The following is a 60,948-nucleotide window of genomic DNA, read 5'->3' as shown; positions in this document are numbered from 1 at the left end:
CTGAACAGGCTTATGGTTACCAGTGTGGAAGAAATGCCAACAAAACAGAAAAAAAACCGAAGACTAAAGAAGCCCTTTATACCAAAATTCCCAAGGACAGAAATTTCAGGGGACACACTCTCTGTTCCCTGTTGAATCTGGGATTTCCTTTCTCTGTAGCCTAAAGGCCTTTGAAGACTTGGTGGCCTTCTACGGAGTGCAGAAGCCACACCAAAGCAGGACCTGACATCTACCTGTCTCAACACTCGTGTTCCTTCAGGCTATACCTGTGAGCAGGACCTGTGGACAAACCAAAAGCAGGTGGGTATACAGGAGCTGCCCCATTAAAGTGGGGCACTTGTCCCAGAGTACAGACTGACAATGCTGCTTACCCTGGTCCTGCTCGCTTTTCCTAACCATGCAGAGTGGCACATACAACTTCATGAAGTCCTGTGGCTGCTCTCACAGTCATGAGTCTGGGAAGATGCCAAGGTACAGAGGCACAGATCTCAGCGGTTAGACTAGTTCAGGGGTAGAGAAGCTGAGCAACAGGTTCTCTTTCTCACAAAAGCTTCCGTAACAGAAGCCTACCTGTGATCCCATCAGCCTGCCCTGAGACCCTAGACCTGAGCTGGCTGGAGATGCTGTCCAGGGGCCCGATGTTCCTATTGCCTTCATCTGTGAAAATCAGCAATACACACTGAAACTTTCCTGTTCGTAAGAGGCTCCGGAAGCCAGACAGCTAGGAGTCGTCCATGAATTAGGACTCAAGGAGCCATTTTAATCTCCTGGCTCCACAAACTTCGGGTCTACTCTTGTGTAGCCCAAAGCTTTAGACATACAAGGGTTTTGTTATTTTTGGCTGTGCTGGGTCTTCATTGCTACACAGTAGCTTTCTCTAGTTGCTGCAAGTGGGAGCTACTCTCTAGTTGCAGTGCACAGCCTTCTGGTTGCAGTGGCTTCTCTTGTTATCAATCATGAGCTCTAGAGCATGTGAGCTTCAGTAGCTGTGGAACATGGGCCTAAGTTGCCCCATGGCATGTGGGATCTTCCCAGACCAGGGATTGATCCCATGTCCCTGCATAGGCAGGTAGATTCTTAACCACTGGACCACCAGGGGAGGCCCATACAAGGGTTTTACAACAGCCCAAAGTTTTCTGGTGGCTCAGACGGTAAAGCATCTGCCTACAATGCGGGAGACCCGGGTTTGATCCCTGGGTTGGGAAGATCCCCTGGAGAAGGAAATGGCAACCCACATCAGTATTCTTGCCTGGAAAATCCCATGGATGGAGGAGCCTGGTAGGCTACAGTCCATAGGGTTACAAAGAGTTGGACACGACTGAGTGACTTTACTTTCACTTTAAAGTTTCCTAAGGAGAGAATCCCCCGCCCCCACTCCACTGAACAACACTAACTGCAGCTACAGTGCCAAAGATAGCCCTTCTCCAAAATCCATTCTACCTCATGATATTAATAAGTTACAAATAAATACCTGAGGCTAATGTGTAAAAACATACTTCAAAACTCCCTGAGCCTAGAGAAACAGATCATTCCCGTCCTCAAATACAGACAAGAATTTATCTTCTATCTTCCATCGCAAAGTTTCCACTATAGACCTCTACCCCTAAACGCATTTTAACCCATTTATGTCTATCCTTTGTAAAAAACAAAAGAATATTTATCATTTCCTACTTAATAAGTAGTCAGAAACTGTCCCAAGCCCATGTGATCTCAATCTTTAAAATCTTTTTGCCCAAGTCATGTTTTATAGTCCTTTATTTCTTTGGTTTAGTTTCCCACAGATTTATTCATTTATTCAGCAAATACTAATTGTAGTCAAATGCTCCACTACTGAGCTACACGTGAGTGCATGCTAAGTTGCTTCAGTCATGTCCAACTCTTTGCAACCCCGTAGACTGTAGTCCGCCAGGCTCCTCTGTCCATGAGATTCTCCAGGCAAGAATACTGGAGTGGACTGCCATGATTGAACCTGTCTCTTACATCTCCTGCATTGGCAGGCGGGTTCTTTACCACTAGCACCACCTGGGAAGCCCACCATGGAGCTACTAAAGTGAAAGTGAAGTTGCTCAGTCATGTCCGACTCCTTGTGACCCCATGGACTGTAGCCTGCCAGGCTCCTCTGTCCATGGAATTCTCTAGGCAAGAATACTGGAGTGGGTTGCCATTTCCTTCTCCAGGGGATCTTCCCGACCCAGGGATCAAACCCAGGTCTCCCTCATTGCAGGCAGACGCTTTAACCTCTGAGCCAACCAGCAAATACTAATTCAATGTCCACTTATGTGCCAGACCCTATTTTAAGTACTGTGAGATGATATGTTAATGAATAAAACAAGATACTCCTCCTCTCAGGGAGTTTATATTCCAACAAGAGGACAAAGAATATAATAAAACAGGAGAGTGGGCTAGAAAGCACAAGAGCAGTACAATTTTAAGTAGGGCTGTCAGGAAGACCTCACTAAACTAAGCTGAGCCAAGACCTCTGGGAAGAGCCTCCCAGGCAGAGGGGGCAACAAGACCTTAGGGGTGGCAGACCTGCCGTGTTTAAGGACGAAAAGACAGACGTGACCAGAGCAGAGTGAATGACAAGACAAGTAGCAGGTAGTAAGGTCACAGCAGCAAGGGGGAAGGGTGCGGCCGGTCATGGAGGTTCTCACGGGCCTTGAAAGGACTCCGGATTTTATTGAGGTAGGAAAACACGGAGGATTTTGAGAAGAGTGACATAATCTGGCTTCCACATGAAAACACTATTCACTCTGAATGACTCCTGCTGAGAACTAACTCTAAGAAGGAAATAGTGTAAACACGTAGACCAGCTCCTGCAATCATCTTGGAGATGGGTAATTTTGGCTTGGGCTAGGACGGCAGCAGTGAAGTCCAGCAGTGGATTCTGGATATATTGTGAAGGTAAAGTCAATGTGATCTGATGAATTGGAGGAGATGAAAGAGGTATCAAAGGTAATACCAATACTTTGACATGAACAACTATAAGGATGGAGTTGTCATTGACTGAAATAGCAAAGACTGCAGCAGTAATCTGGGACAAGTTCAATTTGGTGTATGTTAAATTTGTGATGCCTATTAAGCATCCAAGTAGAAATGCTGAAGGCAACTAGATATTTGGGATATAAGTCCAGATTGGAGCTAAAAAATGGGGAGCCCACCACAATGAAATGGCTTTAATGTGTAAGACTGGATGACATCACTCAAAAGTATGTATGTAAATAGGAAATAGTCCAAGGACTGAACTCTCAAGAACTATGGAGATTAGGAGAAACCAGCAAATGCAACTGAGGCAAACCAGAGATTATGTCCTAAAGCTAAGTAGAGACAATGTTTCTAAGAGGGTGTGCCAAATCCTGCTGCCAGCCTACTTAAGATGAAGCAGAAGATGCCATTAGATCTTGGTTCACGCACGTCCTTGTGATCATGGTAACAGTTGGGTGCAGTCAACTTAATAGGAAACTGGTAGAGAGGATGGGCAGATGGCTCTTTTAAAATGTTCTGCTCTAAAATAAGAGCAGAATGAATAAATCATAAAGATATATTAGTACACCACAGGGAATATAGTATTTTACAATAACTTTAAGTGGAGTATAATCTATAAAAATACTGAATCACTATGTTATACCTCTGAAACATAATACTGTAAATCAACTATACTTGAATTTAAAAAATAACTATGTTCTTAAATAATTGAACAGGAAAATTGGAAGCAATTGGAAGGGGAAATGGGGTCAAGAGAGACTTGGGTCTCTGTTAATGACAGCGTATTTGCATGCTGATAGGATGCTCCACAAGAGAAAGGAAAATGCTGACCCTACAGGAAAGGAGATGAGCGACGTCCTTGAAAGAGCATGGGACCAGCTGTCCAAGGATTTGGAGGGGAGCCTGGGCAGTTTGTTTAGAACAACACTTTTCAACCTTGATACTAACGACATTTAACCTGATAATTCTGTTGTGGGGAGCTGTTGTGTGTACTGTAAGCTATATTGCAGCATCCTTGGCCTCTACCCAGTAGCACCACCTCTCGGTTGTGACAACCGAATGCCCTCTGGGAGCAAACTCAGTCCCAGCTGAGAACCACTGGTATGCAGTAACAGCAGAGAAAAATATAAACAAAAAAATAATAATAATAAGAGGGAAAAAAAAGATACAGTAACAGGAGAGAAAGCAGAGCATATGGGCATAAATGCTGGAAGTTATGATAAGTGTAGTGGTAGGAGCCTGTGAACATTTTCACTGTCTCTATTTTCTACCAAAAAGTGAGAGGGGATGTTGAAGATCTGAGGGGTCAGAAGGAACAAAACAGGGATCAGAAAAGGGGTAAGTGATGAACTCCCAACTTTGATGACTCAAGCAATGCAGAGCTCCCCCCACCCCAAAAGAAGGAGGGCAAGTGAAAAGACTAGCAAATACTACTTCCAGCATAAAGGACCCACTGAAGTTTCATGGTAATTAATTTAAAGTCAACTTGGCTGTTTTTCCCTAGCCCTTTCAGCTGCATGGGTGTAGGCATAGTCAGTGAAGAGTTGAGTGTGACAAAAGCAAGAGAAGCAAAAGAGATTAGTTACTTGCAATGAGGTGCTCATGACTGGCACTTAGTTGGAGGAGGGAAGTGAAGACACGTGGAGTCAATTGGAAAAATAGGAAGTAATAGTGGGAGAGTGGGATGTTTGAGATTTGAGATATGGAGTAGCAGTAGGGCTGGAATATGACCATAGCCTGAAGTGGGACTAGAGGACAGGATCAGTGGAGGTGCAAAGAACTGAGACCAGAATGTTAGAAAGATTATCTATATGGATATTTAAAGCACCAAGATTTGTGACAGATATTGTTTTAAAGCGGAGGTATGTTAGAGATGAGAGTAGTCTAAAAATAGTATGAGAAAAATGAGGACTCCCACACTGCCTCCAGGCCAGCCCAGTGCTACAATGGGTATGAGAGAAACCACCACCACTACAGGTGGTAGGAGAAGCAGAGTCCTCCGGAGAAACCAGGGCTCCGAGCACAGCCATGTAAAGGGAACATTCAGAGAGCATGTTGAGGATACCTGGGATTCTTCCTAATGACTGGCTGTTAATGTCAGAGATCACAAAAAGAATTTCAAGAGTTAAAAGAAGCGGGTAGACAGGGGCTAAAAAGGGAGTGGAGAGTAATGGTTATTAGAGTTTAAAAGATGAGAGGTGACCTGATAGTCACCACTTCTTATCGTGACTGGTATAAATAAAAGTGCATGATGAGGTTAATTTTGGTGGTTGTGGCAGAAGGACATATACCCAGGGCTTCCCTCTGGTCTGCCAATGAAAATGTCTGTAGGCTTAAGTGTATGGAGGAGGGACAGTTTTACTTCTGAGTTATCAATTAGTATGAAATTATATCTGGCTTCAGGCTGTTTTCAGGGAAATCCTGAGTACCTACACTTCAAAAAATTTAAACAAGGTGATCAATGTAAAGCAATTAACACAAGACCTGATGCTAAAACAGAACCAATGGTAATAGCATTCCTAAGGGAAGGTTAGAATATCTCAGAGATTCTCCTCAATTTTAGCTCCAGAGCAGCAGCTCCCAAGGCTACCTGCAGTCCGCCAGGGTGCTGTTCTGACCCCTGCCCTCCTTATTTATGGACCCATCAAAAGGATTTAACCATTGCCAAATATGTTTTCTTCCTGAACACAAGTCAATTGCCATATAAAACCAAAAATATTTTAATGCTGAGTCAATTCTTGAGGTTCAAACGATGAGACAAGGGAGCCCACAGCCTCGTCAACTTAGAGGTTAAGGTCTTGGGTCCCTTGGGCTCCACTCAGGGCATGAAATACTCCAATCCTGTTAACTTTGTTAGTCCCTCCAGGTCACTTCTACTTCATCTGTCCGATACCTGTTTTAAAAAAAAGGAAAAACTTGGAGAACAGTCATCCCTTATTCCATTCTTCTCTGCCCTCACCATTCTGGGTCCTCTTCCTGCTGATGATTTTTGCCTACCTCCCATATAATGCTGTCTGCCTCCTCCCAGCGGCCACTTACCTCTGTGTGATCCCAGATTCACTGAGAGGGGTCCTGTGTCCAGCCTGAAACATCTCCCACCCGGCCTGGGCTATCATGGCTCCATTGTCAATGCAGAACCTGGGAAAAAAAAGAGGTACGAAATTCATGATCTAAGGACAGAAAATCACAGCAACTGGGGGAAAAAAAGTGTGTGTGGGTGGGCGGGCCTTTACCTTTCATCTGTGGCAAAAAGCCGGGCTCCACGTTCCTGGCACATGGTCTCCATCATTTCCTGTAACCTCACATTACCTACAGAGGCACGGGTACGATTAGCTCATCTTTAGTCATTTCTCCAGTCTAGCTATACACCTCATGTACACTGACTTCGGAAAATGAAGTAGGTGCAAGGAATGGGAAGCACAGGACAGAAACAAAATAAGTAATCTCCCCAAACCCTTAGAGATTTAGAGTATTAGGAGCAAGATGCACATGCCCCAAAATACGAAAGAGAAGCACAGTTCAATGATACATACACCCTACACCTCCCACAATGAGGGCCTCCTCGGAGCCACAATGTGCCATGGCCCGCTCTGTGATCTCGACCAGCATTGCAAACACAGTTTCCTGTGGGCGGCAGACAAGTTGAAAACATCAGAGGCGATCCCAGTTTAGTTCTACTATATAAAAGCTCCCCCAGCTCCACCTTTCTATCCCAGTTCTTCACTTCATTACCTGCAGGGAGAAACACAGATCCTCGGGAGTACACTCTCCAGTGGCCAGCATCCGCTGGGCTACATCCTGTAGTTACAGGGGCAAACACATGAAACAGTGAACTGTCATCTGGGGATGACATGTGAGCAAAAAACTAGCACACTTGGAGGATCACTGCATTTTAGCACAATTCACCCTTACCAGTATATATTGCTCTTCACTGGCACTGAGCTATATATAAAACCAGCAGCCTTCTTTCAAGATTCAATAATCATGAATGCTTGCTCTCTCACCTTCTGTCCCCTACCCTGGTTAATTTTTCTCCAGACTTGTCCCCGTCTGACCCTTTTTATTTTTTTTCCCATTTCTTTGTCTGTTTCTTTTTCTGTTTCCCTCCCTCCTCCCATGCCCCATGAAATGCAAGCTCCAAGTAGGCAGATTTTTGTTTTGCTCCATCTTGTATCACTATTGCCTTGAATAGCACTTGGTACACAAAAGATGTTCAAGTAAGTATTTGCTAGATGAATTTATTCAGTATCTAACATAGGCCAGTACTATGCTATATGCAGAAAATACTACACTAAGCAAAACTTGCACACTTCACTAAAAAGCATGAAAGTGCCCATCTCACCTCCCCCACACTCACCTCAATAAAAGACAAGATCCCAGAGAATGAGACGTCCATCCCCTTTACAGTGTATGGCAGCTCAACTAGCTTCTTGCCTCTATGTGGGAGTGAGTATATGAGGCACTAAGCCTGTAGTCTGCTGGCTGCTCACCCTCCAAAGCCCTCCCAAAGCTCATTAATACATACACAGGGAAATCCCTGGCACCCCACCAGTCAGCCTCCTTCTGCCTTATTCCCCTTACCGCTTTGCCATTTGCTCAATGTTGTAGCCTGGACTTGGGTCATTGGAAATCTAGCAGAAGGAAAAACAGGATGAAGTCAAGCATCTATGAAGCAAAAGAAGCTAATTTATCTTCCCTTTCCTTTTCCATGGCTCTCCCAAAATTCATTCACAACTTATATTCTCTGTGCCTCAATGGCTTACCTTCAGCACTCGAGCAAAACGATCCAGACAATTACCCACAGCAATATCGATGGTTTCCCCAAAGATGCGGTAACGATGTTCTGAATACGCAATCACCTAAGGGTGATGAGGATGTCCATGAAACCTCAAAGTCTGTAAAGAGGAGCATTTGGCTTGGGGAAGAACATAGCAGAAGATCAATTTGGTCACTAGAACCTCAATAAGCAATGGAAATAAAGTCCTTTCCCAAACCCTCAACAGGTACTTTTAAACAATGCTTATCTGAGAAGTCTATATACACCCTAAGGATTCCCAGAGTAGGTTCCTAGTCTAAAGATACATTTTTCTAGCTTGGAGGTTGCTGATACCCCTCTAAAAGCAATCAAGACAGTGTGGGCTAAGGAAAGCTTTCATTCTTGGAGGCAGGGAACCAGAATTCTTCAAGATTATCCTACGAGGGTGGTAGTATGTGGAAACCACTAAGGTAGAGTTAAAAAAAAAAAACTAAAAAATCCCAGGGAATTCCCTGTTCCTGGTTGCAGATGCATTCAGTCCCTGGCAGGGGAACTATGATCCCACAAGCCACTCGGTGCAGCAACAACAAAAACAAAACCCAAAAATCCCATATTGGGTCAGACTAATTGCTCATCCAGCTTAGCACTGGCAACCAACTTCTGTCCACTCTTCATATGTGACCAACTTCTAGCACAGAGAGTATTTATCACCCGTTGACACATAAGCTCCAGACTTCTGACAGTATTTCCAAAGGATCGTTAAGTCCCTTTCCCTTTCTGGTGCTGCTAGGGATTTTCTTCCATCCTGATGTAGCCCTTACTCTATTGATAAAAGGCTGGAGACAAAAACATAAAGAAAAATTTTGCCTTTCTACTTCGGTCATCCACTCTTCCCTAGTCAATCATCTTATTTTTCACACCTAAGCAGGCTTCAAAGGAAAAGAGAAAAAGAGAAAATTCCATCACTGCTCATTTCAAGTAAATCTTGTAAACTTCCACTGGTACTTTCCACACCCCAAGTTCCTAACCTTGTATAATAAATATCCTTCAGGCCTCAACCAATTACTTATTCTCTACCCATTAAAGTTCCCACGTTATTTTCATAGGAATGTGTGCTTCATCTTTAATAACTATTTCACAAAATGAACTTTTAGAATATAATCCTTTCATAAACTGGAGAGAGGAATCAGTCTGGACAATAATCCAATCAGGTGTTAGGTGGAAAAGGAAGGCTAGAGGTCTCCAATCTCCACTTAAAAAGATCTTGTAAGGTATCCCGAACAACTCTGGCTTCATCTATAAATTTAAAACATCTTCCACCATTCATAAAATGTTTTTAAAATTACTTAAGTTTTCACTCTTAAAAAAAAAACAAAAAAACTATATATTTACCACCAGTAACTAAAACAAAACAAATGTTGTAAAGAAACAAATGAGATAGTACCCCTTAGTTTTTTCTTTTTTAAAAAACATTTTTCTGGCTGTACCTTGAGACATGTGAGATCTTAGTCCCCCAACAAGGGATAGAACCCGTGCCTCTGGCATTGAAAGCAGAGTCTTAACCACTGGACTGCCAAGTGTCCCTTAGTTTTAATTGCTAACATTCATAGGAAAAATAAGCTTCAAAATAATGAAAATAAAAGTCCTTATTCTGAATACTTCAATCCTTACTATTCTTTCCTTCTCTAAGTTGGAAATTCCTCATCTCTATAGCCACATATAGAGGTCATCCAGTGTTCTCGTCTATCACATTTTAGCTTCTGATGAGCCCAGTTTTCCTACCACTCAGGCAGAAAGTGAAAGCTGCTAGTGCAGTGCCTCAGAAATTAAGAAGGAATGGTGGAGCTTTTCTGCTGTAGTCCTGAATGGCTTCTGTCAAAATGGGCAAGTTCATGAAACCTGGGAAGGTGGTGATGCCCCTGGCCAGTCATCATGAAGAACACCTATGATCTTAGTACCTTGCTAGCAGCAAGGTACAAAGTGAAGCTACCACAGGCAAGAAGAAAATCGCCAGGAGGTCAGTCTTTTGTGAAAGTTTATAACTTGAAGTATATCACTTCAAGCCCACAAGGTACTCTGTAGGTATCCCCTTAGAAAAAACTGTTGCCAACAAGAATGTCTTAAATGTGTGGCCCAACAAGAGGTCAAGGTCTAGTTTGAGGAAAGATACAAAACCAGCAAGAATAAATGGTTCTTCCAGAAGCTGTGGTTTTAGATCTGTTTTGTTTCAGTCATTAAAAATACCCAAAAATCTCTGAGGAGGATAAAACAGAAAGAATGGTGAAGAATTCTAAATACCTGTGTATTTCCTCCACTGACATACAGCACAGTTGGGTTGGTGGCTCCAGTGATGAGGCGGCCCATTTCAATGTGACCTATACAGTGGTTAACACCCAGCAATGGCTTATTCCACAACTGGGCCACAGTACGGGCCACAACAGCCACAGAAACCAGTGGGGCACCCATGCCAGGACCTATGGGGACAGAATGGGGCTTAGAATCCTACAGAGATTGGGAAAAGCAGAGCTGAGGGAAGCGGGGGATGTGAAGGTACAGCGGAGGTAGTGGTGGCATCAGAGGTGAGCTGCAGGCTCTTTTGACCTAGCTGGGTTCCAGGTGTATTCCTCCATTGTTGCCCACTCTTCCAGCTGTACCTTTGGTGTATGCGATGCAGTCAAAATCCTCAGAGGTTAATCCAGCCTCTGTCAGTGCCTCCTGAAGCAGGTCCAGGATAACAGCTCGGTGGTGCCTGGCAGTATCACCTGGAAGGAATCCTAGGAGATGGACACAAGTCAGAGATCCTAAGAACTTTCCTATAGAAAGGCACCTAGAAGTCAAAATAGATATTTGAGTAGGATAGGAAGAGTCCCTTCCCTTTTCCTCCAACATCCTGTCTTCAGATAATAGTCTTTTCAGCCTGCTCAGCTAAGCTAAACAGCTCTCAGAAATGTCCTTCTACATACCCAACTCCTACTCAGGACTCAATGATACGTATCTCATACTTTCTGGTGATGCCCTGTGACTCTACAAACACTGTGCATAATAACATCATTGAAGTTAACACACTATATGTAACATGTAACAGTTACAGCATTATAGTGAATCGGTACTTTTCCCAGCTTAACCATGAGCATCTCAAGGCACTGCCTATTTTATCTTCATATTCTTGGTGCCAAATGCCAAGAAGCTTGAGTGCTAAACATATACATCCATTTCTAACGAGTAACTTGTTACAACATCAACTCTTCAGGGTTGCTTTTCAGGTATATACAAGACTGCTGCCCTCTCCTATGGAAGGAGGTGTTTGGGGGAAAGGTAGGAAAGGCACAATATAACTTAGAAATAACATTTACGGAAAGTGGTCAATGTGTCCGGTACTTTAACCCTCAAGACCGAATGATGCAGGTATTATCATTCCCATTTTAAGAACAAGGTACAGAAGTCCAAAAACAACTACCGAATATTGCAAGAGCAGCCGATAATTAGTACATAAAAGGTGCTCAGTATAGGCTGAACAAACTCAGAAGATCCAGTTCCAAGTGCCTGTAACTCTTCTACTCATCAGCCTCGGGATAATGCGTGCTTAGTCTTGTCCAACTCTTTGCGACCCCATGGACTGTAGGCCACTAGGCTCCTCCATCCATAGGATTCTCCAGGCAAGAATACTGGAGTGGGTTGCCATTCCGTTCCCCAGAGGATCTTCTCGACCCACGGATCGAACTCAAGTCTCCTGCACTGCAGGCAGATTCTTTACCACTGAGCCACCTGGGAAGCCCTTTTACCGTCACATAATCTCAGAGACTAGGATCAAAACTTATGAGGTACAACGCGTACTCTTCACCAACGTTTAGGAAGATGGCAGGGGATGCTGTGCGGAAAGTGCGCCACGAGTTATAAATCCCCAAGTCCTCACCTGTGCCGGGAGGCGTGACGTAAGTTCGCCTCGGGTTCGCCAGTACTTTGCCATCCCGTACCACTCCCACGCCAATCTTGTTGGCGCTGCCTTCAAAACCCAGCACCGCCGGCATGGCTCGGAGCTAGCACTGGAGCCACGGAGCCCTCACCAGTCCGCGCTGGGACGCAAACTCCGCGTCGCAGAGTAGAAGGATGAACCAGTGGCTGCTAAGCAGCCGCGCCAACCAAAACAACAGCTACCAAAAAATCCCCGTAGATAGCGCGCCAGCGCCAGCGCCAGCCCCAACCTCTGTCGTTACGACGACCCATGAAGACCCCTTCGCGGGCCTGTCCTCTTAACTGCCGGGAACGCTGATCCGGCGTCTACTCCTTAAATTCCTATGCGTTCCTCTGCTTCTCTCTCATGGTCCAGCCCAGCCTTTTCCATTGATTTCATTCTCTCTTACACGGCTTTGGGATCTTTAGTCAGGGTGGCAGAAAGAGTTGTGAATCTGGCATATTGATAAACAGTCCAAGAATGGAGGGTGGGGCCTTCAGTGTCCCCGAGTCCAGGAGAAGGGCGGGAAGCTTTCAGTCACGTGGTACAACTAGACCAATGACCCGTATTCCTCCGCCCCTGGAAGAGCATCTCAGATCACGTGACCACTCCAGTTACCCACGTGGGGGCACAGCGTGCTCCATTCTTTGTGCTGGGTTAAGGAGGAGTCAGACAGGGACCGAAGCAGGTCAGCTAAAGGGTTTGTGTTTTGCCTATCTTAGCCGCTTCTCTGGACGTCTGATCCGCAAGGCCAGGTCGGGACTCTCAATTAAGTCCCTCGGCCGGAGGGCGGATCTCGCGAGAAGTGTATAAGACACGATGAAAATGATCTAGTCTTGGGGGTGAGGGGCTGAAAGGCTGATGGTGCACGGAGGCGGGGAAAGAATTCAGAGATAATACAGTTTGAAAGGCGGTACTTGGTACGTGGGCGTTGAGGGTGGAGTCTTCTGCTTTAGCTGGTTTCACGACTTTTTTGCACTTGTAGGCAACGCGATCAAAATACTGCTTCAGTGGGCCAAGTGGAACTGGTGCAGAAGGGCGTACATTACAGTGATGCCGAAACGTGGGAAAAAGGGAGCGGTGGTCGAAGACGCGGAAGAGCCCAAGGCTGGTAAGAGAATGGAATGGGCCCCTCTCCCTAGAGGCAGCGATGGGGATGTCTAGAATTACCTAGCTGAACGGAAGTACGGACCGTTGAACGTAAAGTCCAGACCGACACCGACAGTGTTCTCGTTTGTGAAGAAGTCGCGGCCAGCTGCAGGCTCTTAGTGGGTCTGTAGTTAACTCTGGATCAAAGTTGGATGCCGCCAACTTATATCCCATTATGTATTACTTATTTTATAGAGCCAGAGGCGAAGAAGAGTAAGGCAGGAGCGAAAAAGAATGAAAGAGAGGCCGTAGGAGAGGGTGCAGTTCTGTATGAAGACCCCCCAGATCAGAAAACCTCACCCAGTGGCAAATCAGCCACACTCAAGATCTGCTCGTGGAATGTGGATGGGCTTCAAGCCTGGATTAAGAAGAAAGGTTTAGATGTGAGTGGAATTAAGGGGGTGCAGAGGCTGAGCTTGGGGTTTAATCATCTTCTTCCATCTTGTGTCCCTAGCACGGTAGTTTTCTTGTGGGAAAGGTACTAGGTTTTCACCAAAAAACCTTGTTTTTCAAATGCCATTTCAACAGTTCCATTGCCATTTTCTTATAATGTCCTCATCTCTTCCCTGGCATGTTGAGAAAACCTCCTTACTGAACTTGCTCCATTTTATTCCTTGCATAGCCAACATTTAAATAACTACTGCTTAAAAACTTTAGCTGGCCTGTGGGGAAAAAAACAAGAATTTCTCAGTGTTGCATGTAACACTCTTCTTGCCTCTCTGCCCTTCATTTATAAGTTTTAATATTATGCCGCAAGACGTTATTTCTGCAGAGACTGTGTCTCATCTGTATATTTCTAGTACTTAGCACATAGATTTTTCAGTAAATGGCTGCTGAATTGATAATACTTTTTCTACATTTAATTTCACTTACAGTGGGTAAAGGAAGAAGCCCCAGACATCCTGTGCCTCCAAGAGACCAAATGTTCAGAGAACAAACTACCAGTTGAACTTCAAGAACTGTCTGGATTATCCCATCAGTACTGGTCAGCTCCTTCAGACAAGGAAGGGTACAGTGGTGTGGGCCTCCTCTCCCGCCAGTGCCCACTCAAAGTCTCTTATGGCATTGGTGAGACTCTATTGATTTTCTAAAGCCCAGGGCTTCCAAACTAATTGCTGGTATCCCAGTCCAGCCCCAGTTCTTAAATCTTTTATTCTCTCCTTTCCCTTTTCTTAAAACTTCTTTTTGTTAATTGTTCCATCATTTCTGTAGGTGAGGAAGAACATGATCAGGAAGGCCGAGTGATTGTGGCTGAATATGATGCATTTGTGCTGGTGACAGCCTATGTGCCTAATGCAGGCCGAGGTCTGGTGCGCCTGGAGTATCACCAGCGCAGGGATGAAGCCTTTCGCAAATTCCTGAAGGGTCTGGCATCCCGCAAGCCCCTTGTGCTATGTGGGGACCTCAACGTGGCTCATGAAGAACTTGACCTTTGCAACCCAAAGGGAAATAAAAAGAATGCTGGCTTCACTCCACAAGAGCGGCAGGGCTTTGGGAATTGCTGCAGGCTGTGCCACTCACTGACAGTTTCCGGCACCTCTACCCCAACACAGCCTATGCCTACACCTTTTGGACCTATATGATGAATGCGTGATCCAAAAACGTTGGTTGGCACCTTGATTATTTTTTGTTATCTCAGTCTCTGTTGCCTGCATTGTGTGACAGTAAAATCCATTCCAAGGCTCTGGGCAGTGACCACTGTCCCATTACCCTATACCTAGCTCTGTGACACCTCTTCCAAATCATGTTGAGCCTAGGAAATAAGCCCACCAAGCTAGCTTTAAAATTCTTACCCCCAGACTTCTTTAATAACTGCTATCTAGAGAAATCTGCATTGTATTTCCCCTCTAAGCTATGAATCCTTTAACCAGGCTTCTAATAACAGATGTAAGTTCTCAAGGAGGGTGTTTGTGTAGGGGTGGTGCTTTTTTCTTTTTCTTTTTTTACATTAAACAAAAGCTACTGATATTTCCTTTGAACTGTCCCTGTGAAAATAAAGAGCCATAGTTTCAGCTTTGGTGGTGGTGTATTCTATGCCTTCATGGGGTTACAAATTCCCTTCATCTTTCATACACACAGATTAACAACTGGAAAATAGAGTCATGACCTTATTTATTTACAAGCACAGAATGACTCCCTAACCTCTCCCATGACAGAGCAACCCTATCCAGCCCAGTTAAATAACTGCAACTGGGGCGTTAAGGTTGAAAAGGAGGAATTATGGGAAATACAGGACTAGGGGACCATACCCCACATTAAATAGTTATATACATCAGTTCCTGTGGTTCTGTACAGAGCAGCGGCTGACCCCACCCCCACAGGACACAGAATGGGGGGAGAGGAGACTGAGGGTGCTGAGACCAGAGCCAGCCCCTGGTGAAGTGCAATAGCAGCAGCAAGGTCCTAATGGTGCACAAGAGGGAGGGAGACCCCCCAGGGCTACCCACCCCAACCCTGCCCTGGAATGTGTAAGGGACAGGAATGGCTCTCAGGGAGCATATAGGAAGGACAAGGCTAGAACTGTCTTTTAGGACCCAGGTTTAGGGGCAACTTCTCGCCTACTTCACCCTAAACACAGCAACTGTTGGAGGAAAGCAGATGGCCAGCAGTGGTCTTACCTATCCCTCCAAACCTAGGTGAGGGCCTGGATCCTTCCTACCTCTCCCCAGGGAAAAGGAAGGCAGCTGCTTGGCTCCCCTTAGAGAAGCCCAGGGAGCCTTTTTCCACGGCTCCCTTTATAGTGTCACTGTCCCCACCAGGGAGGGGCCAGGCACAGTCTGTGGGTCGTCGTGGGGCTCAGGAGAAGTTCTGGACAGGGTGGCTGACCTTCATACAGGCCCAATAGAGAGCCCGGCCCAAACACAGCACTGCCAACAGGATGACAAATGCCCAGGCTGCATAGATGCCTCCATATCGCCGTGCATGCTTCCACGTGCCAAACTGAAGACGATAAAGAGAACAACAATGGGGTTACTGTTGATCTCTCACCACTTTCCAGGAAACCTAGTAACAGTAACAAGCAACTCAAGCCTCAGTTTCTGTCCCCTATCCACATGTGGCCACCTTCAGGGACCTTTTAAAAGGCCCAATTGTCCAACTCCCTTCTGCTAGGCAGGAAGACACTCAAACAATCCCAGACACCTGTCAGTTTTTCTTCATGTCTGACAACTTCCTAATAGCAACTGAATCTAAGTCACTTCTCTGTTCTATCCTCAGCATAAAGAAGATAGCTGTTTTTAACTCTGATAACATTGAAGACTTTATCAGTCTCCTTCAAATGTAGGTCATCTTGGTTTGTTAAAACAAGACAAACAAAACCCCCCTCAGTTTCACTTCCTTTTAGGATAGCTATTTCCCCAGTCTTAGCCTTAGGAGAGGAGGCTGCAGAATGAAAGGGGCTGGGTCAAGGTCTACTCACAGCAAGGCCGGTGGCAGTGACTGCCAAGAGTAAGCCAAGCAGGAAGCAGCAGACACATCTCTTTCGTGGGTATCTGCGCCCAATAGATGACCTGTGGGGAGGCAAACAGAAATGGATACTTGGAATGGCCTTGTAGATTTTACCCTCTTCATTACCCAGCTCAAGGATGCTGCTCCCTAATCACTCACACTTTCCTGCAGTGAGGGCAACGGGCCAAGGTTCGGTCTGTGAACTCTGTCCACTATGGAGAAAGGAAAAGGGAGACACCAATTAATAGCAGAAGCAGGGTCATTTTCAATGAGAGCTCTGGGGCAGTGGGAGGTGGGGAAATGGTTCCTCATAGAACAGACCTTTTCAGAATTCATTATCATAACTCAGAAATACATTCATGACTACATTTCCACTCACGCCCCTCCCTACCCCCAGCCTCCTAATACTTCCCCTCACCAGAAAAGTATTCTTGCAATGTCCACAGATGACCCTGACACCCACAGGTTGTGGTTCTGGACTCAAAGGTCCTGGATGCACAGGTCCCAGGTTGATGATTCTTTTGCTGTATAGGAGAAAACGACTATGTTTAGAAAGTTTTTAATCCTAAGGATCCCTACATTACTCCTCCCTCACATCCCCCACTCCCTGCCATTAGAAGTCCCTCTGCTTCTCTGCATTGGAGAAGGAAATGGCAACCCACTCCAGCATTCTTGCCTGGAGAATTCCAGGGACGGCAGAGCCTGGTGGGCTGCCGTCTGTGGGGTTGCACAGAGTCGGACACGACTGAAGCGACTTGGCAGTAGGTGCTTCTCTGCACTGCCAGCCCTACCCCAGAGAATACTTGTGGGAAAAGCAGTACTTAAATATAAGGTCTTTAATGTCCCTTTTACCTCAGGATAATTCACCCAGTCTCTGAGACTTTCCATCTTCCTAAAGATGGAGTAGTTTTTTATCCTATCTTTTTACTGAGATAAGAAAGATAGCTGTAATGTTCTAGAGACACAGCAGCCCTTAGCTTTTTCTCCTAAGTAAACACCAGGCTCTCTCATCTTTACATTCTCTGTAAACATTCATCCTTCTTAGGCTTTCCAATTTTCCCCACTAATGCCCTTCCCCAAATTATTCCTCCTCACCAGTAGGGCCGAGGGCAGGCAATCCGCTGGGAAGTCACTTTGCAGATAAGGAGACAGTTGCAGGGACATCGAACATATTTTTTCCCTGGGGGTGCATTCTTAATTGGCTAGAGAATAATGGGGACATCAGTAAGCAAATCTCTAATCCCAATCCCTGTTCTTCCAAAAACACCTTCTGAGAATAGATCAGAGAGATAAAATCTTAGCCAGGACGGAGAAATGAAAGGCATATAACATGAGATTTACAAACTAAAACTAAGCTTAAGTATAAAGACAGGTATGAAGATGAGGGATGGTAAATATTAGCCTGGTGAGTGGCTTCTGGGGAAATGGTGTGTGAGACTCCTGGAACTGAAACCTGGGTTTCATGAAAGGTCCTTGGCCAATGCCTGAAGGTCTGGGTCTAGAATCAAGGGATCAGAAAGAGGATCCAGAAAACAGGGCCCGTTTCATAGATTTGTGTAACTCACAGTGGCTTCATTGCAGACGCCACATTTGACTACATGCTGATGCATCTTGCCTTCCACGTTGATGAGAGACTGGCAGACTCGGCAGGTGATCATGGGAGCACTCCCACTGTCCGGGCTGGTCAGGGGTGAATAGGGGGGTGGGTCTTCCCCAGGCAACACGGCTGGGTGTCCCTCGGGGAACGGGGGAAATGCTGGACAGGAAGGTAAAAAGAAGGACTGGCATTACTTGCAGACACCCCCACTGATGCTACACGGAGTAAGGCAACTGTTTCTGGTCCTCAACCCTTCTGACAAGCTCAGCGTGATTGTTATGATCAGTGCTTCCATCAGACTCTTCAGAGCTCCCTTCTGCTCCCAAGCTGCGGTCGCGATTGCAGAGAGAAGGAAGCCTCACCCAGTCACAGGTGCAACAGCCCCGCACCTGGCGCTTGGGCCCCGCCTCCGCCCTCGGCCCCGCCCCCTCCGCCTGTCAGAGTACCCCTGGGAACACCTCGGACCCCGCCCCGGCTTACCCTGGGGCGGGGCATGTTTACCGGCTCCGTACGGTGGTGCGGAGGGGGTCAGGCCTCCCCCGGGCCCAGCCCCACTCCCGCCCGGCCCCACTAATCCGTTTCCACCGGCGCCACCGTCGATGGGCTCGGAGAGCAGGGGGGATCGCTCTCCATCTGCCGCCATGGCCGCCACCACCGCCTCCCGCTTCGGCCAAAGATACGGCTCTTTTCGCCTCCGCCGTCACCGCAGCCACCGCCGCCGCCGCCGCTACCGGGTCCCCAGGGCGCCTGCGCGCCGCGCGCCCAGCTCGCCCCGCAACCAGTGGCCTGCCCCGCCCCGTTCCGCCCCGCAGCACGTGATAGGCTATCCCCGCCCCGCCGTGCTGTTATTGGCGGAGACATAGCGATTTCTGGTCCTGTGAAGGCAGCTCTTGTTTTCCATTGGGAAGCTTGGCGCCAACGTCAACTGTCACATGACTTTCAGGACGCCGCTGGGCCTGCAAAAACTGCACGTGACGAGAAGTTCTTCGAACCATTGGAAGCGTGGCCCATCGCGCTACCTCCAGACCAGGAGGTGGGGCAGGGCTGCTTCAGCTCACTGGTCACGTGTTTCAGGAAGCCGCCTGTGATCTGTCGGTACCCCCAGAGCCGGCGCACGATCATTGCTCTTCATTGGTCCGAAGACACCACTAAAAGACTTTTCTACTCTTTGCGGTCATGATTGGCCTCTCATTGGCTGGAGGCTTCCCTTCCTGGGCCTGCGATCTTGGGGCGCAACTTTATTGGCCCGAACTCAGCCCCAGAACCTGGGGGCGTGGCTCGAAGAGCGGCAGTAAACGCTTGAGGAAATGAGCGCTGTTGTGAGCGCCGAGAGTAGAAAGGATAGGCAACAGCCGCTCTACTCAAAGGAATACCTCTGAAAAGTCAGAGTGAAGATATGCCAGGAAGAAATGGATTAAAACGGTAAGATGTTTACCCTAGTCTTCCTCGCTGAAGTCACCTCGAACAGGACACGAGACCGGCTTCTCCAGAAAGCTGCCTTGCAGAATCCACCCTCCTAGCGTCTCCGGTTAAATTGTGAAATTTTCTCTACATGAATCTGTTTCTGTCACTACAGGGATGTGTCATCGTTTTACTCGGTTTTCTGGCCCCCAGTTGTAAACATATATGCGTGATAAGAGTGTTTTGACTGAGTTACCAATCAAGTCCAAGGATATTTTTGTTCGTGTTTGGCGTAGAGACAGTCTTTAGACTTGTCTCAACTTCACCACCAGCCACGAGACTGCTAACAGAGTTTATTCTAACAAGCATAGGAAAAGATCTTAAGCAGCTCCTGTGTTTAAACATACAGCCAACCCACCTAGCCATTCTCCTGTTCATCCATAGTCATTCAACCTCTACTTGCATAGCAAATAAGACTACTTTTCAAATCTATCAAGGTCATCCATTTCTGTCTGGGTATCCAGACAGAAATGAAATGTGTAGAGTTCCCTCCTGTGGCTTAAAGGAACTTTTTGTTTCAACTTTGTTGAGGATTCAAGGTTCTTTCTGTTGTGGGTAGAGCAGGTACAGATGGACAAAGTTATTATGCAATTATTTAGAAGGATTTCCTTAATCTTATGAATGCAGGGTGAGTAAGCTGTTACTCTGGAATTGGTGGTGGATGATAGAGTAAAAGTGAGTCACCTTAAAGAGATCTTTGTTTCACAGTGTAACTCATTTCCTTTAGTTAACCAAGTGCGGGAATGGAAAGACCTTATCGTCATAGAAGGGAGTACTCAGAGATCAAAGGAAGTTGGTTCAGCTCATATTCTTGGGAAATACCTGACTGCTTTGAATAGGAACATTTTAGCAGGTCTGTTAACAGTAGGGGCTCCTCGACTGAGAATAATTCTCAATGGCTTCCTTTCCCTGAAGAAACCCTGAAGTGAGGGTTTTACCTTATCCTTTCCAAGAAACCAAAGCAGAACCCTAAGGGTCTCTCAGTAACCTCTAAACCCAACCTTTGGGGACCAGCTTTCTTCTGCAACCTCATATGATTGTTACAACACATGAATTACAACATTTTACAACACATGAACCACACTTCAGTTTCCCCCATTTCGTAACCCAAAGTGTGACTGTCTTAAATGGATGAAGCAACAAAAACTTGAAAAACTCAACTCTGAGGACGATGACTGGTTTAGCTAGAAGCCTCTCTGTTGAGCCTAACATTGAGGAAAGTGAAGCCTGCCCCAGATACTTAATCATAAAAAGAACTGCTGCTTTTCTAGCACTTGTAGCTGCTAAAAGAGCTGGAGACTTCACCTGAATTCTGATTGTTAGACACAGCTTTCCCAGGCCAGGTAGGGCCCACAGACAATTCAGAACTAAGGAACCTCTGAATACAAAATGGAGAGGGGGGTTATAGCTCCCCAGGGGAACAGGCGAGTCTGCTGTTCTTTCTGTTGTTTCTGGGCATACAGATGCTCAAGTGTTTGCTCTAGAGTGTAGTAGGGTTCATTACTTGCACCTTGGTTACACATCATTCCACAACCTGTTCTTTTGTGACTCTTCTCACCCTCACCAAAGCCATATTTGATGTTCGTTTCATCTAGTTTTATAAAAATGTGGGAGAGTTGGAAAATTGGATACAGTACTAAGGATCCTAGAGGATGGTTGAGTAGAATGGCTTTTTTTTTTTTTCTTTAGTAGTTTGGTCTCTTGGTGATGTTTAAGTCATAGGTTAAATATAGAAATATGTGCTAGAGAAGTAAATGAAGAGGTGAGTGTTAACCACTAAGAAGGATATTCTTTCTGACTGATAATGTGAGTCACTGGAGGAGAGGTATGATGCAATAATCCTTGTATGTTTCATGTTACAGATCTCTTTTAATGCTAGACTAGCCTCTACCCATATAGGTGTGAGAGAGGGTTAAGAGAAGTACAGTGGCTCTCTAAGTGCTCTCATTTGAAAGTGCCTTGTAATAAATTCCTTTGGGACCTGATTTCTAAGACTTCCTTGGAAGGAACTGCTACGTACTTGGCAAATGGACTCATTACCGACTACATACAGTTCCAGGCGTAGTACTTTAGAAGAAATCTAAGATCAGTAAATTGTCTCACCCTGAGTGATATTACAACCTGGCAGTGGTCAGAAGAGACATATCCAGAAAGCAAGGTAATTTTTGAGAAGGGCCCTAAAAGAAGTTGGAAAAATTCCTATCAGTGTGAAGGTGAGGAATCCCTCTTCTGGTCTTCCATTATCTCTTGCTGCATAAGTGGCACCCAAACAAAATGATATGTGCTTAACAGTTCTTTCACTGGTCTCACCTGGGCTCATTCATGAAAAGAACTGAATGGTCCTAGATGACTCTTCACATGTCTGGCAATAGTATATACTAGTTCAGCTATGTTCCTTACAGCAGGTGGAATTTAGGGTGATGGTCCAAGAGGGTGAGAGGAGAAGATGCAAGACATTTTTAGGCCTAGGCTGAAACACTGGTATAACTTCATTCCTACCTCATTCTAGGTCATAGCAAGTCGTCAGGGCTGTCCAGATTCAAGGTGTGGGGGAAAAGACTTCAATTCTTTTTTTTTATTCTTTAGGACTTCAGTTCTTGATGGGAGGAGCCGCAAAATTTTATGGCCATGTTTTTCAACCTACTATAAATGGTAGAATTTCAGCAAGCAATACATCTATACACATTTGTTATGTATCTGCTCTTTATGAAAGACACTCCTTAAGAAACTTAAACTCTGGGTAGGGAGGAATAACAATGTGAAAATTCACAGTATAAAATATCAACACTAGGGAATCTCCTAGTAGTTTAGTGGTTAGGACTCCATGCTTTCAGTGCCGAGGGCCTGGGTTCAGTCCCTTGTGGGGGAACTAAGATCACACAAGCCACGTGATGCAACCAAAAGAAGAAGAGAGAGAATAAAATAAAATGTCAACAAGGTAATGTTTTATTACATGGGAAAAAATACCAATTCTAGATATCTAGAATTTCTAAATATCTAGAAATTCATGGTGCAACACATGCTTCATAGGGTATGAATTAAACAGTCTACAAATTCAAGGAAAGAGGAAATCACTTCTATCCAGAGCAACCAAAGAAAACTCTATAAAATAATATAAAAACCAATATAAAAGCCAATATAAAAACATAAAGGATTATTATATTATTGTGCATGGATAACTTGGATTTGAGCTCTGCCTTGAGTGGGTCAGTAGGCAGAGTGATGCAAAAAGTAGTGATAATATTTGCTCACAGTTAATAAAGCAGTTTTATATCCATATTCATTTGATTTCAAAACCCACTGTGAATTGGGCAGGGAAGGCAAGATTGTTTTTATTTTGCAGTCTGAAAACTGAGGCTCTGTAAGCTAGAGTCACTTAAGCCAAGGCAAAGATTGAAATGGGATGAAAAGTCCAGGTCTCCTTAAAAACGAGACCACTCCACAATCAGGTCTGAACACAGTCAAAACATGAACATTCTCCTAGCCAAAAAAATCCCCAGTAGCCCCTCCTCCAGAGAATATGAATGACTGCTACTTCTTTACTTATTAGAGCCTTAGCCTCTGGGTAGTCTTCTCTGCTTCTAGATAAAATGGATTAGATACCCAGTTATAGAATTGCCCTAATTCCTGACAGCACTCAATCCAGAGCAAAATCTCATTTCTTTAAATCCTTTCAAAATTTCTTAACAAAAGCCAAATTTTATAACAAGTCCTTTCTAGCACTCTCTTACTGACAACACCTCAGTTCTTCATGGTTTGTGCTTTCTCTCACTGCATGAAGTAGTAAAAATTTTTTTTAAAAAAAATCCAGGTCTTCTGATTTATGGTTTAATGCTTTTGCACTCACATCATCTACTAGGCAGATGGAAAAGGGCAAAAATTCAGGGGTAGCAGAGTGCATGGTATCTGGGATGGGCCCCTTTTTATGCTCAATGCCTAGCCCATAAAAGTTGTTTAATAAATGACAATTAAATGATTTAATTACCTTGAGCTGTATCTTGAAGGTAAATTTCTATACTGAGCAATATTGTCAGCTGTAGTTCCAAGCAGGGTGGATATTCAGTTAAGACACTACAGTGTGGCTGGCATAAGTACTTTATGGCTGGCATTGGTTCTGATTGGTTGGTTCCTGTACTATACAAGTAAATAGTTTCAGTATTACCCCCGGTACCAGCTATTTTACTTATAGGATGGGAGTTTCTCACTTAGATTGAGAAAAATCAGGCTATGAAAGTATATTAGTTTGCTGGGACTGTCATAATAAAATATCACAGACTGGGTGGCTTAAACAATGAAAGTGAAAGTCACTCAGTCATGTCCGACTCTTTGTGACCCCATGGACTGTCCATGGAATTCTCCAGGCCAGAATACTGGAGTGGGTAGCCTTTCCCTTCTCCAGAGGATCTTCCCAACCCAGGGATTGAACCCAGGTCTCGCACATTGCAGGTGGATTCTTTACCAGCTGAGCCACAAGGGAAGCCCATGAAGACTGGAGTGGGTAGTCTATCCCTTCTCCAGGGGATCTTCCTGACCCAGGAATCGAACTGGAGTCTGCTGCATTGCAGGCGGATTCTTTACTAACTGAGCTATCACCATAGAAATTTATTTTCTCACAGTTCTGGAGCCTTGAAGCCCAAGATCAATGTGTCAGCACAGGCCTCTGTTCTTGGTTTGCAGATAGCCACTTTCTCTACTGTGTCCTCATGTGGACTTTTCTCTGTGCACAGATATTCCTGCTGTCTTTTCCTCTTCTTATAAGGAGTTAGGGCTCCTTATGATCTCATTTAACTTAGTTATCTCTTTAAAGGCCCTGTCTCCAAATATGGTCAGTTGGGGTTGGGGCTTCAGCATATGAATTTTGAAATAATCCATAAGACTTCATAGCAGGAGGATATAAAGAAAGAAACTGCAAAGATTTGGAAGCATTTTTTTTCTTCAGGCTTCCAACCAAGTGGCAACTACTAGCACACTGGGTAGATGACTGAGAATGAGGCTGGAGATATCCACTTGGCTTCTGCCGCCTGGTGTCTCAATTTGACGTCTCTTTTCCACATACCCTGTTTCTTCTTTACCCTTTACTGAGGTGGTAGTTTATCACCCATGTGAAACCAACACAGTCCCTTACTCCATTTCCAGGGCAAAGAATGTTTTTGATAATATGCAGGGTGAGTTAACCAGGATAAGGATAGTGTCAGGGTTGGATGGAGTGGGGTAGGATGTGATCTAATTTTAAGAGATTATTTCTCTTTATCACTCTGAACCTTTGTTCCCTTCTGTTCCAGGTCCTTTCCATGCCCCAGGTCTTTGTCCCTTCCTTAGGGTGTAGTCAGCTTCCCTATCTGGGAAAGAGGGTGTTAGGGTCACTGTACTCCTACTGTACCTACTGACTGAGGCACAGCTAGGGATCTCACACAGAAATGAAAGTGATCCTTTTGCCACTAGGATAAAAACTAAACCAAAATAATATTTTAAATTCAGGAATTGTAGAAAATGGAAGGTAAAAGATTGTTGGTGATGGTGGGATAGGTATTTAACTAGGCAAACATGTGTCTTGTGATATAGAGAGAATAAGAAATTTCAGGCAAGAGGCAGGAATAAACACGTTTCCTGCCTCATTCAATTCAGTCGCTCAGTCGTGTCCGACTCTTTGTGACCCCCATTGACCGCAGCACGCCAGGCCTCCCTGTCCATCACCAACTCCCGGAGTCCACCCAAACCCATGTCCATCGAGTCAGTGATGGCATCTAACCATCTCATCCGCTGTCATCCCCTTCTCCTCCTGCCCTCAATCTTTCCCAGCATCAGGGTCTTTTCAAATGAGTTAGCTCTCTGTATCAGGTGGCCAAAGTATTGGAGTTTCAGCTTCAACATCAGTCCTTCCAATGAACACCCAAGACTGATCTCCTTTAGAATGGACTGGTTGGATCTCCTGGCAGTTCAAGGGACTCTCAAGAGTCTTCTCCAACACAACAGTTCAAAAGCATCAATTCTTCGGCACTCAGCTTTCTTTATGGTCCAACACTCACATCCATACATGACCACTGGAAAAACCATAGCCTTGACTACATGGACCTTTGTTGGCAAAGTAATGTCTCTGCTTTTTAATATGCTGTCTAGGTTGGTCATAAATTTCCTTCCAAGGGGTAAGCGTCTTTTAATTTCATGGCTGCAGTCACCATATGCAGTGATTTTGGAACCCAGAAAAATAAAGTCAGCCACTGTTTCCACTGTTTCCCATCTATTTCCCATGAAGTGATGGGACCGGATGCCATGATCTTAGTTTTCTGCATGTTGAGCTTTAAGCCAACTTTTTCACTCTCCTCTTTCACTTTCATCAAGAGGCTTTTTAGCTCTTCTTCACTTTCTGCCTAAATGGTGGTGTCATCTGCATATCTGAGGTTATTGATATTTCTCCCAGCAATCTTGATTCCAGCCCGTGCTTCCTCCAGCCCAGCGTTTCTCCTGTTGTACTCTGCATATAAGTTAAATAAGCAGGGTGACAATATACAGCCTTGAGGTACTCCTTTTCCTATTTGGAACCAGTCTGTTGTTCCATATCCAGTTCTAATTGTTGCTTCCTGACCTGCATACAGGTTTCTCAAGAGGCAGGTCAGGTGGTCTGGTATTCCCATCTCTTGAAGAATTTTCCACAGTTTATTGTGATCCACACAATCAAAGGCTTTGGCATAGTCAATAAAGCAGAAATAGATGTTTTTCTGGAACTCTCTTGCTTTTTTGATGAACCAGTGGATGTTGGCAATTTGATCTCTGGTTCCTCTGCCTTTTCTAAAACCAGCTTCAACATCTGGAAATTCACGGTTCACGTATTGCTGAAGCCTGGCTTGGAGAATTTTGAGCATTACTTTACTAGCGTGTGAGATGAGTGCAATTGTGTGGTAGTTTGAGCATTCTTTGGCATTGCCTTTCTTTGGGATTGGAATAAAAACTGCCCTTTTCCAGTCCTACTGCTGAGTTTTCCAAATTTGCTGGCATATTGAATGCAGCACTTTCACAGTGTCATCATTCAGGATTTGAAATAGCTCAACTGATATTCCATCACCTCCACTAGTTTTGTTGGTAGTGATGCTTCCTAAGGCCCACTTGACTTCACATTCCAGGATGTCTGGCTCTAGGTGACTGATCACACCACTGTGATTATTTGGGTTGTGAAGATCTTTTTGGTACAGTTCTGTGTATTCTTGCCACCTCTTCTTAATATCGTCTGCTTCTGTTAGGTCCCAACATTTCTGTCCTTTATTGTGCCCATCTTTGCATGAAATGTTCCCTTGGTATCTCTAATTTTCTTGAAGAAACCTCTAGTCTTTCCCATTCTATTGTTTTCCTCTATTTCTTTGCATGATCTCTGAGGAAGGCTTTCTTATCTCTCCTTGCTATTCTTTGGAACTCTGCATTCAAATGGGAATATCTTTCCTTTCTCCTTTGCTTTTCGCTTCTCTTTTCACAGCTATTTGTAAGGCCTCCTCATACAGCCATTTTGCTTTTTTGCATTTCTTTTTCTTGGGGATGGTCTTGATCCCTGTCTCCTGTACAGTGTCACGAACCTACATCCATAGATCATCAGGCACTCTGTCTGTTAGATCTAGTCCCTGAAGTCTATTTCTCACAGCATCCTAAAATGTTGAGCCTGCTTCTATAAATGTTGCCACTGGAAGTCACTAACTCGAGACATCTTTCCTCTCCATAAGCCAATATTTGGTGATTTAGAGCCCGCCACTTCCATTTCCCAGTTTCCTTGATATTGGGCATCCAAGGTGGATGTGTTACTGCATGGGTGCCTGGCCGTGGGAGTCCCTCAGAAGTAGAAGGAGGCACGAGAAGAAGATAGAAAAGGGGTAATAAGGGAGTAATGAGCCAAAATCACCCTGAAGTTGATGACCGTTTGGTTCCTGATTACAGGAAAAACCTTACAAATACAGAATAAAACATAGTTCTAGCTTTTTCAAATGTGGATACAGGGTAGCAGTAACTAGAAAAGATAAGTGTTATGCAATAGAATTTTCTGTAATCATTGAAATATTTCTATGCTATGCAGTGTGGTAGACACTAGCCACTTGTGGCTTTTGAGCAGTTGGGATATGCTTAGTATAACTCAGAACTAATTTTTATCTTCTTAATTTTGCCCTTCAATTTTATTAAATTTAAATAGTCACATTTAGCTAGTGGCTCCTCTTTTAAACAATGCAGGGTTAGAGTTGCTGCTATTGGGCTGGGCATACCTCTAGTTTTTGTTCTGATCCAATTCATGTTTAGATGGTCTAGAGAAATAAAAAATAATAATCAATATTTTCTGTGTGCTTACTGTAAGTCCAGGCACTTATCTGAACATTTAACTGGCATTTTATTCAAGCCTTGCAATGAGAATAAATACCATTATTATAACCATTTAACAGGTGAGAAAACTGAGGCATAACAAGATTCATTTTACTTGTTTTGGATCACACAACTGGTAGGTGAGGAGTGAAGATGGAATTTATCCCATGGAATTCACAAGTAGTTTGATTAGAGTTCATTCATTTGCAGGACACATTTAGGAACAAGGTGGCAAGGAGTGCGCTGGGGCCATAGTTCTCAAACTCTGTGCCAAGGGGCAAATCCACAGGGGTACCATGGGATATTTAAAAAATTTAAGGGAAACACAGCAACATCTGACATATCTCTCATGTGCTATGCAAACTGCTAGGTCAAGGCAGTTCACAGTTTGAACATTGGACTGTGCTACATTTCTTTTGATAATAAAATATCTTTGCAAAGTCAGACTTTAGGAGGTCCCTTTGATAAAAAAAAATAAGAACTGTGTGAAAATCAGCATGAAACAGGAAATGAGGGTAAAAGTGCTGGATTCCAAGGTTTTCGAAGTTGGGCAGGGCCCAACAGGCACACACAGTCCATTAGTAACTATTTGTGCTTATTTAAGGAAAAAAAAAATTTTCTTTTAACTTATGTGTATTTTTTTTTTCAAATGGTTCCTAAGTTGTCAGGCACCAAGCAAAACTCTTAGGTGTTTCTTTTATCTAGAGGTGCTGTGAAAAAATTGCTGAGATCCTAAGTGCCCTATTAACTGAGGAACTGGAGACCTCTGGACTGGGATATTGAAAACAGATCAAAATGGAGTGTGGAGACTTGGCTTGTGATGGCCTGAAGAGAAAGAAGAGACATTTAATAGATATTTCACATATGGGACCATTACATATTAGCTGCATACCAGTGTTCTTAGCACCCCAAATAAACACACAGACAGAATGTCTAAATCTGTTCCCTTTAAAGGTAAAAATCCTGTGAGGAAAAAAAATCCAGTGGAAAGTAGTGAGAGATGTTAACCAACCAAGTTTTGGGGTAGGAAGGGAACCGAGGTAGGGTTTGAGGTGATCTGGGGCCTGGGACCTTCTGGTGGATAGACCACTAAAATGTGTTCTAAAGAGGCCTGCTGGGCCTCATAGGGGAGACTTCTCACTAGGCCATTCGTGAATTTGAGATTAAAAAGGTTAGGGTCCAAATGATTGTTATAGAAGCTTGGTTTCTGTACTTGAATTCACAATAAAGTATGTTGTGTGGTTCTGAAGGTTATGTGACCCTGGCCAAGGTGCAATCTGATAAATTGTCCTTGCCTTTTATATAATCATACATTTCTTTGATGCCCAGAATGTTTATATATAATGCCGACTCTTCCTTGAATGACACTGGAAAATACACTACAGAAGATTGAGTCTTGTTCCCCAGTTTTCCTTTTATAGATATATTGCAGATCATCTTCACTTACTTTAGACAGAGACCATTAAAATTAATTGATTAAGGAACTTTCCCAGTTGCCAGTGGCTAAGACTCTGTACTTCCAATGCAGTGGGCCTGGGCTCAATCCCTGGTCAGGGAACAAATCCCACACACCACAACTAAAGATCCTACATGCAGCAACAAAGTTCAAAGGTCCCAAGTACCGCTACTAAGACCGGGTGCAGCCAATAAAAAAGTATTAAAGTAAAACAAAACAAAAATCAAACTTAATTAAGGGAATTCCCTGGCAGTCCAGTGGTTAGGACTTGGTGCTTTCACTGCCAAGGGCCTGGTTCAATTTACGGTCAGGAGCTAGGATCCCACAAGCTGAGTGGCACAGCAAAAATAATAATAATTGATTAAGTTTGTGTTTTTAGATATAATTATGTTCTGTTCTTGTCTTTTGAGCGAACTGAATTGGATTCAGGGTGTTTAACAAGAACGTTTTTTTACTTTCCTGATGGTCTAGTGGTTAAGAATCTGCCTGCCAATGCAAGGGACACAGGTTTGATCCCTTACCCGGGAAGATCCCACATGCCACGGAGCAACTAAGTCCGTGTGCTCTGCAATGAGAGCAGCCACTGCAACAAGAAGCCAGAGCATCAGAAGGAAGAGCAGTCCCTGCTCACAAAAGTAGGGAAAGCCTGCGTGCGCCGACGAAGACCCAGAGCGGCCAGAAATAAATTAAGGAATAAATTCTTAAAGAATAAATTAAAAAACCTTTCATAGACTTCCCTGGTGGTCCACTAGTTAGGACTCCATGCTTCCAACGTAAGGGATATGAGTTGGTGAACCAAGATCACACATGACATGTGGCACAACCAAGAAAATTAAAAGAAAAAAAAAACCACAAAAACCCTTCAGCTATTGAATATTGATAGATATTATCCCTGGGCTGATTTTTTTCTTATGACTGAACTTATCCATCATTCAAAATCATGCTTTCCATGTCTCAATTGTACACACATTTCTAAGGTGAAACATGACTTTTAGACCATCCATTTGTTACCTTTGCTAAAATTACTGGGTGAAGAAGGAAAATAATAATAATAATAGTGATATCAATAATAGTGATAGAATAAATCAGTCATTTGACACTGCACTCAGTTCTTTATATATGTTATTTTTGTTTTATATATATTGGAAAATTCCATGGACAGAAGATCTTGGCTGGCTGCAGTCCTGGGGTTGCAAAGAGTCATCCACAACTGAACATGCACCCATATTGTCATTATTCTTATGTCCCTAACACAGGAACGGTTCTAGTACATCGTTGATGCTCAGTAAGTATTTATTACCTGAGTGAGATAGAAATGGGGCTGGGAAACATTGGTTTGGGCCATGGTGTTGGGTAAAAAGGCCAGAAGGAAAGGTTTGCATTCAGGAGAGTGGAAATAGGTGGAGGATTCCAATAACTAAGCAAGGACCATTGATTTGTGATTTGATGTGAATTTGGTTAAACTTATAAAAGTAGGGGCAGAAAATAGCTGAATTCTTACAAAGATGTTATATTTAGTAGTTCTGTTACAAGAATTTTCATTTTGGAGAAGAGTTCTTCTCTAATCTGAATTCCTTGCATCAATTATTGTGTAAATCAAGAAACTGTCAGTCATTTTCTCATCCAATCCCCACCCTGTCCCAATCCTTTGTCGGAGTCAAGGATCCAGAAATTGCGTGTGTGTGTGTTCCAATAAACCTTATTTACCAAAATAGACTGAGAGCTGTATTTTGCTTGCTATTAGAATACCACCCAATAATGTTCACTGGCAGTTTACAGCATTGACTATCTGTTACAGACTACAATTCTTTGTAAATACTACTATTTATTTTGTATTCAACAACTTTTAAAAAATATATCCATAATAATGAGTAAAGAATGTATGGAAATATTTTATAAATGAAATAATTTGAGGAACAAGGGGGAAATTCCTATTTCTCATTCAGTTCAGTTCAGTTGCTCAGTCATGTCTGACTCTTTGCAACCCCATGGACTGCAGCATGCCAGCCTTCCCTGTCCATCAACAACCCCTGGAGTTTACTCAAACTCATGTCCATTGAGTCGGTGATGCCATCCAACCATCTCATCCTCTGTCATCCCCTTCTCCTGTCTTTAATCTTTCCGAGTATCAGGGTCTTTTCCAATGAGTCAGTTCTTCGCATCAGGTGGCCAAAATATTGGAGTTTCAGCTTCAGCATCAGTCCTTCCAATGAGTATTCAGGACTGATTTCCTTTAAGATTGACTGGTTTGATCTCCTTGCAGTCCAAGGGACTCTCAAGAATCTTCTCCAACAACACAGTTCAAAAGCATCAACTCTTTGGCACTCAGCTTTCTTTATGGTCCAACTCTCACATCCATACACAATTATCGGAATATTTCTCTTTACCGAATCCCAAAGCTTAATACCCATAAGGAATTTGGTTGAAAACACCTGGAGAAGGGGATTTGCTGCATGCTCCTGTGAGGATCTGGGAATTCTTGCCACTAGAACCTTTTCTTCTCTGGGCCTAGATTTAGACCCCTGATTGTTGTTGTTCAGTTGCTCAGGTGTGTCCAACTCTTTGCGACACCATGGACTGCAGCATGCCAGGCTTCCCTGTTCTTCACTATCTCCCTGAGTTTCCTCAAACTCATGCCCATTAAGCTGAAGACACAATCCAACTATCTCATTCTCTGTTGCCCTCTTCTCTTTCCACCCTCAATCTTACCCAGAATCAGGGTTTTTTTCCAATGAGTCAGCTCTTCCCATCAGGTGGCTGAGCATTGGAGCTTTAGCTTCAGCATCAGTCCTTCCAATAAATATTCAGGGGTGATTTCCTTTAGGATTGACTGGTTTGATCTCCTTGCTGTCCAAGGGATCTCAAGATTCTTCTCCAACACCACAGTTCAAAAGCATCAATTCTTTGGAGATCAGCCTTCTTTATGGTCCAACTCTTATACCCATACATGACTACTGGAAAAAACAGTAGTCTTTGACTATACGGAGCTTTGACTAACTTTGACTAGACAGACCTTTTGTCAGCAAAGTGATGTCTCTGCTTTTTAATGTGCTGTCTAGGTTTGTCATAGTTTTTCTTCCAAAGAGCAAGCAACTTTTAATTTCATGGTTGCACTCACTGGCTGCAGGGATTTTGGAGCCCAAGAAAATAGTCTGCCACTGTTTCCATTGTTTCCCCATCTAATGATGGGAAAGTGATGGGACATCTGCATATCTGAAGTTATTGATATTTCTTCAGGCAATCTTGATTCCAGCTTGCATTTCATCCAGCCCAGTATTTCAGATGATGTACTCTGCATAGAAATTAAATAAGCAGGGTGGAAATATACAGCCTTGACATACACCTTTCCCAAGTTTGAACCAGTCTGTTGTTTCATGTCTGGTTCTAACTGTTGCTTCTTCATCCACATACAGGTTTCTGGTAAGGTGGTCTGGCATTTCCATCTCTTCAAGAATATTCCTCAGTTTGCTGTGATCCACACAGTCAAAGGCTTTAGCATAGTCAATGAAGCAGAAGTAGATGTTTTTCTGGAATTCTCTTGCTTTTTCTACAAGCCAATGGATGTTGGCAATTTGATCTCTGGTTCCTTTGCCTTTACTAAATCCAGTTTGTACATCTGGAAGTTCTCAGTTCACGTATTGTTGAAGTCTGGTTTGAAGGATTTTGAGAATTACCTTGCTAACATGTGAAATGAGTGCAATTATGGGGTAGTTTAAACATTCTTTGGCATTACCCTTCTTTGGGATTAAAATGAAAACACCTTTTTCAGTCCTATGGCCACTGCTGAGTTTTCCAAATTTGCTGGCATATTGAGTGCAGCACTTTCACAGCATCATCTTATAGGATTTGAAATAACTCAGCTAGAATTCCATCACCTCTACTAACTTTGTTAATAGTGATGCTTCCTGAGGCCCACTTGACTTCGGAGTCCACCATATCTGGCTCTAGGTGAGTGACCACACCATCATGGTTATCTGAGTCATTAAGATCTTTTTTGTATAGTTTTTCTGTGTATTCTTACCATCTCTTCTTATCTTCTGCTTCTTTTAGGTCCATACCATTTCTGTCGTTTATTGTGACCATCTTTGCATGAAATGTTCCCCTGGTATCTCTAGTCTTTCCTATTCTATTGTTTTCCTCTGTTTCTTTGCATCATTCACTTTCTTATCTCTCCTTGCTATTCTTTGGAACTCTGAATTCAGATAAGTATATCTTTCCTTTTCTCCTTTGCCTCTCACTTCTCTTCTCTTCTCAGCTATTTGTAAGGCCTCCTCAGACAACCATTTTGCCTTGTTGTATTTCTTTTTTGGGTATGGTTTTGATCACTGCCTCCTGTACAATGTTACCCTCAGTCCATAGTTCTTCAGGTACTCTTTCTATCAGATCTAATCCCTTGAATCTGTTTGTCACTTCCACTGTATAATCATATGGGATTTGATTTAGGTGAGACCTGAATGGCCTAATGGTTTTCCCTACTGTCTTCGATTTAAGCCTGGATTTTCCAACAGGGAGCTGATGATCTGAGCCACAGACAGCTCCAGGTCTTATTTTTGCTCGCTGTTTAGAGCTTCTCCAACTTCAGCTGCAAATAAAATCAGATTTTGATATTGACCATCTGGTGATGTCCACATGTAGAGGCATTTCCTTGTGTTGTTGGAAGACAGTGTTTGCTATGGCCAGGGCGTTCTCTTGTCAAAACTCCTTTAGCCTTTGCCCTGCTTCATTTTGTACTCCAAGGCCAAACTTGCCCATTACTCCAGGTATCTTTTGACTTCCTACTTCTTCATTCTAATCCCCTATGATGAAAAGGACATCTTTTTTTGGTGTTAGTTCTAAAAGGTCTTGTAGGTCTTTATAGAACTAGTCAACATCAGCTTCTTCAACATTAGTGTTTAGGGCATAGACTTGGATTACTGTGATATTGAATGGTTTGCCTTGGAAACGAACTGAGACCATTCTGGTCATGTTTGAGATTGCACCCAAATATTGCATTTCAGACTCTTTTTTTGACTATGAGGACTGCTTCATTTCTTCTAAGAGAGTCTTGCCCACAGTAGTGGATATATTGGTCTTCCGAGTTAAATTCATCCATTCTCATTCATTTTAGTTCACTGATTCCTAAAAGATTAATGTTCATTCTTGCCATCTCCTATTTGACCACTTCCAATTTACCTTGATTCATGGACCTAACAGTCCAGGTTCCTATGCAATATTGTTCTTGACAGCATTGAATTTTATTTTCACCACCAGACACATCCACAACTGGGCATCATTTCTGCTTTGGCTCATCCTTTTCATTCTGTCTGGAGCTATTTCTCGTCTCTTCTCCAGCAGCGTATTGTACATCTACCAATCTGGGGGGCTTCATCTTTCAGTGTCTTATCTTTTTGTCTTTTCATACTATTCATGGGGTTCTCAAGGCAAGAATGCTGAAGTGGTTTGCCATTGCCTTCTCCAATGGACCACATTTTGTCAGAACGTTCCACCATGACTCATCTGTCTTGGGTGGTCCTACACTGCCTGGCTTATAGTTTCAATGAGTTACAGAAGGCTGTGATCCATGTGATCATTTTGGTTAGTTTTCTGTGACTGTGGTTTTTATTCTGTCTGCCTTCTGAGGGATGAGGATGAAAGGCTTGTGCAAGCTTCCTGATGGGAGGGACTGGCTGTGGGGAAAACTGAGTCTTGCTCTGAAGGGCAAGGCCTTGTTCAATAAATTTTGAATCCAATTTTCTGCTGATGGGTGGGGCTGTGCTCCCTCCTTGTAATTTGGCCTGAGGCAGCCTATAGTCTCTATGGTAGGGCTATATGTTTTTTCCAAATCCTATAACCTCCACATCAGTCTAATCGCTAGTGAAATTTGCTGTCTTGTTCTATTCTTTGTGACCTCATGGACTATATATGGGCTTTCCTGGTGGCTCAGAGGTTAAAGCGCCTGCTGCAATGCGGGAGACCTGGGTTTGATCCCTGGGTCAGGAAGATTCCCTGGAGAAGGAAATGGCAACCCACTCCAGTATTCTTGCCTGGAGAGTCCCATGGACGGAGGAACCTGGTGGGCTACAGTCCATGGGGTGGCAAAGACTATATATAGGGTAGGTCCCCTGTATATTGGGCACCTACCTAGCTGGGGAGTTCATCTTTCAGTGTCACATGTTCACGGGGTTCTCAAGCCAAGAATACTGAAGTGGTTTGCCATTCCCTTCTCCAGTGCAGGGACTATAGAGTCCACGGAATTCTCCAGACCAGAATGCTGGAGTGGGTAGCTGTTCCCTTCTCCAGGGACTCTTCCCACCCAGGGAGTGCACCCAGCTCTCTCGCACTGCAGGCGGATTCTTTACCATCTGAGTCACCAGGGAAGTAGAATCAACCCTTTTTCCTTTGTTCAGGAAGGAATTCAGACAGAGGCTACTTAATTTTATTCTGAGTTTTCAGGATCTAAGGTTTAAATTTTCCTCTTTTCAAATCTCTTATGATTTGCTGTAGACACCGTCAGGAATGGGGTTGCGGACAGATGGTTAGAGGCTCTGCTCCCGGACTTCCAGCCCTCTTCCCGCACAGGCTTCCGTGCTGTCAACTCCCGACTTGCTGTAAGGACTGGGTGCAGAGGCACAACCGGGATGCTCCCACCTCCCTCCGCCCCGTCTCCCCTCCCCCTTCCGCCTAAGGTAAAGTACTGCTAGAGAAAGATACTGCGGCTGGAAAGAACTCAGATTAGATTTACAGCCTTGCTCGGGGCTATTGAGTTGGGCGGGTCACCATGGGGACGAAGCCGGCTGCGTACTCGCTTGCCATTGGCTGGGGGCTCCGGCGCTGGGGATATAATGAGCCAGCGCGGTGCAAACAGTGCGCTAACTGTGTGGGTAACACTCGGTGACCGAAGCCAGCTCAGCTCCGCGGAGCAGATATGAACGGAGAAGGGCAAACTCATCGAGAGGGCGTCTGCGGGACCATGGAGAATGGGTAAGGCTGGGACCAGGCCCAGGGAACCCAGGAAGCCCCTGGGGAGAGGAAATGGCTATCTTCGAGCCCTGAAAACACAGCACCCTGAGTCTCGAGAGGGCCAAGAGAGGGAACGAGTGCCCCAGAGATGCAGAGGCCTGGCTGGGAGCCCGGTATCAGGGGCAAGGCAGCCGAGAGGTGGTGGGGCCGGCCCTGGCAGGGGCGCGCGCGGGAATCGAGCAGCGTGGCGCCACCAGAACAGGAAGGGAACATGTTAGTAAACCGTGGACTGCTCCCCAAAAGAGCCGGTGTGTGTGTGCGTGCGCTGGCTCACGCACTTACTGAGATGTGAGTATAGAGAGCGTGCTCCTCCACCCACACTTCGGGGGAAGAGGTCTTCTCAACCCATGTGGTCGTCACAGATTCCGATTCGAGAGTGTGGGGAAAGCCGCGAGGTACTTTTGGTGCCGGTATCTAGAGTTCGTCCTTCAGAGGAGAGAGTGTACTCCTCGTCCCTCGGGAACACCTCTTCCCTCCAAGTTGGAGGTCCAATTAAGTTGCGGATGGCTTCTCCAAGAAAAGGAAATTCTTACTCATGAAACAGCAACAGATCCTTCCCATTCCCTGCCACCCCTCCCCCACCCCTACCCCCCCCCGCCCCCCCCCCTACCCCCCCCACCCCGCACTCCCTCGCGCCCTTTCTTTTAAAAACCTTTATTTCTGCTTTGGTCCTTGAAATCCCTACCCAGCATTAGGGATCACAGTGGCTTTAGGGTGCCCAGGGATTCGGGGCATTCTTGGGATATTGAAGCTAAGGAGGAAGTCCTGTAAGCTGTGGCTCTGATGAGCTTGATGGGCCAGGGCTTCACTGTTATTTACTTTACTTTGCACCTTTTGGGATGATATTTAATTTTTACCATCTCACTGCTTCTCTCATCTCCATCATCCTTAGACCCCATTTCTATTGCCGCCACCCTGTCCTTTGTCCAGGTACTTGCCTGAGGGTAGCCCAGTGTTTGTCATCTGGTTTCCAAGGCAGTACTTTTGAGAAAAAAAAAAAAAAGGTTTCCTCTGGAGGTTTGGTTGGTTAGTTGTGTTCAGCTCTGTCACACCTCAGTCTCCCCACATCCCTTCTCCTTGTTTTTTCCAGATAGGTATGAGAGAACTGGACTAGAATTGTGAGAAAAATTCCCAGTTGATTCTTGGGGATGTCTGGTTATGTCTATTTAGGTCTCTGAAAGGCAAAGGACCTTGGATCTTGATGAAGAAAAGGAAAGATGGGAGAAGGCAGGGAGGAAAAATACAGGCAGGAGGAAGAGTTGTTTAAAAGGGGGGAGGGGGGGTTCAAGTTCTGTGGACCTGTACCATGATTTTATGGACTCAAAGGTCTTTGGAGCTTGTAGGCAAGTTTTTAATTCATTTTCAAACAGAGCCTAATACAATAGGTGAGGCCAATCACATTTCCTTGCTTTATTTACCCTAGAGGAAAGAATTTGAAGCACAAGTTACTTGCTTAAAAAGATAAAATTGGGACTATAATCCAGATAGAGTTCTGCTTCCCTCTAGGCCAGAATTATGAAACCTGGTTTTCGGATGATAATTACCTGAGGCACTTTTGTAAGAAACAGAGATTCTGGGGCCTCTCCTCAGAATGATCTGTCTGTAGAGTTGGGCTCCAGAGTCTGTAGTGTTCACAAGCTGCTGCTGAGAAACTTATAGTCAGCTGTCCCCCAGCTCTTGACAACCAGAATTGTGGTCTGGATTTGCTTCTTTGTATAATAGCCTGGTCTAGCTCCTTGGCCAACTTCTGTATCCCCTGTCACCTTGGTACCCCTGCCAGCCTTTCCTCACTGAAGGTTATTATTTTATGATACCCTTGGACTGGGAGTGAATCTCACCTTGGTTTTCCATTTTTTCCCCCTAGATTTACATATGAAGATTATCAAGACACTGCAAAATGGCTCTTGTCTCGCACCGAACACCGACCTCAAGTGGCAGTGATCTGTGGTTCTGGGTTAGGAGGTCTGATTAAAAGATTAACTCAAGCCCAGACCTTTGACTACAGTGAAATACCAAACTTTCCCGAAAGTACAGGTACTGGCAAAGGGAAGGAGGGATGGGACTGAGGGGTACTGATGAAATTGTGATGGGAGGGCTTCTACCCATGGTCCTGGGTTTCCTCTATAGCATTTGACTAGCAACAACTGTTGTGAGAGAGGGAAAAAACCCATCAAGAATCAGAATGACTTTAGAAAGAAATTCCTCCAGTAGCAACATTTTAACAGACAGGGCGTGTGTGTGTCACTGTTACTGTATGATGACATTTCTTTGCCTTAATGACTCAGCTCCTTAAAGCTTTACAACACTTCCCTTAGACATCCTTTCCCCCCACACACCGTGGTCACCACATCCTCATATCCTCATACACCTCGCTCATTTCTTTCAGTCTGTATCCTAAGTGGAAAAAGATGTGCCTGTAACCTCCCGGGACAAAGTCAGCCCCCCAACCCCCACCCCACACCCCCACCCTCACCCTGTCCTGTGTGTTCCTGCTGATCTCAATCTCCCCAGCTCTAGCTACAGCCTAGAATAAGGCTGTAGAATAAGCCTAGCATAAGGCACGTACTGGTACATGCCAACAAATGAACACACCGACTGCCATGTTCTTGCAGACAAATACCCAGGTAATATATGAATACACAAGACTTGGTTCACATTGACCTTTGTCAGTGGGGATGTGGAAGGGCCCCCTCTGCATAGTGGAGCTCTGAGGTATTTGAGGAGAGTATATCTAGCATCTCAGTAGCAGCCAGAAGCTCCAAGGCCAGACTTCCCTGGAGGTCCAGTGGCTAACACTCCACACTTCACTGCAGGGGCTGGGTTCCATCCCTGATTGAGGAGGTTCCTCATGCCAAGGGTGAGGCTTAGAAGAGGGTCAGGTGAGAAACGGCCAAGTTTACTTGGCCAAGGACAAGGGTAGTTTATTTGGTTTATTTATTAATTTTTCAGGACCAACTTCTGTTGGTTTATTATTAATTTTTCAGATTGTACTTTCCTTCCTCTTTTCCCTGGAGAGTTAAGACTTAACAGATATTTTTCATTCCCTTTGGAACAAGACTAGGAGACCAGAACGGGGAGTGGCAATGGGGTTGGAGAAGGAAATAATAGAGAGAAGGGAGTGCAAAGTTTTCTAAGGGAGATGGAAATGACTTTGGCTCCATCTGCCACTCTACCCCCAATGACAAGGGCACGGCACTCAGTGAAAAGTGGATTAAGCTTTTTAAACTTTGTCAACTTATATTTTTTTTTTCAACTTATTTTTTATACTCTATTTGGGCTTTCCTAACTGTATCACCTCTGTTCTATTACAGGTAACTTTTTTATATGCTCCTCAGTCTCTGAGTATCCCCTGAACTCTCCCTCTTTGTTTTGGTTCTTCTCTCAGACCATTCATTCCCTAAGGGATAGGTTGGCCATGTCCCTTAAAGGAGAAATGTTAGATGAGAGAAATAGTAATAATTGTTACTATGTCTGTGTGAGGAGTTATCTTTGCCGTTCCACTCCCCTATGTGTAATAATTGTTACTATGTCTGTGTGAGGAGTTATCTTTGCCGTTCCATGCCCCTATGTGGGCATACAGGGCATGTATTCCCACAGGACTATTTTGGGAGTCATAAAAAAGACTTGTATGGGTCTAATGTTGGCCCCTTTCCTTGTTCATAGCCTTTTTAAGAAGCTAGACTATACCATGAGTTTCCTTTCAAGAGTGAGGAATCATATAGCTTAGTTATGGTCATAAGAATATGCATTTTGAAAAAAAAAAAAAAAAGAATATGCATTTTGAGAGTTTTGAAAATTTTGGAAAGAGGTCTATGATTACAACACTCACTGCATTCATTATTACCCACTTACTCTATTTTTACCCACTATTATATTACCCACTTATTTCTTTTATTCTCTTGCATTATGACTTTCTCATTCTTTTAAAGTTTCTTTAAAAAGTAACTGGTGTATATTCACATTGAACATCTTTACCCCCATCGCTCTAATCACAGAGTGTACTTGTATCTAAGTTTATGATTAATTTCTGTCTCCCCAACCAGCGGCTTCCCCAGTGGTTCAGTAGTAAAGAATCCACCTATAGTACAGGAGACCCTGGTTAAGTCCCTAAGTTGGGAAGATCCCCTGGAGAAGGGAATGACAACCTACTCCAGTATTATTCTTGCCTGGAGAGCCCCATGGACAGAGGAGCCTGGTGGGCTACAGTCCATGGAGTCACAAAGAGCTGGACATGACTAAGGCAACTGAACACACCCCCACCAGACTTAAACTTTCTGAGTGGAGAGGATGATGTTTTTTATTGGTTAGTTTTACCATCATATGTTGAACACAGTTGGGCCAGTGTAGGTGCTCAGTGGATATGTGTTGTATGAAAGCATCATTCCATGCATTTCCTTCTCTTTTCTGTATACAGTGCCAGGTCATGCTGGTCGACTGGTGTTTGGGATCTTGAATGGCAGAGCCTGTGTGATGATGCAGGGCAGGTTCCACATGTATGAAGGCTACCCGCTCTGGAAGGTAAAACAGGGGTATAAGCCTGGTTGTGTCTGGAAGAAGGGAGATAGAGCTCTCTATCCTATTTTACTACCTAGCTGCTTAGGCAAGGTAGATTTTTGGTCCCCTCTTTTCTCTTTCATAATGTATGTCATGTTTATCTGCATGGGTGTATTGGTCAAATGTTAAAGAAAACTCTCTGATCTTTTGTCTTTCGCTTCTAAGGTGACATTCCCAGTGAGAGTTTTCCGGCTTCTGGGTGTGGAGACCCTGGTGGTCACCAATGCAGCTGGAGGGCTCAACCCCAGATTTGAGGTTGGCGACATCATGCTGATCCGCGATCACATCAACCTCCCTGGTCTCAGCGGCGAGAACCCTCTCAGAGGGCCCAATGATGAACGGTATCTCTCTTGCTTCTTTCTGTTTAGATGGGTCAGCTTGGGAGAGCTCGCTGTATTCCATTAATCTGAGATAACCCAACCTGTGCTCTAGGTTTGGAGTTCGTTTCCCTGCCATGTCTGACGCCTACGACCGGGATATGAGGCGGAAAGCTCACAGTACCTGGAAACAAATGGGGGAGCAGAGAGAGTTACAGGAAGGCACCTACGTGATGGTGGCGGGCCCCAGCTTTGAGACTGTGGCCGAGTGTCGCCTGCTGCAGAAGCTAGGGGCGGATGCTGTTGGTGAGGAGGGGAACTTGGCTGGTGGCTTCGTAATTTGGGGGTACTTTTTTGTTTTGTCTTTTTTTGTTTTTGGCTGCTCTGCATGGCATGTGGGATCTTAGTTCCCCAATCAGGGACTGAGTCTGCAGTCCCTGCATTGGAAGTGCAGAGTCTTAACCACTGGATTGCCAGGGAACTCCCTTGACTTGGAGGCTTGAAGAGAGGATCCTGGTAAAATAAGTTGGAAAAGAGTAAAAGATTGTAGATTTAGATGATACACTGAAGGAGGGGTCTGCTTTAAGGGAAGATTGAATTAACTGACTTTAAAGGTTGATTGGGAGGTTTGCACTGTAGCCTCAACCCACCACCCAGCACCAAGGACTTTAACCAGTGTAATGCTAATGTGATAACTATCTATTATGTGATAACTGTTTTTGATTATTTCAACAAATATCATAGGCACCTTCTATACCTCTGGCTGGAAGACAAAATTGCGATATTAGAACTGACTTTAAAATGATCACAAGCAGAGATAGAAATAAAGTATTGCAATGGTGATATTTATAAGAAATGTGTAGAGCCCCCTGAAGCCCAACTCTTTTAGGTAATACAGAACAACCTAAGCTTGACACTAATTTAGCTGCTTCTTTGGATGTTTTCTTAGTGTCAACTGTCAACGAGGTGATGAATGGAGGTAAGGCTAGGGGCCATTTGGGGATTCTGACTGTTGGTTTCCCTCTTTGTCTACATCAGGCATGAGCACAGTACCAGAAGTTATAGTCGCAAGACACTGTGGACTTCGAGTCTTTGGCTTCTCACTCATCACAAACAAGGCCATCTTGGATTATGAAAGCCAGGGGAAGGCCAATCACGAAGAAGTACTAGAGGCCGGGAAGCAAGCTGCGCAGAAATTGGAACAGTTTGTCTCCATTCTTATGGCTAGCATTCCACTGTCCAAGCACACCAATTAACCAGCCCCGGAGTGGGTTGGCCTCTCCGTTATGGGGTCCAAGGAGCTGCTGCCTACTTTAGCCCTTGCTGGAGTCACGTGCCTCTGCCTTAGGTGGTGGCAGAAAGGAGGGTCACCTTCCCTGCTTCTCCCACCAGACCTTACTGGTGCTGTGCCCTCTTCTGGTCAGTTTGTCATCTCAGAATGATTTCCACCCCTATTCCTCTTCGAGAACTCGAGCCCAAGCCCTAGCACATACCCAAGGATTTGGTTTGGGGCCTCGAACTCAGCACAGTAACTGTTCCTGGCTTAAGATGGTCCTCTCACATTCCTCGGGGCTCAGTTCTGCCTCCTCAGAGCACTGGAGACCACACATGGAACAGCCTATTCCTTTTAGATTTTTATACTATTGTATTTTGAGAATAAAGAGAAAGATGAAATAATTTCTTCATTTTTATGTAATTTGGGATAAGGTTGGGATATAGACCAAGAGTGACATGAAACCAATCATGAGACCACGTTTTGTTTGACTCTGTGCTTCTCAGACAGCAAAGAACTGAGATGAGGTGGTATGTGAATTCAGGGTAGGATGAAGCAAAGGCAAAGAGGTGAAAGTGAGAGAAAGTGCTAGAAGATAAGGAAAGGCTAACTTCTGGCACCTGGTGGCTGCTTCCCTCGGATCACTCTTCCTCTGTCCCTTTGCTTCTGGTAGTTTCTGTCTGCTCGTGAATATCTGAATTAGTTTCCTGACCTCAGCTTGTGTTCCATAGTTGCCACTTCTTGTTAAGCCCTAGTTGTATTTCCTATTGATTTCCTTCGGTTCACTCACCCAAACATCCGCCATGATTCACGGCAGCCACACACTCCTTGACTCCATTCTCACAGTGCAATGGCAAACACCCTTTTCTGCTGCCTGCCATGCCACTCTGATGAGAGTGCTGCCAGCCCTTGTGAGGCTGACTCGTACCCTGACCTCTTCTCTTGGAGCACCCCCTTTCCTCCTATTGCTTTCTTCCTGGGCATTAGCCTTTCTTTTCACTCTGCTTGATCAGAACCTCCCTGTGACATGAGCCAGGCAAGACTCAGTGAACTCTTTGTGCTTATCAGCTTGCATTCAGCTGGCTGGCATTTTTGAAAAACATACTACCCCCACCCTCTCAGGCCTGTTTGCCATTTGATGGAGGGCAGAGCTGGGTGAGCCTCCAATAGTGGTAACATTTCAATAAGTAGTAGTATAATGTGGAAGAGAAATTTTGGCAGAAAATCTTTGCAGAACTCATAAATAATCCTTTGTTTGGTAACTGACCTACTTAGCTGAACCCAACACAAAAAGCATCCTGGAGGGGTACTATAACTACTCTTCCTTTCATCCATTCTTCTTTTCATCAAGTTATTGAATATTGTTTAACACTGTTAGCTAAGAGAATGTTAAGTTCAGAATATAAAAATGGTCTTTTCCTCTCAAGGACCTTACAGTGCCCTACAGATATTTTGTTGTTCAGTCTCCAAGTGGTGTCTGACTCTGCAACCCCATGGACTGCAGCACACCAGGCTTCCCTGTCCTTCACTGTCTCCTGGAGTTTGCTCAAACTCATGTCCGTTGAGTCAGTGATGCCATCGAACCAACTCATTCTCTGCCACCCCCTTCTTTTGCCTTCCATCTTTCCCAGCATCAGGGTCTTTTCTACTGAATCGGCTTTTCACATCAGGTGGCCAAAATATTGGAGCTGCAGCTTCAGTATCAGTCCTTCCAATGAATATTCAGGATCGATTTCCTTTGGGATTGACTGGTTTAATCTTGCTGTCCAAGGGACTCTCAAGAGTCTTCAGCAACACAATTCGAAAGCATCAATTCTTTGGTGCTCAGTCTTCCTTATGATCCAACTCTCACATCCTTACATGACTGCTGGGAAAACCATAGCTTTGACTAGATGAACTTTTGTTGGCAAAGTGATGTCTCTGCTTTTTAATACAGTGTCTGGGTTTTTCATAGCTTTCCTTCTAGCGAACAAGTGTCTTTTAATTTCATGACTGCAGTCACTGTCTGCAGTGATTTTGGAGCCCAAGAAAGTAAAATCTGTCACTACTTCCACCTTTCCCCCTTCTATTTGCCATGAAGTGCAGGGACTGGATGCCATGATCTTAGTTTTTTTTATGTTGAGTTTGAAGCCAGCTTCTTCATTCTCCTCTTTCACCCTGATCAAGAGGCTCTTTAGTTCCTCTTCACTTCCTGCCAGTAGAAATACACATTTGCAAAGCTATTACCTGTCCACATAAGGTGGTATAAAATAGGTACAAGTCACATGTCATGGGAGCCTAAAGGACAAACTGATTTTATACACTGGATTGTGAGGATTGGTTTAACTTTGAGCTTAAGTCTTCAAGGTTGAAAGGGACAAAAAGGATTTCACATGAGGGTGAGCCAAAGTACAGAGCAATGAAAAGCACTAGGCATGTTCATGGGTCATTTTCACAAGTGTGACTAGAACAGAAGACATGGAGACATAGCAGATGGGCATTTGGAAGTTAGAGGAGGGCTGCATTTTTGGCGCTGGGCTTTCATACCCCAGATCTGCAGTGTGGTAGGTCAGGAACTAGAAGAGTACCTTCTGAAAAATATGTCCCAGAGAGACTTGGAATATTTAAGGGGATTTCCAGAGTTCTTAAAGGGCATCTAGACTCTGTGTGTGTGTGTGTGTGTGTGTGTGTGTGTGGCCACTGTGCAGCCTGCAGGATCTTAGTTCCCTAACCAGGGGTAGAATCTGTGCCTCCTGCAGTGGAAGTGTAGAGTCTTAACCACTGGACCACCAGGGAAGTCCCTCTAGCCTTTTAGATTTAGAAGATGTCATGTATTTCATAATAAAATACTAGACGAATAAGGAATATTATAATTTGATGTCCTAATTCCAAAGCCTAATTACTTAGATCTAAGTACAGAGGTATCCAAGTTAAGAGAAACCCAAGTAAGACAGTAGGTATTGTGAGAGGGCATCAGAGGGCAGACACACTGCAACCATAATCACAGAAAACTAGCCGATCTGATCACAGGGACCACAGTCTTGTCTACCTCAAGAAACTAAGCCATGCCATATGGGGCCTCCCAAGATGGTTGGGTCATGGTGAAGAGGTCTGGCAGAATGCGGTCCACTGGAGAAGGGAATGGCAAACCACTTCAGTATTCTTGCCTTGAGAACCCCATGAATGGTATGAAAAGGCAAAATGATCAACACTCAGAAAACTAAGATCATGGTGTCTGGTCCCATCACTTCATGGGAAATAGATGGGGAAACAGTGGAAGCAGTGTCAGTCCCTAAGTCTGACTCTTTGCGACCCCATGAACTGCACACCAGGCTTACCAGTCCTTCACTATCTCCCTGAGTTTATTCAAACTCATGTCCATTGATGCCATCCAACCATCTCATCCTCTGTCAACCCTCCTCCTCTTGCCCTCAGTCTTTCCCAGCATCAGGGTCTTTTCCAATGAGTTGGTTTTTCACATCAGGTGGCCAAGTATTGGAGTTTCAGCTTTGGCATCAGTCCTTTCAATGAATATTCATGGTTGATTTCCTTTAGGATTAACTGGTTTGATCTCTTAGCTGTCCAAGGGACTCTCAAGAGTCTTCTCCAGCGCCAGTTTGAAAGCATCAATTCTTTGACACTCAACCTTCTTTATGGTCCAACTGTAACTCAGCTGGTAAAGACTCTGCCTGAAATGCAGGAGACCCCAGTTTGATTCCTGGGTCAGGAAGATCTACTGGAGAAGGGATAGGCTACCCAACCCAGTATTCTTGGGCTTCCTCAGTGGCTCAACTGGTAAAGAATCTGCCTGTGATTCAGGAGACCTGGGTTTGATCCCTGGGTTAGGAAGATCCCTTGGAGAAGGGAACACTCTACTCCAGTATTCTGGCATGGAGAATTCCATGGACTGTATATCCATGGGGTCTCAAAGAGACAGACATGACTGAGTGACTTTCACTTTCACTCATATCCATACATGACTGCTGTAAAAACCAGTAGTCTTTGACTGTACAGACCTTTGCTGGCAAAGTGATGTCCCTGCTTCTTAATACATTGTCTAGGTTTGTCATAGCTTTTCTTCCAAGAAGCAAGAGTCTTTTAATTTCATTCCTGCAGTCACCATCTGCAGTGATTTTGGAGCCCAAGAAAATGAAATCTGACACTGTTTCCACTTTTTCTTCATCTATTTGCTATGAAGTTGTTGAAACGAAAATATCTCCTGCCATATTAATCAACAAGAAATGTTACAGCCTTCAGTGACTTCTGGCCTCCAAATATGAACCAAGGTTTCCAAAACTTAGATCCAGAGGATGCTGCCACACCCCCACAGTGATTGCTGAGGAGCTGGTGGAATGCAAGAAACAGGATTGGCCCCAGATAGCTGAGGAGAATATGAAAGGAATGAATTCAGTGAACCCAGAGGCTTGTATCTTCCCATATATAAAATGCTAAGTTTCTTAACTTGATACCTGATCTTTGGTGTTCAGACTGCCTGCTCCCTTTGTTGCAAACTTGTATGTAGCTCGACTTTTCCATTGTCTCCTTGGAGCAGTTTTCTCAGAGCTACTGAGATGTTGTCTCCCGGGCTTGGAGTTCTAAACATTCCCACCAAATAAAATAACTCTCTACTTTCAGGTTGTGACTATATTATTTTTGTTAACAAAAAGATGGGACCAGATGCCATGATCTTTGTTTTTTGAATATTGAATTTTAAGCCAGCTTTTTCAATCTCCTTTTTCACCCTTATCAAGAAGCTCTTTAGTTCCTCTTCACTTTCTGCCATTAAAGTGATATCATCTGAGGTTGTTGATATTTCTCCCTACAACCTTGATCCCAGCTTGTGAGTCATCCAGCCCAGCACTTCACATGATGTACTCTGCATATAAGTTAAATAGCAGGGTGACAATATACAGCCTTGATGTACTTCTTTCCCAATCTGAAACCAGTCCATTGTTCTATGTATGGTTCTAACAGTTGCTTCTTGTTCTGCATAAAGGTTTCTCAGGAGGCAGGTAAGGTGGTCTGGTATTTACATCTCTTCAAGAATATTTCACAGTGTGTTGTGATCCACACAGTCAAAGGCTTTAGCATAGTCAACGAAGCAGATGTTTTTTTGGAATTCTCTTGCTTTTTCCATGATCCAGTGGATGTTGGCAATTTGATATCTGGTTCCTCTTCCTTTTATAAATCCAGCTTGTCCATCTGAAAGTTCTCTGTTCATGTATTTTTGAAGTCTAACTTAAAGGATTTTGAGCATAATCTTGATAGTGACTGAGTTTAATTGTACAGCAACTTGAACATTCTTTGACATTGCCCTTCTTTGGGATTGGAATGAAAACTGACTTTTTCCAGGTCTGTGGCCACTGCTGAGTTTACCAAATTTGCTGGCATATTGAGTGCAGCAATTTAACAGCATCATCTTTTAGGATTTGAAGTAGCTCAGCTGGAATTCCATCACCTCCACTAGCTTTTTTTGTAGCAATGCTTCCTCAGGCCCACTTGACTCCACGCTCCAGGATGTCTGGCTCTAGGTGAGTGACCACACCATTGTGGTTATCTGGGTCATTAAGAGCTTTTTTGTATAGTTCTTCTGTGTATTCTTGTCACCTCTTCTTAATATCTTCTGCTTCTGTTATGTCCTTGCCGTTTTTGTCCTTTATTGTGCCCATCTTTGAGTGAAATGTTCCCCTGGTATCTCTAGTCTTTCCCATTCTATTGTTTTCCCTTATTTCTTTGCACTGTTCACTTAGGAAGGCATTCTTATCTCTCCTTGCTATTCTCTGGAACTCTGCATTCATTTGGGTTTATCTTTCCCTTTCTGCTTTGTCTTTTGCTTCTCTTCATTTCTCAGATATTTGTAAGACCTCCTCAGGCAACCACTTGGCCTTCTTGCATTTCTTTTCCTTGGGAATGAATTTGGTCACCACCTCCTGTACAATGTTACGAACATCCATCCATAGTTCTTCAGGCACTTTTTGTATCAGATCTAGTCCCTTGAATCTCTGTCACTTCCAATATATTAACTGTAAGGGATTTGATTTAGGTCACACCTGAATGGTCTAGTGGTTTTCCCTACTTTCTTCAATTTGAGCCTGAATTTTGCAATAAGGAGCTGATGATCTGAGTCACAGTCAGCTCCAGGTTTTATTTTTGCTGACTGTATAGAGCTTCTCCATTTTTAGCTGCAAAGAATATAAACAATATGATTTCAGTATTGACCATCTGGTTATATCATGTGTAGAATCATTTCTTGTGTTGTTGGAAGATGGTATTTGCTATGGTCAATGCATTCTCTTGGCAAAACTCCTTTGTCCTGCTTCATTTTGTATTCCAAGGCCAAATTTGCCCATTACTCCAAATATCTCTTCACTTCCTACTTTTTCATTCCAGTACCCTGTGATGAAAAGGACATCTTTTTTGGTGTTAGTTTTTGGAGGTGTTGTAGGTCTTCATAGAATTGTTCAGCTTCATCTTCTTTGACATTAGTGGTTAAGACATTAGTCTGTTATTTTCTCGGTCAGTCAGCTCGCCAAAAAAAGCCAGATTTCTTGCCTCAAAACCTTTTTTATCAGATTTATTGGCCTGTTGTGCGGCGAGCAGAGTGAGCTTGGACTTAGTAATGATTGTTTAGAAAAATTGTTTTTGAAAAAGCAATATAATAATGTGAAAAGTAGCATATGCTAAGTGTCAATGATCATATGTGCTACTGAGGATGTGGAGTGGGGAAAGGATTGGTAGGACTTGAGGTAGGCTTTACAGGAGAGATGATGAGGAAGATATAACTGAAGGCGATATACACAGTCAAATTCAGGCGTTTCTAATCATTTAACAAATTGGAATGGTAAAATTGAAGAAATCATGAGAAGGAGCAGTTGGAGATAAGGTGGGGAGAGGTTAAATTGTTTAGGGCTCTGATTTCAGCCTGAGCAGTAACAATCTTATTTTCTAGGCAAATGGCCAGCCATTGAAGGCTGTTTAACTGACTGCTAGTTGAAAATCACACTATAGTAAATATTTTCAAGGACTAAAGCCTAAGTAGAACTGGGGAGGCTTTTTTGATGGTAGAATTAATTTCACCTCAAATTAGCTGGGTGGTGTGAAGTATTTAATTTTAATCTGGTTGAGGTCTTTTGTAGTGTTTGAAAGAAAATGTTGTGATAAAATGAAACATAAAGGCAAGAATGCAAGAAATTTAGAAATGAAAATATACACTTAATTCAGATTAGTTTTCTCTGTCTTTTAGAATAAAATTTGAATATGTTATATAATCACATAGCTAAAAAGCTAAGCAAAAAAAAAAAAAATGTATACAGTGAAAATATTCATCTCAGTTCTGTCCTCCATCTACCCTTCCTTCCCTATCCCACTAGTAGTCACTTTTATCAGCTTCTTGTATATTCTTCCAGCATTTATAAAAAATACAAAGAAATACAATTTTTTTCTCCTATTATTATAATACACTGAAGCTAGCATGTTATTTGTATTGGTCTGCATCAATACTATTTTATTTTATCTTAATATATCTTGGAGATCTTTGCCCTTTTGTAAATTAGTGTGCTCACTCCATGAATTAGGTCAAGCTGTCAAGAACACATGTCTGTCACCTCAAATTTTTTAGAACCTAAGGAAGAATATGCTTGGATTTTGTTTTTAGCTATTTGCCAGCCTGCTTGTTGATTAGTATTAGGAGTACATATGAAGAGATAATGCCACCTGCTGTCCCTTTAAAACAAGGAAGTGAAAGAGAATGAAACTGTTCCTTCCTTGCTGTGCCTTGCATCTAAATTTGATCTGGCTTAGATTTGCATTGCTCTTTTCCTTGTAAATAGGCCTCTGTTTTTCATAATCACATTTTGTTTCTAAGGGACACCTTTTCAATAAACACTGGCTATCTGCCTTGTTTTTCAGTTATTGTAAATTTGGATTTTAATAAAAATGGAAAATTTCCTGTCTTCAATCTTTTTCCCAGAGTTGTATCTTGGTCCTAAAATAGATTTGATATTGTTTGGGATTAATCTGTCTTTGTTCTCCTGTTTTGAGGTCAGAGAGCCCTTTTCTTCCCCTCCCACTGGTTTTCATGTTCACTTCCATCCTAAGTATGTTCATTCAGGAGGTTTACTTTAGCTCCCTTGCAAATCTCTTTTTTTTTCTTGTTCTCTTGCCCTTCTCTCTTTTATTCATTTTTTAAAATGAATGTCAGTCAGCTGTTTGATTTTAGTCTTAGTCTTTCCTTTTCCTATTTTATTTTGATCTATTTCTACTCGAACTTTAGTTATAATTTCATAATAAGAGATTAGTTGGAATTTAGTACAACTTTTTGTGTAGCCTGACATGTTCTAGGTCTATCCAGTGTTCTTTTTACCCTTCAAAAACTGTCTCGGGTTAATTCCAGTTCACAGTTTTAATCTCCACTGCTCCCTCTAAATAATAATGTAGAGCTTCTACTATTGTTAGTATCCCACCCACTCTATCAAAGTATGGAAATAATTTAGCAGCCATCAAGGAATAAACTTGATGTTTCGTGCAGTGGTTGTTTTTGATATGCTTGTTTTGGAGGTGGGAAGGTTCTCACTCTGGACATCCACTGATAGACCTGCAAGATTTTGAATCTGCGGAGACAGAAGAAAGTCACTGGGTTTCCTTGAATGCATGCTCCCCCAAATTGCCTCTATCCTTCCCAAATGGATAGGAATCACCAGTGTTTAAAAAACAAACATGGAAATATGGTAAGGGTAACTGAATATCTTCTGTCATTCTGCCATTCTTTATGGATGTCCAGCATCTAAAATATTTCTTACCTACCAGCTCATTACTTTAGCATAGCTCCATGGTTGATCTAAAGGCTTGTTAGCAGGACTCCCAAAGATCTAGAAAGCTGATCCCTGGTATGGTTATACAATACTGGGTTCAGGAGTGTTCTCAGACCAGAATGTACTAGCCTGAGGAGTCTGAGAGAGGTACCTTAGAGAACCAAACTGAACCCTGCAATAGGATTGTACATTGTATAAACCAGACACACGAGGCGCTTCTACCTGAAGGGCTTAGGGCATATCCTTACTTGTTTATGAGTGTATAGAGTTCCATAGGCCCTAGTATGACTCTGGCTTACTTAGCATTTTCAGTAATAATACACCCTCTGGTGAAGGTATTGGAATTAAGATGTTTGTATTCTTTTTTTTTTTTTTTAACTTTTTATTAGAGTACAATTTATTTACAGTGTTGTGTTGTTTCAGGGGTACAGCAAAATAAATCAGATATAGGTATGCGTATATCCACTCTGTTTTAGATTCTTTTCCCACATAGGTTATTATAGAGTACTGAGCAGAGTTCCCTGTGTGATACAGTAGATCTTTATTAGTTAGTTATCTATTTTATATATAGCAGTGTTTTTATTGTTGTTGTTTAGTCACTAAGGCGTATCCGACTCTTTTGCCGTCCCATGGATGGTAGCCTGCCAGGTTCCTCTGTCCCCGGGATTTCCTAGGCAAGGCAAGAATACTGGAGAGGGTTGCCATTTCCTTCTCCCGGGAATCTTCCCAACCCAGGAATCAAACCCACGTCTCCTGCTTGGCGGGTGGATTCTTTACCACTGAGTCACCAAGAAGCCCTAAGTGTGTATATGTCAATCCCAATAAGTTTGTTGTCTGAGATGTTTGTACTTCGGTCTGAACTGAAAGATTTTGTCATCTCTCTAATTGAGCTGAATTTATTCTGTACCCTTTGGATAAGTAGTGTGTTTGATTTATTCAAGTGATGCTTGCATCAGGTCTTGTTATCAGTCATTAACCTATATTGATGTTTTTCAACATGTTGGCCACTCAGATAACCACAATATTTACTTGACGACGCTGTATTGCGTTGATGTTTGTCCATTTTTTCCACATTAATTTTGAACTTTGTCCCTTTGATAATCAGATGTATTAAGATATATAGAAATGCTGAGGTATATGTGCATATATATATATGCATATGTACATACGCATATACACACATGTTTGTGTGCTAATCCCCAAATTATCAATTTATAAACTGTTGTCTGCCCATGAAACCTTGGGGAAGCTAGAAGCTTTTCAATGTCTCGGCAAGGTACTCGCTGAGTGTACCTTTGTAGGCTGTCATGCAGAGAGAAAAGTAAACACGTGAGGAGGGTGTGTTTATCCATTCATTTCCTCAACAAATGTTCCAGGGATTAGGGAAACAGAGAAGAAGACAGTGTTCTTGCCTTCTAAGAGTTTATATTTAATTGAGGAGTTAGACTACAAATAAATGCAAATATTAAAAAAAAAAACTCAGGTAATGGTAAGTGCTAAGGAAAAATAATCAAAGTAAGGGGATGGAAAGTAATAGAAGAAGGAAAGACAAGTTAAAGCTACAGTGAGATACTGTTTCATGCTCACTATTATGTCTATAGTAGATAAGAGACATTAACAAGTGTTGGCAGGATGCAGATAGACAAAAACCCTCATACACTGCTGCTGGAGGTAGCACTTTGGAAAAAATGGTGTAGCCACTTTGGATAAACAGTTTGGCAGTATCTCAAAAAGCTAGGTATAAAACTATTTGTTGTTGTTATTTAATCACTAAGTCATGTCCAACTCTTTTCTGACCCCAGGGACTGTAGCCCACCAGTCTCCTCTGTCCATGGAATTTCCCAGGCAAGAATACCAGAGTGGGTTGCCATTTCCTTCTCCAGACCTTCCCAAACTGGGATCATACCTTGGTCTCCTCATTGCAGGTGGATTCTTTACCGCTGAGACACCAGAGAAGCCCAGCAAAACAATAAAACTATTCTTTTGTATTTCACCCAAAATTCTGTCTCTGAGATTTACTTCGGTGCCAGGGTACAGAGGCTAGATTCGACTTCGACACCCTAATTGAACTATACACCAGAAAGAATAAGAGGTGAGGAAGTAGAGACAGCATGTACAAACAACTCATTTGAGAAATTTTGCTACATAGGAGAGAAGTGGCTAAAGAAACATGTGAGGTCAAGGAAAGAGGATTAGTTGTTTTTTTTTTTTTAATTTGTACTAATGGTAGACACCTTGAACTAGAGACAACATGAAGGAGGAGACTAGAGGGTTGACCGGGAGTTAAATGGGACCTTTGCTAGATCGCTGATGCAGTATGCTACGACTTGCTTATGGTACAGTTACAGCTGTACTCTTCGATAGGGACTCTTGATAATGAAATAAGTCCACACTGATAGCTTTGACTTTGACTTGATAGCTATCCACAAGAGGACAGAAGAGAAACAGCTTGGCAAGGTGGTCCCTGCAGGGTAAAGTTACATACTCTTCAAAAATATTAGGGAACTGAACCCTTCCTTGGACTTCCTTGGTGGCTCAGTGATAAAGAATCCACCTACCAATGTAGAAGACGTGGGTTTGACCCCTGGGTCAGGAAGATCCCCTGGAGAAGGAAATGGCCATCCACTCCAGTATTCTTGCCTGGGAAATCCTATGGACAGAAGGAGCCTGGTATGCTGCAGTCCATGAGGTCACAACAAGAGTCAGATAATGACTTAGTGACTAACCAACAACAACAAAACCCTTCTTTCCAGAATCTCATTGCAAAAATTCAGCTTGGAGACCCAAACCCTCCAGATTTTGGGACATTCTCAGATAATGTGACTGGGCTTTGGGATCTGTTGGTAAGGGAGCAATTATAAAGTTCACTGAATGTAGTGGAATGGCCAGTACTAAGGGAAGTTCAGTTATTTTGTGGAAGCATCTTAAAAAGGATGAGACTAGACCATTGTTATCATAAATAAACTGATTCCATGGGAGCAATCACTGCCACAATCTTTCCTAAGAACCCATTGATGCTGAATGTGAAAGCGTGTGGCCAAAGTTTATTAAAAAAGCCAAAAAAGCCAAGTAGGGAAGGAATAAAAATTGCCAGGAGAAATATCAATAACCTCAGATATGCAGATGACACCACCCTTATGGCAGAAAGTGAAGAGGAATCAAAGAGCCTCTTGATGAAAGTGAAAGAGGAGAGTGAAAAAGCTGGCTTAAAACTCAACACTCAAAAAACAAAGATCATGGCATCCGGTCCCATCACTTCGTGGCAAATAGACAAGGAAACAATGGAAACAGTGACAGGCCTTACTTTCTTGGGCTCCAAAATCACTGCAGATGGTGACTGCAGCCATGAAATTAAAAGACACTTGCTCCTTGGAAGAAAAGCTATGACAAACCCACCTAGACAACATATTAAAAGGCTAAGACATCATTTTGTCAACAAAGGTCTGTCTAGTCAAAGCTACAGTTTTTTCAGTAGTCATGCATGGATATGTGAGGGCTGGATCTTAAAGAAATCCGTGTACCGAAGAATTGATGTTTTTGAACTGTGGTGTTAGGGAAGACTCTTGAGAGTCCCTTGGACTGCAAGGAGATCAAACCAGTCAATCCTAAAGGAAATCAGTCCTGAATACTCATTGGAAGGACTGCTGCTGAAGCTGAAGCTCCAATACTTTGGCCACCTCACGTGAGGAGCTGACTCATTAGAAAAGACCCTGATGCTGGGAAAGATTGAAGGCGAGAGGAGAAGGGGATGACAGAGGATGAGATGGTTGGATGGCATCACCGACTCAATGGACATGAGTTTGAGCAAACTGTGAGAGTTGGTGAAGGACAGGGAAGCTGGCATGCTGCGGTGCCTAGGGTCGCAAAGAGTTGGACACTGAGCAACTGAACTGAACTGAGAGAAGAATTTAATCTGTAATGAGATGGGGGGTGGGGAAGATTCACCTACTGTGACTGAATCTTTAATGTGAATAACCACAGCATGTAACAGGTATGGAGTGCTTTACAGTCGACAAAAGATTTTACATTCTTTGTTCTTTTTAGTTTTGGCATTTATGGAGACTTGAGCAATTATCATTAATATTATTCTCATTTTCACTCTTCAGATGAAAAGAGGCTTAGCGATAGGTCACTTGAATTTCCCCACCATCACACACAGCAAAAGAATGACTAAACCAGGACTAATAGTCACAACTTTTGTCTCCGTATTTTTGAATCTACAGAGAGTGATACGGGAGGGTAATGTGTAGAACCTCATCACATGTTTAGGCTAATAGAAAAGGTCCAGTGGAATTCTACTTTGTGGCAAATTGGAAATGAAATGGAGTAGTGAAGAACTGTCTTCTATCATTCCAAAAGATTGTTGATATAAAAGAAGAGTTAAATTTATTTTGCACAACTTTGGAAAGTTAAGATTAGACTGGAAGAATTTCTCTGGCGGTTCAGTGGTTAAAACTTTGGTGGTTAAGATTTCACACTCCCACTGTAAGGGGTGTGGATTAGAACTAAGATTCCACATGTGCATGGTGAGGCAAAAAAAAAAAAAATTAGACCGGAAAACAGACTCCACTCAATTTGTGAAGAACTCCACAAAAAGGAAATTATATTCTCTTTTGTGATTAAATTCTTGACGTGTGGAAGTAGGGGCTAGATGAGTATTTGGCAAAGTCAAAAAGGAATTTCTTTGATCTTAAAATCTCTAAAATTTTATTCAAATCAAGTAGCTTGAAACAATAGGACTGGTTTGAATAACTCTGGTACAATTTTCCAACATAGTTTGAAACATTAGGACTTGTTTCAAAAGCCTGAATAACAAAAGTACACTTCTCCAACACTTAAGTTATATGGAAGGAAGGTTAAATGTTACCCTGTACACTCATGTTGCAATAACAATATATAGATATATATTGCAATACATAATTATATTGCAATAATTGCAACCAATATATATAAAAATAATTTTATGCATGTCTGTTTCTTATTGATCAGCTGCAAGGTAAGAGGTGAGGAGCTAGGAGGCTAGAAAAGGAAGAGTTGGGAGCTGTGATTGATCTCAGACCAAAGCGGAAGCAATTCACCACTTCAGCAGAGAGGAAACTCAGCAACTGAGAACTCTTTAGCAGCGCACCTGGAGAAATTCACCAGGGAACTGAAGCAGTAAGTTAGAAAGGATAGATGGTGGAAGGGTTACACAGGAACTTTGGAGGAGTGATTTATGGGCAGCAGCCTTGAGCAAAGGTGCAGTCAGGGGTAAAAGAAGCCATTTGTTCTGGGAGAGTAGTTTAGAGGGAGTGTGTCTTGTGTGGGCGGTAGTTCATGAGGAAAGTGTTTGTGGGGAAGGGAGATATAGGGCTAGTGAGATGCATGAAAGCACTTGTGGAGAAATGTGCTATGTAGGGGGCTTGTTTTGCTGGGCCTATGGGACAGGGTGGTGTTTGGCACTTGAAGGAAGAGTCCTTGCAGTGGCCTTAAAAAAATATATGCATATATGTATTTAAAAATTGAAATAAAAATCATATATGCTTACAAAAACAATATATGTTAATGTTGAACAACTAGATTATATAAAGAACAAAAAAGAACCCCTATATTGCCTCAGCCAAGATAAGCACTGTTACCAGTTTGGTGTACTTATTATGGATTTTAAAAAAATTTTTGGAAAAGTTTTGAAAATATACTTGATTTACAACATTGTGTTAGTTTCAGGTTGTGGCAAAGAGGTTTAGTTATACATATGTATGTATACATATCCTTTCTTAAAAAACTTTTCCATTATAGATTATTAAAAACTGTTGAATATAGTTCCCCATGCTATACAGTAAATCTTAGTTGTTTATTTTGGAGAATTTTAAAGTCCATTTTCTCTCCAACTGTTTACTTTGAAAATCTTCAAGCCTGAAGAACAGTGGAAGACTGGAGCATTGAACACTAGCATAACTTCCACCTGTCGACTAAAAAATATTCACAACCTAAAAACGGAGAGTTATGGTTTTTTTAGTGGGAACTTTTAGGACTTCAAGCCTGGGAAGCAGCATATCAAGTAACCTTGATAGAACTGCTCTGAGGAGGCCAATGGGGGAGCTGAGATATACAACAGTTTTGCAACAAGGGCAGGTAGTCTAAACATCAAAAGATTATTATTAATTAAAGAAAACCAGATATGCCAAGTTAAGGAATTGACTGCTTTTCTACATATGGGAAAATACAAGAGTCTGAGCCCTGAAATCATTCCTTAGATGTGCATCTCAGCTGTCAGGGGCCAGTAGGCTGTGTTTTCACATTCTGAGTATCCTCAGGGCTCATTAGCTCACCACTGGCTATAATTATAATCACTGATGACTGTGACATCCTTTGTTTACTGATGTAGCAGGCAATAGTCCATTTATTACAACTAATTCATCAATTTTTAACAATTAGCCTCATATACACTTCCTTTTTTCCTGAGCCATTTGAAAGTAAATGGTTTCAAACATCATGGCTGTTCATTTTTTAATACATTGGCATGCATCTCTAAAAATGACATTCTCCTACATAATAACATTACCATTATCTCACCTAAGATCAACATTGGCTTTCCTGGTGGCTCAGAAGGTAGAGAATCTGCCTGCAATGTGGGAGACCTGGGTTCAATCCCTGGGTTGGAAAGACCCCCTGGAGGAGGGCACAGTAGCCCACTGTACCACTCTTGCCTGGAGAATTCCACCAACACAGGAGCCTGGTGGGCTCCAGTCCATGGGGTCGCAAAGAGTCGGACATGACTCAACGGCCAAGCGCAAGATCAAAATTAATTCAGTAAGGTCTGGATATATCTTAGTTATCAATATGTTTTGCTACAGATTCTAAATTTGCTTTCCCTTTTCTTATTTCTCTGTTGACTGAAAAAAAAACACAAATGCATAATGAGAATTATGTTTTATTCAGTGGACTTTCTGAGGACTTAACCCTGAAGATAGCCTCTCAGATAAGCTCTGAGGAGCTCTTCCCAAGAGGTAAGGGAGGAGCCAATACATATAAAAGTTTTTGCATCATAAACCAGGTGTCAGAGCATCCAAAGATTACTGTTAATTAAAGGAAGCTGAGGTTTTCCTGGTGACTCAGATGGTAAAGAATCTGCCTGCAATGCAGGAGACTTGGTTTCAATCCCTGGATCAGGAAGCTCCCCTGGAGAAGGGAATGGCTACCCACTCCAGTACTTTTTTCTGGAGAATTCCATGGACAGAGGACCCTGGCAGGCTACAGTCCATGCGGTCACAAAGAGTCAGACATGACTGAGCAGCTACCTCAATTTAATGATTTTTGCATTTTTCTATGTATGGGAAGATAGAGTCTGGGCTCATTGAAATCATTCCTTTGATGTGCATTTCAGCGGTCTCGGGCCAGTACCCTATTCTTTCCCACCCTGAATCCCCTCAGGTCCACTGTTGGGACTGCCTGTAGTGGCTGATGGCAGCTTGTTTTTCTCTGTTTCGTGTTCCCTCAGGGCTCACCACCTGGGGCAGCTGTAGTGACTGATGGCTTGATGATGCCAAAATTCTTTGTTTACTGATAAGGCAGATGACATTCTTAGTCCATCTTTGAAGACAGAACTGGTCTTACCTGGTCAGCTGAACCAAAGCAGCTGTGTACTAGGGGAGATAAGAAGGAGAATCCCCAAGAGCATGGGAACCTGGAAGCCTGTCAGAAGGGCATCTCTGCGAGGAGTCCAGGATGCTTTCTCTCCCCTGAGCTCATCTACACAGCTCTCTTCCAGGCTGTGGGCTAGAGAGCTTTGCTTTGGCCTCTCTCCCTTCCTTCCTCTCTGCTCCACCAGGCTTTACCATGCACCAATTCTGTGCTACGTTCTGCACTCCCAAGTGAACTTGGTCCCCGATCTCAAGTACAGAAAAGGTAGAATTTCTCCTCAGTGAGTGGTTCTGTCCTTGATCTGCAACCTGTTATTTAGGAGCATCCTGCCCATAGGACCGGCTTACCCATCTACTGACCTTAGAGTGTATACGAGGAGCTTCATGTTATTTGAGCTTCTGTGTTATTCGAACTGATAGTTGCCCTGATGAGCATCATTACTTGATCAGAGCACCAGACAGAGTTTCATGAAGAGAAAGCGAGCTCCTTTACCCTGAAATTTTAGCTGAGTTGCTCCCCCCAGGACAATTCTTTGTGCAAGGAAATATCTAATTTGCAAATTGAAGGGCATCTGTGATTACTTTGCTGACTTAGACTTGTTTGTTTGTTTTTGGATATAGTTGTTGGCTGTCATTTTAAAACCGTTCCTGAGTATAAGAAGGTAAACATGGAGATCTGTGAGCTAACTTTAACATTTCAGAAATCTTAATGAAGATCACAAGTATACTCTAAACAAGACATGTGCTAACTAAAACTAAGTCTATTTGAATGATATCAATCCATTACGGCAACCCTGGTTATCTCATTCTTATCAAAAACTTTTTGGCAAGTTCTTCATTTTTATTGATATAAATGAGAAAATTAAATTGTGGTGATTCGTAAGTATAACAGCAAACTTTTCTTAAAACTTGAAATTTTTGGTTCCACCTGAAAATTAAATCAGGTTAGATCTGTAGTTGGTAAACAGTGGCCACTGTGGACAAAGAACATTGCCTGCCATTCCAGTAAAAAGCAAGTGTTGCCACCGCCAAGTCAGTGCAACCACCCTGACACCACACCTGGACTATACCCCTGAGAGGAATTCAAGATGGAAAAGTACAGGATACCAGCCCTAGATAGTTAAGATGCATATCTAAGGAGCAATTTCAATGAGCCCTAGATGCTTTATCTTCCCATAAATGAAAAGAACTAAAATCATTAATCCAAGATGTCTGTTTTTATAATTAGCAGTGATCTTTGATGTGCTACTACAGTTTTTTGTTTGTTTGTTTGTTTGTTTTTCAGCAAAAATCCCTATATACCCCAGCTCCTTCCTTACTTCTTGGGAACAATTCCTCAGAGCTATCTGAGAGGCTGTTTCCTGGGCTATAGTCCTCAGTGGGTTCACTGCGTAAAACACAGCTTGCAACTTTTAGCCTGTGTGTTTTTCTTCCTTTGACCCCACCATTTGTAAAAGTAAACTACTGAAATTTCCAGTCAGTGGAGTAAGGGTGGCCCACTCTACAGATTCCAGTTTGGGGACCAAAATGCAGGCTTAGGGGAGTACAGTGATTTTCGAATCTTCACAACTAAAAATATAATGAGTCGAAGTGTATCTTGCCTTTTTTCTCTTACCCAAATTTGATTTGTGTTGCATTTATTATAGATAGTTTTGCAAGCTACCTTTAATCCTGCCTTGAAATAGGTGGAGTATAAAAGAATACCAACCAACAAGGGCTAATATACTTTATACTAATATATTTTAAGGAGGAGATTGAGAAGTTTAGAGATTAGAAAGGGAAGTTCTAAATTTTTGGAACTGCTTCCTTGTAAGCCACCACTGGCCAAGGGTGGGACACTGGCTCTGTTATTAACTCTGTGTCAGAGATATTTCCTCACTCTCATCCTGACCTGAACAAACCTCAACACTACTCCCCACCCATACTCACCAAACATCTGTTCATGGTTTGCACTCCCACTGAAGTCAGGGAGAAAATATTGAGGCAGACTCATTTTTCACTACACAAACTTCTCAATGTAGCTCTTGTTTATTTTTCCGTTTTGGGATTGGTTGGTGTGAATCAGTCCTGTGAGACTGAAAACTTCCAGAGGCACAGACAGAATCAAACGTGGACTTGTGAGTTGAGGATGAACCCAACTGACTTGGGTCACTTCGCTGCCTCCACCACCTGAAGTCCTGCCTGCGTGGCCATCTGGCTCTGCTGGATGCTTTTGTTATCTCACCTCAGTCTAAGCAAGAGAAATCATTGTAGCTTAACA

The 60,948-nt window shown here is 43.2% G+C and overlaps 4 protein-coding genes across 6 annotated transcripts; 2 read left to right on the top strand and 2 right to left on the bottom strand.

Moving 5' to 3' along the window:
* Window positions 1-5,681: 5,681 nt before the first annotated feature.
* OSGEP (O-sialoglycoprotein endopeptidase) lies at window positions 5,682-12,176 on the bottom strand. The gene is made up of 11 exons (XM_070468918.1): window positions 11,655-12,176; window positions 10,396-10,515; window positions 10,040-10,215; window positions 7,749-7,844; window positions 7,567-7,616; window positions 7,343-7,421; window positions 6,718-6,783; window positions 6,519-6,609; window positions 6,219-6,294; window positions 6,025-6,123; window positions 5,682-5,878 (listed from the first exon to the last, which is right to left on the bottom strand). Exons 1-11 carry the CDS (start codon window positions 11,767-11,769, stop codon window positions 5,839-5,841), a joined length of 1,008 nt encoding a protein of 335 aa, XP_070325019.1. The 5' UTR covers window positions 11,770-12,176; the 3' UTR covers window positions 5,682-5,838.
* Window positions 12,177-12,295: 119 nt separating this feature from the next.
* APEX1 (apurinic/apyrimidinic endodeoxyribonuclease 1) lies at window positions 12,296-14,854 on the top strand. Its single transcript, XM_020887290.2, has 5 exons — window positions 12,296-12,393; window positions 12,679-12,804; window positions 13,038-13,225; window positions 13,718-13,910; window positions 14,055-14,854. Exons 2-5 carry the CDS (start codon window positions 12,747-12,749, stop codon window positions 14,423-14,425), a joined length of 810 nt encoding a protein of 269 aa, XP_020742949.2. The 5' UTR covers window positions 12,296-12,393; window positions 12,679-12,746; the 3' UTR covers window positions 14,426-14,854.
* An 83-nt stretch (window positions 14,855-14,937) lies between these two features.
* On the bottom strand, window positions 14,938-18,663 carry PIP4P1 (phosphatidylinositol-4,5-bisphosphate 4-phosphatase 1). Of its 2 annotated transcripts, none has more exons than XM_020887298.2 (7): window positions 18,367-18,663; window positions 17,855-18,045; window positions 17,385-17,491; window positions 16,708-16,813; window positions 16,449-16,501; window positions 16,261-16,351; window positions 14,938-15,782 (listed from the first exon to the last, which is right to left on the bottom strand). In XM_020887298.2, the coding sequence occupies exons 1-7, from the start codon at window positions 18,527-18,529 to the stop codon at window positions 15,639-15,641; spliced, it is 855 nt and encodes a 284-aa protein (XP_020742957.1). In that variant the 5' UTR covers window positions 18,530-18,663; the 3' UTR covers window positions 14,938-15,638. The 2 variants fall into 2 exon arrangements, with proteins under 2 accessions (XP_020742957.1, XP_020742958.1); XM_020887299.2 differs by having other exon boundaries at window positions 18,388-18,663.
* A 258-nt stretch (window positions 18,664-18,921) lies between these two features.
* Window positions 18,922-42,681, top strand: PNP (purine nucleoside phosphorylase). 2 transcript variants are annotated; one of them, XM_020887297.2, is made up of 6 exons: window positions 18,922-19,308; window positions 37,998-38,167; window positions 40,548-40,651; window positions 40,853-41,028; window positions 41,120-41,310; window positions 42,043-42,681. In XM_020887297.2, the coding sequence occupies exons 1-6, from the start codon at window positions 19,283-19,285 to the stop codon at window positions 42,258-42,260; spliced, it is 885 nt and encodes a 294-aa protein (XP_020742956.1). In that variant the 5' UTR covers window positions 18,922-19,282; the 3' UTR covers window positions 42,261-42,681. The 2 variants fall into 2 exon arrangements, with proteins under 2 accessions (XP_020742956.1, XP_020742955.1); XM_020887296.2 differs by lacking the exon at window positions 18,922-19,308 and adding an exon at window positions 35,907-36,094.
* Window positions 42,682-60,948: the final 18,267 nt, after the last annotated feature.

This window comes from Odocoileus virginianus, chromosome 6 (genome assembly GCF_023699985.2).
Source record: "Odocoileus virginianus isolate 20LAN1187 ecotype Illinois chromosome 6, Ovbor_1.2, whole genome shotgun sequence".
NCBI lineage: Eukaryota > Metazoa > Chordata > Mammalia > Artiodactyla > Cervidae > Odocoileus > Odocoileus virginianus.
This window is presented reverse-complemented; position numbering and strand designations above follow the sequence as displayed.

Excerpts from the sequence above, each read along its gene's own strand:
- OSGEP (XM_070468918.1), bottom strand. The coding sequence starts at position 11,769 with ATGCCGGCGGTGCTGGGTTTTGAAGGCAGCGCCAACAAGATTGGCGTG. Across the intron at positions 7,845-10,039 it reads TCAGTGGAGGAAATACACAG|GTGATTGCGTATTCAGAACA; the intron begins GTATTTAGAATT and ends CATCACCCTTAG. Across the intron at positions 6,610-6,717 it reads ATCTGTGTTTCTCCCTGCAG|GAAACTGTGTTTGCAATGCT; the intron begins GTAATGAAGTGA and ends TGCCGCCCACAG.
- APEX1 (XM_020887290.2), top strand. The coding sequence starts at position 12,747 with ATGCCGAAACGTGGGAAAAAGGGAGCGGTGGTCGAAGACGCGGAAGAG. Across the intron at positions 13,226-13,717 it reads TTAAGAAGAAAGGTTTAGAT|TGGGTAAAGGAAGAAGCCCC; the intron begins GTGAGTGGAATT and ends TTTCACTTACAG. Across the intron at positions 13,911-14,054 it reads CAAAGTCTCTTATGGCATTG|GTGAGGAAGAACATGATCAG; the intron begins GTGAGACTCTAT and ends TCATTTCTGTAG.
- PIP4P1 (XM_020887298.2), bottom strand. The coding sequence starts at position 18,529 with ATGGCGGCAGATGGAGAGCGATCCCCCCTGCTCTCCGAGCCCATCGAC. Across the intron at positions 17,492-17,854 it reads GCGTCTGCAATGAAGCCACT|CCAATTAAGAATGCACCCCC; the intron begins GTGAGTTACACA and ends ATTATTCTCTAG. Across the intron at positions 16,352-16,448 it reads TGCCCTCACTGCAGGAAAGT|GTCATCTATTGGGCGCAGAT; the intron begins GTGAGTGATTAG and ends GCCTCCCCACAG.
- PNP (XM_020887296.2), top strand. The coding sequence starts at position 36,039 with ATGAACGGAGAAGGGCAAACTCATCGAGAGGGCGTCTGCGGGACCATG. Across the intron at positions 40,652-40,852 it reads AAGGCTACCCGCTCTGGAAG|GTGACATTCCCAGTGAGAGT; the intron begins GTAAAACAGGGG and ends TTCGCTTCTAAG. Across the intron at positions 41,029-41,119 it reads AGAGGGCCCAATGATGAACG|GTTTGGAGTTCGTTTCCCTG; the intron begins GTATCTCTCTTG and ends CCTGTGCTCTAG.